The sequence below is a fragment of the Hordeum vulgare genome, chromosome 4H, assembly GCF_904849725.1.
Source record: "Hordeum vulgare subsp. vulgare chromosome 4H, MorexV3_pseudomolecules_assembly, whole genome shotgun sequence".
NCBI lineage: Eukaryota > Viridiplantae > Streptophyta > Magnoliopsida > Poales > Poaceae > Hordeum > Hordeum vulgare.
Window position 1 is genome coordinate 152,089,805 of NC_058521.1, and position 72,089 is coordinate 152,161,893.

The window sequence follows — 72,089 nt, forward strand, 5'->3', positions numbered from 1 at the left end:
ACCTTGTTCAATCTCGTTACCAGTAAGTCTCTTTACTCGTTCCATAGCACGTCGTCGTGTGACCAACTCCTTTGTCACATTGAGCTCATGATGATGTTCTACCGAGTGGGCCCAGAGATACCTCTCCGTCATGCGGAGTGACAAATCCCGATCTCGATTCGTGCCAACCCAACAGACACTTTCAGAGGTACCCGTAGTGCACCTTTATAGTCACCCAGTTACGTTGTGACGTTTGATACACCCAAAGCACTGCAACGGTATTCGGGAGTTGCACAATCTCACGGTCGAAGGAAAAGACACTTGACATTAGAAAAGCTTTAGCATACGAACAATACGATCTAGTGCTATGCTTAGGATTGGGTCTTGTCCATCACATCATTCTCCCAATGATGTGATCCCGTTATCAATGATATCTAATTCCCATGATCAGGAAACTATGATCATCTATTGACTAACGAGCTAGCCTACTAGAGGCTTGCTAGGGACACATTGTGATCTATTTATTCACACATGTATTATTGTTTCCTGTTAATACAATTATAGCATGAACAATAGATGATTATCATGAACAAGGAAATATGATAATAACCATTTTATTATTGCCTCTACGGCATATTTCCAACAGTAGACTCGTGTACGACTTATCAAAGTTGTTTAGAACTATTTAAAATTGTAGTGTAGTCTAGCCAAGAGTCAAAGTTGGCTTGCTGCATGAAACCCCACAACCCCCTTATTGATACATGTGCATGAGTAGATAGCTTTGTTCTAAAGTCTTGCTGAGTACCTTTGTACTCATGTTTGTTTAATAAATATTGCAGAAGACACCCACGAGCCAACAGGTAGATTCTACCTAGACCTCGATGATGACGAGTAGCTGGTGTCCCAGCTACGACCTGACCCCTTCCATAAGGGATCTGCCGATAGTCAGGCTTTATGCCTTTTCCTTTCAACTGTCTGTACTCAGACAACTTTAATGCTTCCGCTTGGCTTGTATGACTTTGTTTGTATGACTTGAGTGTCGGGTCATGTGACCCCTACCTGTATGAAATTATTATGCAAGACTCTTCCGAGTCTTCTAAATAAATGTTGTGATGTTGTATGGTTATGTTTGTGATGCCATTGTTGTATATATGCATATCGAGTATGTCATGCGTACTTGTGATGTACTGTGATATGTATGGGGTTCGACACCTAGTCGTATGCCCTTAGTAGCTCTCTATACATAGAAATGCCCCTTTGAGTTTCCACTGAGCCTTGGTAGTTCGCTACTGCTCTGGACACATTGGTTGACCGGCATGTATCCTTCTTAGTTGTTGTGTTTGTCCCTACGAGGAAATATCACGCAGTGTAATGGAGTCCTTGTAGCTTGCTACGACTCGTCTATGCTCGATGATGACCGACACCTGCTTTGTTGGGTTATGTATGCTTGTCTCTGTACAGTTGAGCCACTTGAGTTTATGACTAGTAATGTCGACCCGGGTTCTTTGACATTGGAATGCCAGCGACACAATTGCATACGTGAGTCAAACGGTGCACACGGTCCCGGCTAAGGTAACGTGGCAGCCATGGGATTAACCGTGCATGAGACCACAAAGGGATGCGATGTGTTACAGTCTGGATTCCAATGGCTTAGGATCGGGGTCTCGACAGCGTTGGTATCACAGCCTGCCTGACTATAGGATTACCAAGCCAAACTAGTCGAAGTCGACTCTAGAAATGCGTTAGTTATATGTAAGGGAATTGTTTGTGGAAGGGATCGTAAGGCTCTTGCTTCTCTTCTCAAGTCATTCTGGTCTCGTCATCCTCATCTTTTCTACGGGGATTAAGAACTAGGTTTCTTATCTATCTCTCAGGATCGCGTGTTACTAATCGTTAGATTGTAGGAAAGCGGTTTGAGAGTCAATCCAAATTTTCTTTTGTTTGAAGGGAAAAAAAGTTTTGATGACCATGGAATTCGAACTTGATAGTTGAGTGGTTATGCTATCCAATCTTTTGTGGGTTGTCTCATAATTGTTTTTGAGCATTTACACCCGTTGTGCTGCCCAATTTCATTTCCAGAGCTCTAATGCCTTTGCATTATTCTCTATTTCAGATGCATGCCCGTCCTTTTCGTCAGGTGGTTTGTATGACTAGGTGCATTGATGTATCGGGTCACACGACCATGCTGGTTAGGATGATGTCAATAGCCGGTTACCGCTGGTACCCAGAGTATACAGTGGAGGAGCAGTACCGGGATTTCAACCAGAGACAGTACCTGTGCACTGTTAGGGTATTCCCAGATTACCCTGGAGCCGCGGAGCCGATCCATTGGTCTTATGGATTGGGGCTTACCATTGACATGGCGGTACAAGATGCCGCCTATTCAATGTTGACCATCATGAGAGCCAGACATGCAGTGCTGCAGAATTCAGAGTTCTATTATGTTCCAACTTCTTAGCCAGGAGAAGAAGGATATCTCAGTGGAGTCTACTTTGATTCTTCTTTAGAGGATCCGCTGCTGCAGATTACCACTCAGATGTTAGAGAATAGAGACTGAGATGCTCGTGCCCTTCGTATGGAGCTTTATGCTACTTGTGCCTGTCTATGGACAGCATTGACACAGTTGGCACCTATAGTTCAGACAAGCTATGGAGATATGGAGATGTTGAACCCGGTTAGGACTCACCTTCCAGCTCATGTTGACTGGCCTGCTATCGGAGGTGTCACCCCTCTTCGGGGACCTCTGTTACCACCAGTCAGGGGACCGAGGCCATACCTGTGTCCTTACGGTTCCCAGGTACCTTAGGCTAGAGTGTTCCCTGATCCGCGGGTTCAGCTCCCAGGTCATGGAGGAAACCTGTATGAGATGTTTTACGCGGATGCTTGAGCCCGTGAGTGGAATAGTAGTATTGTAGTAGTAATATTCCACAGTTTTGTGTGTCTTGTGGAATATGACTATGTTGTGAGATGAGTTCCGGAGGCATAGATAAATAATGTATAGGAAGCTTGGAAAGCCTCTGATGATTAGTATCATCTTTTCAGTAGTTTGCTCTTCAGTTTGAGGTTGTACTGAACTATGTTATGCTGTGTATGAACCATGGTGTATATATAGAAGTTTGGTTGTTACCATGTTGTTCGGATGTTCATTTCCGCATTCCATGTTGTTCAGTGCATTCTTAATCTATAGCTAGTATTGGTGTTGATCTAGTCTAAGCTGTGAGTTTGTTTGCCAGGATGGTGTTCACCAGGCACAACCATGCCCCTAGCCATGAGCAGGGAGAGGGTAGTCAGGCAGCACAGGAAGACCTGCCTAACCCGCCTTCTCTGGCAGAGGTTATGCTAGAGGCGGAAAGGAACAAGAGAGAGACTAACCATTTGCTAGAGTGTATTGAACTAAATACGGCTCGTCAGTCGCCAAATGATGTCGTGTCCCTCAATGACTTTGTGACGCTAAATCCCCCGAAGTTCCATCATTCTGTCGATCCTCTCGACGCTGATGGCTGGTTGTGCAGTATATCACGCAAGATACGCTCTGCCAACATTGCTGAGGCTGACAAGGTGATCTTCGCTGCGTACTTTCTGGAAGGCCCCGCCAATCTGTGGTGGGAGAATTATGAAGCTATGCGTCCTGCCGGACCAGCAGCCACCTGGGCTGATTTCAGCGCAGCTTTCCGTTTGCATCATATACCAGAGGGTCTGATGGACCGCAATAGAGAGGAATTTTGTGCCTTCCCTCAGGGAAAGTTAACCGTGGATGCTTATAGCCGCGAGTTCGGAAATCTCGCTCGCTACGCAACTGAAGAGGTGTCAACTGACGCCAAGAATCAAGCAAGATTCTGCAAGGGTCTGAGCCCCGAACTTCGTCGTGACCTGCGCCTTCATGAATGTACAAGTTTCCAATTTCTTGTCAACAAGGCGATCAGTGCCGAGACTGGTCATACCGACTATGAAGGAACGAAGAAGCACCCTCGTGATTCTGGCTCCTCATCCGGTTTAGCATTTCAGAAGCGCCTGGTGTAGGTCCTGAATAGTTCTCTGCCGCCAAGATATACCTTGAGGCCATCCTATGTGACGCCTGAGGCAAACCAGACCAACCCCCCCAGCCAAAACCTATGGTGGTCCAGCTACCAATGCTGCACCACGTGCCAATCAAGTGACCTGTTACAAGTGTGGAGAACTAGGACACTATTCGCGTGAGTGTCCCTAGAATATCGCTGCCAAGCAACCTGGGAAGTCTGTTGGGAAAGGCAACTCGGGCAATGCATATTTTGTGAAGCCAACTCCTGCGCGTGGCCGCGTGAATTATGTTTTAGCAGAAGAAGTTGCACAGGATCTCGACGTCATTTTGGGTACGCTCCTTGTCAATTGTCAGCGAGCGTGTGTTCTTTTTTGTACTGGGTCATCTCATTCCTTCATTTCCGAAAATTATGCGTAGTTGCATAACATGTCCTTTTGTGATATGCCAATCCCATTAGTGGTCCAAACTCCTGGTAGTAAATGGCAGACTTCTAGGATAAGTTATGACAATGAAATTCTAGTAGACAGGCTAGTTTTTCTAGCATCATTGATAGCCCTTAAATCCTCAGATATCAATATCATCTTGGGTATGTGCTACTTCTCAAACAACAGCGCCAGAAATTGACACGTTGACGGAGAATGGGCTTGTGTTGGTTTTTCCCTTGAAGAGGAAAGGGTGATGCAACACAGGAGCAGTAAGTATTTCCCTCAATTTGAGAACCAAGGTATCGATCCAGAAGAAGGGTCTCGTGAAGTCTAGAGTACGTGCGCAAACACAAACAAGCTTGCACCCAACGCTTCAAAGGGGTTGTCAATCCCTTCAAGATTGTTTGCAAATTGAGATCTGAAGGTGGAAAGTGCAACGAAGTAAAAAGTGTAAGGCTGAAAATATGGTGTGGAGTAGACCCTGGGGGCCATAGTGTTCACTAGAGGCTTCTCTCAAAATAGCAAATATCACGATGGGTGAACAAATTACTGTCGAGCAATTGATAGAACCGCGCAAAGTCATGACGATATCTAAGGCAATGATCATACATATAGGCATCACATCCGAGACAAGTAGACAGATACTTTCTGCATCTACTACTATTACTCCACACATCGACCGCTATCCAGCATGCATCTAGTGTATTGAGTTCATGACGAACAGAGTAACGCCTTAAGCAAGATGGCATGATGTAGGGGGATAATCTCAAACCAATCATGAAAACCCCATCTTTTTATCCTTGATGGCAACAACACGATGCGTGCCTCGCTACCCCTTCTGTCACTGGGTGAGGTCACCGCACGGTATGAACCCAAAACCAAGCACTTCTCCCATTGCAAGAATCATAGATCTAGTTGGCCAGACAAAACCCACAACTCGAAGAGAATTACAAGGATATGAAATCATGCATAAGGGAGATCAGAAGAAATTGAAATAAGATTCATAGATAATCTGATCATAAATCCACAACTCATCGGATCTCGACAAACACACCGCAAAAGAAGATTACATCAGATAGATCTCCATGAAGATCATGGAGAACTTTGTATTGAAGATCCAAGAGAGAGAAGAAGCCATCTAGTTACTAGCTATGGACCCGTAGGTCTATGGTGAACTACTCACGCATCATCGGAGAGGTCATGGTGTTGATGAAGAAGCCCTCCGTATCTGAATCTCCCCTCCGGTAGGGCACCAGAACGTGCCCCACATGGGATCTTGCGGAGACAGAAGCTTGTGTCGGCGGAAAAGTAATTTCGATGATCTCTTGATTTTTTGGGATTTTTAGGGAATTTATAGGCGCAACCCCTAGGGCAGAGGGCCCCCACGGGGGGCCACAAGCCTGTGGGCCGCGGCCTCCCCCCTGGCCGCGGGGTGGGGGCTTGTGGGGCCCCTGAGGCTCCCTTGCCTTGGCTCTCAAGCTTCTCGATCTTCTTCCGTTCCGAAAAAAATCTTTTCGGGGATTTTCTTCTGTTTGGACTCCGTTCCAAAATCTCCGCTGTAAGGGGTCAAAACATGGAAAAAACAGGAACTAGCACTTGGCACGGAGTTAATAAGTTAGTCCCAAAAAATATATAAAAGGTATGCATAACATCCAAAGTTTGACAAGATAATAGCATGAAACCATCAAAAATTATAGATACGTTGGAGACGTATCAGTATGGACTGGATCTCAGCTCATTACACCAAGATTGATACCCATTCTAGGAATGTTCAGCTTAGCCATCCATCGTATGAGATAGTAAATGTCTCAACTTTAGTTGCCAAATGCCAACACTATTCCCGCAATGCTAGTCCTCTTCCAGAACTTGAAGACATTCCAGTAGTCCGTGACTTTCCGGATGTTTTTCTAGAAGAACTGCCAGGAATTCCACCTGATAGGGATGTAGAGTTTGTGATAGATCTTGTTCCGGGAACTGTCCCAATAGCCGAAGAACCTATAAGACGGCACCCTTAGAGCTAGCAGAAATTAAGAAACAACTAGATGAGGCCTTGAATAAAGGTTTCATTCGACCTAGCTCTTCTCCTTGGGCTTGTCCCGTCCTCTTCTTCAAGAAGAAGCATGGAACGGATCGGATGGTTGTAGATTATCGACTAGTTAATCTGGTTACCATAAAGAACAAGTATCCGCTCTCGAGGATCAACGATCTGTATGATCAGCTCATTGGATCCTCAGTCTTCTCCAAAATGGATTTGAGGTTGGGATACCATCAAATCAAGATCAAGAACGGGGACATTCCAAAAACGGCCTTTGTAACTCGTTATGGCCAATACGAGTACACTGTCATGTCCTTCAGTTTAACCAATGCCCCAGCCAACTTCTCTCGCTTGATGAATTCGATCTTCATGGAGTATTTGGATAAATTCGTCGTGGTATACCTCGATGATATTCTCATCTACTCGAAGAACGAACAAGAACATGTCGAGCATCTAAGGCTGGTATTGATGATACTTCGAGAGCATTGCCTTTATGCCAAGTTTTCAAAATATGAATTTTGGTTACCAGAAGTGACCTATCTAGGCCACGTAATCTCTGGTAAGGGTATTGCTGTCAATCCCGAGAGAGTTCAAGTTGTCTTTGATTGGACTCAACCTGAATCGGTTAAGCAAGTTAGGAGTTTTCTTGGTCTAGCGAGCTATTATCGCCTCTTTGTCGAGAACTTCTCCAAGGTTGCAAAGCCTCTAACTGAACTCCTCAATAAAGATAAAAAGTTCGAGTGGACACCATAGTGTGAGCACAGTTTTCAGGAACTGAAAAGACGCCCGACTTCCGCACCTGTGTTGCTACCACCAGATTTCTCTAAGAACTTTGTTATCTATTGCGACGCCTCGCAACAAGGATTAGGTTGCATTCTCATGCAGGATCATCATGTGATTGCATATGCATCTCGACAGTTGCATCCAAATGAGGATAATTATCCCACACATGATCTTGAGCTTGCACCTGTAATCCATGGACTAAAAACCTAGCGACATTACCTTCTTGGTAATCGTTGTGAAATTTTCACTGATCACCAAAGTCTGAAATATATCTTCACCCAGTCGGATTTGAATCTCAGGAAAAGACGGTGGGTCGAGTTGATCACAGATTACGACTTAGGGATAACTTACACCCCGGGGAAGGCCAATGTCATGGCTGATGCACTAAGTCGTAAGTCTTATTGTAACAATCTGATGTTACAACGAGGTCAACCACGTCTCTATGAGGAATTTCGGAAGTTAAACCTCCACATTGTTCCTCAAGGATTTCTTTCCACCCTGGTGGAGAAACCTACTCTTAGGGATCAGGTCATTGAGGCTCAAAAGGTTGATCCGGGGGTTTCCCGTATCAGAAGGAACATCAAGAATGGGAGTGCAGGATGTTTCACAATTAATGACCAAGGCGTTGCATGCTTTGGGGATCGACTTGTGGTTCACAAGGTACGAAACTTGAGACATCTGATCCTTAAGGAGGCCCATGAATCTCCTCTCACAATTCATCCTGGTAGTACCAAAATGTATGAGGTTCTATGCCAGAGGTGTTGGTGGACTAGGATGAAGAGAGAAACTTCTCAGTTCGTTGCTAATTGCAACGTTTGTCGTCGAGTTAAAGCGGAACATCAAAGGCCTGCTGGCACCCTTCAACCTTTAGCTATTCCTGAATGGAAATGAGATAAAGTTAGTATGGATTTCATCACTAGATTTCCCAGGCACGAGAAAGAGAATAATGCTATCTTTGTGGTCATTGACCGTCTGTCCAAACTAGCTCATTTTCTTCCAGTTCGTGAGAGTATAACAGCTAGCCAGCTAGCAGAGTTATATATCTCTCGAATAGTGTTTCTTCATGGTGTTCCATTGGAGATTAATTTAGATTGTGGAAGTATTTTTACTTCTCGTTTCTGGGAAAGTTTTCAGAATGCCATGGGGACTCACCTATCTTTTAGCACTCCTTTCCATCCTTAATCAAGTGGTCAAGTAGAAAGAGTCAATCAAATCCTAGAGGCTATGCTTCGAGCTTGTGTTATATCATTCGGTATGAATTGGGAGAAGTGTCTTCCATTTGCCAAATTTGCTTATAACAATAGTTATCAATCAAGCTTGGGCAAAGCCCATTTTGAAGTTCTCTATGGACGAAGATTTCGAACACCTCTTAATTGGTCAGAAACCGGAGAGAGGCAACTCTTTGGTCCGGATATGATCCAGGAAGTAGAAGAGCAAGTTCGCATTATTCGTGAAAAGTTGAAAACAGCTCAATCTCGTCAAAAGAGCCAATATGATCATCATCATAAGGTTGTGACCTTTGAAGTTGACGAGAAAGCTTACCTTCGGGTTACACCTTTGAAGGGTACCCATCGATTCGGTATCAAAGGCAAATTGGCTCCTCGTTACATTGGTCCTTTTTGCATTCTTGCCAACCGAGGAGAAGTTGCCTACCAATTGGAAATTCCTCCGCATCTTTCCAAGTTTCATGATGTTTTCCACGCCTCGCAACTCAGGTGTTGCTTAACAGATCATATCCGTGAAGTGGACCACGAAATGCTTGATCTCCAGGATAAGCTTTCATACCGAGAAGACCCTGTTCGTATTCTTGATCAAGCTGAGCGTACCACTCGATGTCAAAACCTCAAGTTTCCTAAAGTTCAATGGTCAAATCATTCTGAAAAAGAAGCAACATGGGAAAGAGAGGACCATCTCCGACTTGAGTATCTCGCGCTCTTCCTGACGACTTCCAAATCTTGGGACGAGATTCTTTTGAGTGGGCGTGAGATTTCCCATTTGGTGTTTTGCAAGATTGTTGTAACGACCAAACCTCGAAGGATTTGAGTCTCTGTGCTTTACTGTGCTAGTCCCTCGATCGAGTCGCTAGCACACACAGTATAGATGAAAACCAGATATAGCAAGTGCATCATTTATTACAACGTATGATCCAGAATTTATAAAATATAACAATCTGCATAGCACTTAGCTAACTTTATTCTATCAAACAGCGGAAAAGTAGCAGAATAATAACGATGAGTCCCATCATAGCCCACTGGCGATGTTGAGTGAAGACTCGCGACCCTAACCGTACCTTACTCCTCGTCTGAATATCCTGCAACATGATACGTTGCAGCCATATAGGTCAATACTTTGAATGAATTGGCAAGTTACACAGGAAAAAATAATATAACAGACCTACATGTACATGCATAGTATAACAAGAGAAAGGTTGATGGTTATTTTGCAGAAAGCTGATTTTATCCTCATAGCTACCTAATAGTCAAGTTTTAATTTGTTTGCTACAATAACTTACATATGGTTGAATTGGCATCTCCAACTCCAACCTATTACCATCATTAAGTTTCCCACCAAGTTTTATTAAGTGTGTCATCTGTCAAGATCATCCAACAACTGTAATGGCCTAGCTGCTCAAAATTGTCCATAACCGGGGACACGGCTAATCATGATTAGTTTATACACTCTACAGAGGTTAGTACGCTGTACCCACTGGACCCAACCCGAAGATTGAGACGAAGTCTTTCAGAAGCAGTCACCTAGTCCCACAGGAGGCCCATCCCACCTATCATAGCTACATCAGCTGGCACATCCGAGTAAGGTTTCCACGACTGATCAACTAAGCCAGAGCCCATAATAGCCAGTGGTTGCACAAGGAAGCTACTAGTCACTAAGTCTGTTTGATCTTTTTGAACCTGGCCGGCATTCCACTTACATTCAGAGGGTAGAAACCATGATGTTCTTGAAACCACCCAGCAATACCATATCAGCCCAGAGGTGTATTATATCCTGAATTACTACTCAATTTATTTTGTAGTAATCCTCACATAAACTCAATGAATACACAAACCAATCCCCGTCTACACAGCATAGCAAAATATATCTAGCACGATCTTCAATGACGAGGGGATATAGCTCAATAGCATAGCAGTAATAATCTTCCTATACATGCCTAATTTTCATAGGGTGGTATAATACTACATGCATAGAAAAATAATAGCTAAAGGATGATCAACATGTAATTTGCCTTGATTCTGGTTCAGAAAGTCACACTCCTGACAATAGTTTGCGTCGCACTCCGCACAATCTACACGTTGCAAACAATCACACCAATCAATCACCACAATCACATAACACCAAAAAAAAACGATCGGCAATAAAACAACTTGTTTAAAACCAAAGCATAAATAGCATAGCAGGAGGTATAAAATCATCTACATGCTGATACGACGATAACGCAAAAATAATCAACTAAATCAGATTAACGGTTTGCAAAATATGGCCTCCGGTAGTTTTAAAATAATCTGGCCAAAATAAAATGTATACTCTGCTCACCTGAAAACTATTAGTGCTATCGTATTGTACTGGTTATTGTGAGTTCATAGGAAAAATAATTTCCTAAATCGGCCATACCAGTAAAAAGTTAAACATGTTTGAAAACTATAGCAAGAATCTGCCAAAACTAAAATACACCAAAAGATTAGGGTTAATATCAGGATTGGCTAAAACGTTCGCGTGCGCGCGCACCAAAAACAACAAGAAAAAAATGAACGGGAGCTACGGTCGCCTCCGGTGAATTCGGACATGGACACCGGCTCCTCCGGTCAGTCTCCGTCAACGGCGAGCAACGCGGCGGATCGGGGCGAGGTCGTGTGCGGCTCCTGTTCGCTAGCTCGAGCGGCGGCTCCTGGCGATTCAGGTCGAGGCGGTGGCTTCTCCTGCGGTTCTCGAGGCGGAGGTGCGTGGGGAATCGGGTTGCAGAGAGAAATCGGCAGGTGGGGAAAGGTCCTGGGACTTATTCCCTCGCGAGGAGTCCTGCTTGGTCTCGGTCCCTGGGAGAAAAACGAGGCAGGCTGAGAGAATCCGGCCGGGGAAGGAGTTGACGAGGCGAGATTGTGGTCCATGGGACAGAAACGAACTGCGGGGCCCGCTGGCAGGCTGGGGGGCGATGGGGCGAGCTGGGTGCTCGTTCCCTGGGCGCGATGGCTGGGACTTGGCTCGCTGGGGCACATGGCCTCGTGGGCAGCTCTGGCTCGTCGTGCTGGGCACATGCGGTGCTGGCTGGGATGAGCCTTTGGCTCGGACTGGCCAGCTAGTTTCTTTTTTTATAGGAAAACAGCTACGAAAAAAAGAATTAAAAGAAAAAAACAAATAAATATTTTTCTAGCTAAATAAATACCAACAAATATATACTTATATAAATATACTAAAAGGTAGTATATATATATACACAAAATATATACGTATAATGTACGCATTTAGTAATATATATATATATACATAAGGATATATATATATTAAAATGCTAATATAGACACATATTTATAAGTATATAATAAATCCCCTAATAAATACTAAAGGAAACCTAGTTCCACCTAATGCAAACTTTTGAAAAATAGTTTTAATGCAATAGGCCACGCAAAAAGCATTTGAAACATAACTAATAATTTCGGACATTTAAAAATTTTTGCAAAACCAAGTCGGTAACTCCAAATAATATTCGAGACGTTATGCACTTTAATTCGACAGGGGAGAAGTCATATTATCTCCACTCCAATAAATTGCCCGCAGTCACATAATGAATAGAATTTTCAGAAGAACAAAATAATGCATAAAAATATGAGATGCATATGAATGATCTATTAACATCCGAATTTAAGAAAATTGGGATGTTACAAACCTACCCCCCTTAAGATGAATCTCGCCCTCGAGATTCGGGTTGGCTAGCAAAGAGGTGTGGGTAGTCCTGCTTGAGATCCTCCTCTCGTTCCCAAGTAGCCTCTTCTTCGGTATGATGATCCCACTGAACTTTGCATAACCTGATTGTCTTGGTGCGAGTAACTCTCTCTGCTGTCTCCAGAATCTTAACACGCTTCTCCTCATATGTCAAGTCGGTCTCCAACTGAATTGCCTCTAGTGGCACTGTATCTCTCAAAGGAACATCTGCCATCTCGGCATGACCCTTCTTCAGCTGGGATACGTGAAACACATTATGAACTCCTGACAAAGCTTCTGGCAACTCCAGCTGATAAGCTAGTTCTCCTCGATGCTCCAAGATCTTGTAAGGCCCCACAAAGCATGGTGCTAACTTACCTTTGATTCCAAACCTTTTAATTCCACGAAGTGGTGAAACTCTAAAGTATGCACGGTCTCCTACCTCATATGTCACCTCCTTGCGCTTTGCATCGGCATAACTCTTCTGTCTGGACTGTGCTATCTTTAGCCTGTCACGAACCAACCTGACTTTCTCCTCAGCATCCCTAATCAAGTCTGGTCCAAAGAACAGACGCTCTTGAACCTCATCCCACATCAATGGCGTCCTGCACTTCCTGCCATACAGAAACTCAAACGGTGCCATCTGCAAACTAGCCTGATAACTGTTATTATATGAGAACTCTGCATATGGTAAATTATCATCCCAACTGGACCCGTAGTCCAAAGCACAAGCTCTCAACATGTCCTCCAATATCTGATTCACACTCTCAGTCTTCCCATCTGCCTGTGGATGGAATGTTGTACTGAACTCCAGTCTAGTACCCAATGATTCATGCAACTGACGCCAAAATTTAGAAGTGAACTGAGTACCTCTATCAGACACTACCTTCTTTGGAACTCCATGCAGACAGACAATTCTGGACATATAAATCTTAGCTAGCTTAGCACTGGTATAGGTAGTCTTTACCGGGATGAAGTGAGCGACTTTAGTCAAACGATCAACAACTACCCAAATAGAAACATAACCTGATCGAGTCATGGGTAATCCAGTGATGAAATCCATTCCAATCTGATCCCACTTCCAATCAGGTATAGGCAAGGGTTGCAACAAACCTGCTGGTTTCTGATGCTCTGCTTTAACTCTCTGGCACACATCACATACTGCGATACACTCAGCAATTTCCCTCTTCAGGCTAGGCCACCAAAATCTCTCCCTCAAATCCAAATACATCTTAGTATTACCTGGGTGAATAGAATAAGGTGAATCATGCGCCTCCTGAAGAATCAACTTCCTGATATCTGCATCCTGAGGTACACAAATACGCTTCTCAAACCATATGGTTCCATGTTCATCCTCATGGAAATCTTTTGCCTTCCCTTTTTGCATATTCTCCTCTATCTCAGCAATGTACTTATCATCCTTTTGAGCTTCTCTAATTCTATCAAGCAAAGTAGGCCTTACCTCAAGTGTAGCCAAATAGCCTCTAGGGACCATATCCAATCTCAGATTTCTGAACTGCTTATGTAACTCCGGTGGCATATCCTCAATATTAATTGCATTAGCATGGCTCCTACGACTCAATGCATCAGCAACAACATTAGCCTTACCAGGATGATACTGCACATTCAAATCATAATCCTTAATAAGCTCCAACCACCTCCTCTGTCTGAGGTTCAACTCCCTTTGAGTAAATATGTACTTCAGGCTCTTATGATCAGTAAATATATCACAATGATTACGAACGAGATAATGCCTCCAAGTTTTCAATGCATGCACAACTGAGGCTAACTCCAAATCATGTGTAGGATAATTATGTTCATGATTCTTAAGCTGACGTGAAGCATAAGAAACAACTTTACCTTCCTGCATCAAAACACTCCCAAGTCCTTGGCGAGAAGCATCACAATATACCTGGAAGTCTTTATGTATATCTGGCAGAGTTAAAACTGGTGCTGTGACTAAACGTTGCTTCAACTCCTGAAAGCTAGCTTCACAATCATCAGTCCAAACAAACTTATTTCCCTTCTTCAACAATTCAGTCATAGGCTTTACAATCTTTGAGAAATTCTCAATAAACCTCCTGTAATAACCTGCTAAGCCCAAAAAGCTGTGAATCTCACCAACTGACGTGGGTGTCTCCCACTCTGTAACAGCAGCAACCTTGGATGGATCAACTGCAACTCCATTAGCAGATATAATATGGCCAAGGAATGCTACCTCATCCAGCCAAAACTCACATTTACTGAACTTGGCATACAACTGGTGCTCCCTCAGTTTATCCAACACCAAACGCAAATGCACTTCATGCTCTTGCTTATTCTTGGAGAACACCAATATATCATCAATGAAACACAACCACAAATTTATCCAAGAACTCCATAAACACCTTGTTCATCATATTCATGAAGTATGCTGGGGCATTAGTCAATCCAAATGACATAACAATATACTCATACAGCCCATACCTCGTAGTGAAAGCAGTCTTTGGAATATCTTGGTCACGAATCTTTAATTGATGATAACCAGAACGAAGATCAATCTTAGAAAACACAGCAGCTCCCTCCAACTGGTCAAACAGATCATTTATCATAGGCAAAGGATACTTATTCTTAATGGTTACCTCATTCAGAGAACGATAATCAACACACATCCTCAAGGTTCCATCCTTCTTCTCCACAAACAAAACAGGGGCTCCCCAAGGTGATGAACTTGGGCGAATAAATTCTTGTAATGTAACTCCCTCAACTGCTTCTTCAATTCCTCCAACTCTTGAGGAGGCATTCTGTATGGTCTCTTTGCAATAGGTACAGTACCAGGAATCAAATCAATGAGAAACTCAATATCTCTATCTGGTGGCATACCTGGCAACTCCTCCGGAAACACATCTGGATAATCCTTCACAACTGGCACCTCTTCCATGCTACCCCCCTTAAGAGAGTTCACCTGCATCCTCTTATGCTGGTACTTACATACATATTTGATTCTCTTCCCTCCTGGTGCACTGAGAGAGATAGATCGACTAGCACAATCGATAACTCCTTCATATAATTGTAACCAGTCCATACGCAAAATAATATCCACACCTTGTGACTTCAATATGATCAAATCTGTAGGGAACTCATGCTTCCCAATAGACAAGTTTAACTGATGACAACCAACACCTGCTATCATCTCAGCTCCTGGGGAACTCACTCTAATAGGCATACTAAGGGTTTTGGTTGGCAATCCATGTTTATCAACAAATACCCTCGAAATAAATGAATGCGATGCACCAGTATCAAAAAGAACAAGAGCGGGTACTGAATTGATCAAAAACTTACCAATCACTGCCTCTGGCTCATTATAGACCTCCTCCACATTAACGTGGTTAACATGCCCCTTTTGAAAGGGGTTTGGCTTGATGACTCCAGAATCCCCATTACCATTATTGCTCTCTGGGCATGCATTGGAGTAGTGGCCCATCTTTCTGCACTTGAAGCACTGGACCTGATTAAGGTCTCTCTGCACTGGCACATTCTGGTGGTTCTGGTTATTATTACCTCCATTACCATTACCATTGCCATTGTTGCCCTTGTGTCCATTATGATGATGGTGGCCATTATGATTGTGGCCATTACCTCCATGATGATGATGCCCATTACCTCCATGGTGATGATGCCCATTACCTCCATGATTATGATATGAAGTGTGTGGCTTCTGTTGTGGTCCTGAATTAAACTTGTTGTTGCTATACTTCCTCTTGCGGTTCTCTATTGCCTGATGCTTTCCCTCAAGCACAATAGCCTTATCGACAAGCTCCTGATAATTACCAAAAGTGGCCACAGTCAACTGAACTCCCAAATCATCATTCAAGCCCTCCAAGAACTTCTCTTGTCTAGCTGCATCAATATTAACATCATTAGGAGCATAACGTGCAAGTTTGTTGAACTCCTCCACATACTCATTAATTGAGCGACCTCCCTGACGCAAGCTATGAAACTCCTTCTTCTTTAGACTCATGGCACCAACAGACACATGTGCGGCGCGGAAAGCTGCCTCAAACTGCGCCCATGTGATAGTATCAATGGGATAGGTGACCAAGTAGTTGTCCGACCAAGCTGCGGTAGGACCCTCCAATAGATGTGAGGCAAACCTCACCCTCTCTGCATCTGTGCATCCAACGGTCTGCAGGTTCCTACCAATAGAACGAAGCCAATCATCCGCCATAATAGGTTCAGGGCTGCTGGAGAACCTTTGAGGATTCAACCTCAAGAACCTAGTGAGCATATCCATAGGTGGGGGAGGCGGTGGGTTGTTGTTATTGTTGGCCAAACTCTGGGCAAGCAACTGGATAAACTGGCCTTGTCCCTCAAGTATCTGCCGCACATATTGCGGTGCATCATTGCCATTGCCATCATTGTTGCCTGCTCCTGCATTCCTGTCCCTAGGCTCACGTCTCGGCGGCATCTGGTGGGCAAGAATAGATAAGAAAATAGACAGAATAGGTCTAGAGGAATATATATATTCTACCCATATGCATATTATGATCAAGGTAATATATATGAGGCAACAAAACATCATAACAAATAACACAAACAAGCATAACAATAATCAAACATATCTATATATATAGTCGAATAATTCCAACAAGATCCTAGTTTAACAACAAGCAAAATAACAATCAAGCGAGCAACCTAGTATCGTCATGCCACAAAGCGGGGATAAACAGGTACGCTAACACGTTAAGAGCGCAAATAAAACAAGATAAGTGGTGGTCTCAGCACTAGTTCCTACTTAAGTTGGTCAAGATACTACAGTGGTTGTCTAATGAAAGAGTAAGATGTAGACAAAGTTAATAGAATAAACTTTCACTCCTATGGCTTTTCTAATCCATTTTCTAGGGTCACGACCTACAGTCAACGCATTGCTCTGATGCCATCTGTAACGACCAAACCTCGAAGGATTTGAGTCTCTGTGCTTTACTGTGCTAGTCCCTGGATCGACTCGCTAGCACACACAGTATAGATGAAAACCAGATATAGCAAGTGCATCATTTATTACAACATATGATCCAGAATTTATAAAATATAATAATCTGCATAGCACTTAGCTAACTTTATTCTATCAAACAGCGGAAAAGTAGCAGAATAATAACGATGAGTCTCATCATAGCCCACTGGCGATGTTGAGTGAAGACTCGCGACCCTAACCGTACCTTACTCCTCGTCTGAATATCCTGCAACATGATACGTTGCAGCCATATAGGTCAATACTTTGAATGTATTGGCAAGTTACACAGGAAAAAATAATATAACAGACCTACATGTACATGCATAGTATAACAAGAGAAAGGTTGATGGTTATTTTGCAGAAAGCTGATTTTATCCTCATAGCTACCTAATAGTCAAGTTTTAATTTGTTTGCTACAATAACGTACATATGGTTGAATTGTCATCTCCAACTCCAACCTATTACCATCATTAAGTTTCCCACCAAGTTTTATTAAGTGTGTAATCTGTCAAGATCATCCAATAACTGTAATGGCCTAGCTGCTCAAAATTGTCCATAACCGGGGACACGGCTAATCATGATTAGTTTATACACTCTGCAGAGGTTAGTACGCTGTACCCACTGGACCCAACCCGAAGATTGAGACGAAGTCTTTCAGAAGCAGTCACCTAGTCCCACAGGAGGCCCATCCCACCTATCATAGCTACATCAGCTGGCACATCCGGGTAAGGTTTCCACGACTGATCAACTAAGCCAGAGCCCATAATAGCCAGTGGTCGCACAAGGAAGCTACTAGTCACCAAGTCTGTTTGATCTTTTTGAACCTGGGCGGCATTCCACTTACATTCAGAGGGTAGAAACCATGATGTTCTTGAAACCACCCAGCAATACCATATCCGCCCAGAGGTGTATTATATCCTGAATTACTACTCAATTTATTTTGTAGTAATCCTCACATAAACTCAATGAATACAGAAACCAATCCCCGTCTACACAGCATAGCAAAATATATCTAGCACGATCTTCGGTGACGAGGGGATATAGCTCAATAGCATAGCAGTAATTTTCATAGGGTGGTATAATACTACATGCATAGAAAAATAATAGGTAAAGGATGATCAACATGTAACTTGCCTTGATTCTGGTTCAGAAAGTCACACTCCTGACAATAGTTTGCGTCGCACTCCGCACAATCTACACGTTGCAAACAATCACACCAATCAATCACCACAATCACATAACACCAAAAAAACGATCGGCAATAAAACAACTTGTTTAAAACCAAAGCATAAATAGCATGGCAGCATGTATAAAATCATCTACATGCGGATACGACGATAACGCAAAAATAATCAACTAAATCAGATTAACGGTTTGCAAAATATGGCCTCCGGTAGTTTTAAAATAATCTGGCCAAACTAAAATTTATACTCTGCTCACCTGAAAACTAATAGTGCTATCGTATTGTACTGGTTATTGTGAGTTCACAGGAAAAATAATTTCCTAAATCGGCCATACTAGTAAAAAGTTAAACATGTTTGAAAACTATAGCAAGAATCTACCAAAACTAAAACACAGCAAAAGATTAGGGCTAATATCAGGATTGGCTAAAACGTTCACGTGCGCGCTCACCAAAAACAACAAGAAAAAAAAACGAACGGCAGCTACGGTCGCCTCCGGTGAATTTGGATGTGGACACCGGCTCCTCCGGTCAGTCTCCGTCAACGGCGAGCAACGCGGCGGATTGGGGCGAGGTCGTGTGCGGCTCCTGTTCGCTAGCTCGAGCGGCGGCTGCTGGCGATTCAGGTCAAGGCGACGGCTTCTCCTGCGGTTCTCGAGGCGGAGGTGCGTGGGGAATCGGGTTGCAGAGAGAAATTAGCAGGTGGGGAAAGGTCGTGGGACTTATTCCCTCGCGAGGAGTCCTGCTTGGTCTCGGTCCGTGGGAGAAAAACGAGGCAGGCTGAGAGAATCCGGCCGGGGAAGGAGTTGACGATGCGAGATTGTGGGCCATGGGACAGAAACGAACTGCGGGGCCCGCTGGCAGGCTGGGGGGCGATGGGGCGAGCTGGGTGCTCGTTCCCTGGGGCGCGATGGCTGGGACTTGGCTCGCTGGGGCACATGGCCTCGTGGGCAGCCCTGGCTCGTGGTGCTGGGCACATGCGGTGCTGGCTGGGCGGAGCCTTTGGCTCGGCCTGGCCAGCTAGTTTCTTTTTTTTATTATAGAAAAACAGCTACGAAAAAAAGAATTAAAAGAAAAAAAACAAATAAATATTTTTCGAGCGAAATAAATACCAACAAATATATACTGATATAAATATACTAAAATAGTAATATATATATACACAAAATATATACGTATAATATACGCATTTAGTAATATATATATATACATATGGATATATATATATATATTAAAATGCTAATATAGACACATATATATAGATATAAAATAAATCCCCTAATAAATACTAAAGGAAACCTAGTTCCACCTAATGCAAACTTTTGAAAAATAGTTTTAATGCAATAGACCACGCAAAAAGCATTTGAAAACTTAACTAAATACAATTTCAGACATTTAAATTTTTTTGCAAAACCAAGTCGGTAACTCCAAATAATATTCGAGACGTTATGCACTTTAATTCGACAGGGGAGAAGTCACATTATCTCCACTCCAATAAATTGCCCGTAGTTACATAATGAATAGAATTTTCAGAAGAACAAAATAATGCATAAAAATATGAGATGCATATGAATGATCTATTAACATCCGAATTTAAGAAAATTGGGATGTTACAATTGTGCTCATGTTTTTATTCTTGCATTAAAAATGAAAATAGGAATGAAAGAAAACCCTAGCACTTCACCTTGCTCAACCAAAATAAAAAGACTATGATTTCAATGAACCCAAAATGGCCTTCATAAAAGCCCACCCATTTTGATAAATATTGGAAACAATATTACAGGGGTGGACATTATTTTGAAAATAATTTTGGCATTTTATTTAAACCACAAAAGCCACTGGTAATATCCAAATAATGGGTTTTAAATATCTCAGGATATTATGAAATGCTGAAACATTTTTTTGGACTTGGAAACATTCCAAATAACACCCCACAATAATATTCCCTATTTCAGGAATAGTTTGGAGCCAAAAAAATAAATGAAACAGATGTTAGAATTGTAAACAGAAAAGAAATAAAGAAAAAATGGAAAAACCTTATCTAACGCCTACCTGGCCCGGCCCACTCGTTCCTGTCGTCTTCCTCCTCGCCAGTAGGCAGTAGGAGGTGGCCGCCGCTTCTCCTCGCCGCACCACGCAGTGTGGTTGTTTGCCTCCCGCGTCGCGCTGGCCGCGAGGAGATAACCCTCCTGAGCTCATTCCTGTAGTGCCCATTGATACGTCTCCGTCGTATCTACTTTTCCAAACTCTTTTGCCCTTGTTTTGGACTCTAATTTGCATGATTTGAATGGAACTAACCCGGACTAACGCTGCTTGCAGCAGAATTGCCTTGGTGTTGTTTTTGCACAGAAATAAAAGTTCTCGGAATGACCTGGAAATTTACGGGGAATTTTTGTGGAATATATTAAAAATACTGGCGCAAGAATCAACCGGAGGGGTGGAGCTGTGAGCCCACAAGCCCACCAGGCGCGACCCCCATGGCCGTGTCTGGCAGGCTTGTGGGGCCCACGTTGCTCCACCGCCTCCAATCTCAGCTCTATTTAGTCCCTATCATCCGGAAAAAAACCATGGAGAAGAGTTCATCGCGTTTTACGATACGGAGGCGCCGCCACCTCCTGTTCTTCCTCCGGAGGCAGATCTAGAGTCCGTTCTGGGCTCCGGAGAGGGGATACCGTCGCCATCGTCATCACCAACCTTCCTTCATCGCCAATTCCATGATGCTCTTCACCGTTCGTGAGTAATCTCATCGTAGGCTTGCTGGACGGTGATGGATTGGATGAGATCTATCATGTAATCGAGTTAGTTTTGATGGGGATTGATCCCTAGTATCCACTATGTTCAGAGATTGATGTTGCTACTACTTTGCCATGCTTAATGCTTGTCACTAGGGCCCGAGTGCCATGATTTCAGATCTGAACCTATTATGTTGTCGCCAATATATGTGTGTTCTTGATCCTATCTTGCAAGTTGTAGTCACCTACTATGTGTTATGACCCGGCAACCCCGGAGTGACAATAGCTAGAACTATGAGGAGTTAATGTATTCACCAAGTGTTAATGCATTGGTCCGGTTCTTTATTAAAAGGAGAACCTTAATATCCCGTAGTTTCCATTAGGACCCCGCTGCAACGGGAGGGATAGACAATAGATGTCATGCAAGTTCTTTTCCCTGAGCACGTATGACTACATACGGAATACATGCCTACATTACATTGACGAACTGGAGCTAGTTACATATTTCTCCGTGTTATAACTGTTGCATGATGAATAGCATCCGGCATAATCATCCATCACCGATCCAATGCCTACGAGTCTTTTCCTACTGGTCCTTGCTACGTTACTTTGCCGCTGCTGCTGTTACTGCTGCTACTGTTACTCTGTTGCTACTACTGTTACTGTGTTGCCACTGTTGTCACTTTGTTGCTACTGGTTACTGTTGCTACTTTTGCTATCACACTACCTTGCTACTGATACTTTTCTGCAGATACTAAGTCTTTCAGGTGTTGTTGAATTGACAACTCAACTGATAGTACTTGAGAATATTCTTTGGCTTCCCCTTGTGTCGAATCAATAAATTTGGGTTCAATACTCTACCCTCGAAAACTGTTGCGATCCCCTATACTTGTGGGTTATCAAGACTATTTTCTGGCACCGTTGTCGGGGAAGCATAGCTATATTCTCCGAGTCACTTGGGATTTACGTCTGCTGGTCACTATGAGGAATCCGAAAGATCCAAGAACTAAAGGCTTGCCCTCAACTACGAGGACAGGTAAGGAACTGCCATCTAGCTCTGCACTTGATTCACCTTCAGTTATGAGTAAGTTTGCGGCACCACCTCCTGCTAGAAATTTTGATGTGTCGCCTGTGCTTGATGATGCTACTTCTGTTGTCCATGATGCTTGTGATGATGCTATGCTTGATACTGCTTTGCCACAAGGTGCATTCCTTGATCCAAAAATTGCTAGAGTTGCTGCTAGATGTGATGATACTTCTGAAACTGCTGATACTATTGAAGTAGAACCTGGTATTTTGCCTGTTAGAACTAGCTCTCCTAGATATGAATTGCCTGATATGCCTGAGCGTTATGTTGTGGAGGGAGAGATAGCTGAGGATTTTCTTGCTTATAAGGATAGCTATGATGTTGAGAAATTACTGCTCAAGTGGAAAGAAAAAACTGTGAACGCTAGGATGAAATACGACCCGAAGTTTGCTACTTCGCCTTTCTTTGTGATGGATAAGGATTATGAATTCTCGGTCGACCCTGAGTTAATCACTCTCGTCGAATCTGATCCTTTTCACGGTTATGAGTCTGAAACAGTTGTAGCCCATCTTACCAAACTACACGATATAGCCACCCTATTCACGAGTGAGGAAAAGATTCGTCACTACTATATCCTCAAGCTATTTCCTTTCTCGGTAAAGGATGATGCTAAGACTTGGTTCACTTCTCTTGCTCCTGGTTGTCTGTGTAGCCCCCAGGATATGATCTACTACTTCTCTGAAAAATATTTCCCTGCCCGTAAGAAGCAAGCTGCCTTGCAGAAAATTTACAACTTTGCGCAAGTTGAAGAGGAGAGTCTCCCACAAGCTTGGGGGAGGCTCGTCCAGCTACTGAATGCTTTGCATGATCACCCTCTTGAGAAGAATGAAATACTTGATATCTTCTATAATGGACTTACCGATGCTTCTAGAGACCACCTAGATAGTTGTGTCGGTTGTGTTTTTAGGGAACAAACTGTACAACAAGCTCAGATTCTATTGAATAATATCTTGTGCAATGAGAATGCTTGGACTATTCCCGAACCACCTCCGAAGGCAACTCCGAAGAAAAGAGGTATTCTATTCCCCAGTCCCGAAGATATGCAAGAAGCTAAGAAATCTATGAAAGAGAAAGGCATTAAAGCTGAAGATGTCAAAAATCTACCACCTATCGAAGGGATCCATGGTCTAGATAACCCGATAGAGGTAGTAGAAGTAAATTCTCTTCGTAGATTCAATGAGAGTGATATTCCTTTTGATAAACCTGCTAGCTTATGCTTGGATGAATTTGATAACTTTGTTGCCAAACAATAGAGTTTCAATGATTATGTTAGCAGACAATTGGAACAGAATGCTCGTATGCTTAGTCATTTAAGTGCTTGTGTGGACAGAAATGTCAATGATCTTAAGCTCTTGAGTAAACATGCCTCTATGGTTACCACTCAAGTAGAACAAGTACTTAAGGCTCAAAATAACTTGCTCAATGAGTTGAATGAAAATTCTGTCAGAGTCGTCACTAGAGGCGGTAGAATGACCCGGGAACCTTTGTATCCTCAGGGTCATCCGAAGAGAATTGAACAAGATTCTCAAGGAGTTAGCACTGATGCACCTAGTCATCCTAGAAAGAAGAAGAAAGATGATAGGAACTTGCACGCTAGCAACCCTGTTACACCTGAGAATCCAAACGATGTCTCTGTCTCTGATGCCGAAACAGAATCTGGTGATGAACATGAGCCTAATGATAATGTCAATAGTGATGTTCATGATGATGCTCAACCTAGCAATGATAAGGATGTGGAGATTGAACCTGATGATCTTGATAACCCATAGCGTAGGAGTAGGAGATACGATAAGAACGACTTCACTGTTAGGAAGCATGATAAAGAAAGGGAACCATGGGTTCAGAAACCCATGAACTTTCCTCCCAAACCATCCAAGAAAAAGGACGATGAGGATTTTGAGCGATTTGTTGAAATGATTAGACCTGTCTTTCTGCAAATGCATTTGACAGATATGCTCAAAATGTCTCCGTATGCTAAGTACATGAAAGATATTGTGACTAATAAGAGGAGGATACCTGAGGTTGAGATTTCCACCATGCTCGCTAATTATACCTTCAAGGGTGGAACTCCTAAGAAACTAGGTGATCTCGGAGTTCCCACTAAACCTTGCTCCATTGAAGGAAACTATGTTTGAACTGCTTTATGCGACCTTGGAGCTGGTGTTAGTGTTATGCCTCTCTCTCTTTATTGTAGGATTGAACTGGATAAGTTGACACCCACTGAAATCTCTTTGCAAATGGCCGACAAATCAACTGCTTTCCCTATCGGCATTTGCGAGGATGTGCCTGTTGTAGTTGCTAATGTCACTATCTTAACAGACTTTGTTATTCTGGATATTCCCGAGGATGATGCCATTGCGGTCATCCTTGGAAGACCCTTTCTAAACACTGCAGGGGCTGTTATAGATTACAACAAAGGCAATGTCACTTTCCATGTCAACGGTAATGAGCATACGGTGCACTTTCCGAATAAACAATATCGAGTACATTGCATCAATGCTATCAAAAAAACTTCATCGATTCTTATTGGGAGCTCTGAATGCCCTATACCTATTGTCAAGATGAAGTATGATTTGCTTGTTGGGGATATTCACATCCCCATTGAGGTAACCTAGTGACTATTCAAAAATTCTCCATTTTCTTTTGCGATTCAAAAAAGTTTGTCAAGGAGAGTTGATCAACCTCATTGACGGATTTCTTTCAATGACCATGAGATGGATGAATCGAGGAGTCACAAACCTCTGTTCCACGCTTTCACTTTCGGTTGCTTAGAAAAAAATTATAGATTTAGTTTAGTTTTCCCTCTTTTTTGCTTTTCGCGTCCCGTAGAAAAGTACCCCGAAAATAAAAGTTCTCCGAATGTCCTGAAAATCAAGTATGATTTTTTCTGGTATTTTTGAAAAATACTGAGATGAAGAGCTAGTCAGGGGGCTGCACCAGTGGGCCACAGGCCCTGGAGGTGCGGGCACCCCCCTGGCCGCGCCTACGAGGCTTGTGGGGCCCACGTGCACCCCCTCCACTTATTCTAGCTCCCATCTGCTTCTCCTACCTCCAGAAAAAACCGTTTCGTGGCTCAAACCCGTGTTCTTGCTCTTCTTGCTGGGATTTTCGATCTCCTTGTGGAAAGCACCATTCACCAAACTGTTTTGGGGAAATTGCTCCTTGGTAAGTGACCCTCCATTGGTCCAATTAGTTTTTTCTCTAGTGCCTTATACTTCGCGTATTTTTGCTGCCATGGTGACCCTGTTTTTGAGCTTTGCATGCTAATTAAGGTGCTCCCAAGTAGCTTTCATGCGTGATATGGCTTCTAGGCACTTGTAAGAGTAGTTGCTACGAGTTTCGTTGGGCCTTGTTCACTTTTCCTTTGAGTCACTGAAAATTTCAGAAAATGAAGATGTTCAGGAGAAACTATTGCTACTGCGACAACAGACCTTCCCTGGTACGGCGCCAGAAATCCTGCTACTACGGCTACGCCTTTAGGGACTTCCTTGGAAAATATGCAAAGGATTTCCCTACGGACTTGGAGCCTTGTTTTGGTGTTCCCTTGAAGAGGAAGGGTGATGTAGCACAGCGGCGGTAAGTATTTCCCTCAGTTTTGAGAACCAAGGTATCGAACCAATGGAAGATCTCGTCAAGTCACAAGTACCTGCACAAACACAAAGAGCTTGCACCCAACGCTATGAAGGGGTTGTAAATCCCTTATAGATTGTTTGCAAAGTGAGAACTGAAAGAAAAAAGTAAATAGAGCAATGTAAAAGTGAAAGTGGAAACGATAGTTGTGAATAGACCCGGGGCCATAGTGTTCACTAGCGGCTTCTCTCATGAAAGCAAGTAGACGGTGGGTGAATGAATTACTGTCAAGCAATTGATAGAACCATGCAAAGTCATGACGTTATCTAAGGCAATGATTATATCTATAGGCATCACGTCCAAAACAAGTAGACCGATACTTTCTGCATCTACTACTATTACTCCACACGTCGACCGCTATCCAGCATGCATCTAGTGTATTAAGTCCAAAAGAACAGAGTAATGCCTTAAGCAAGATGATGTGATGTAGATGGACAATCTCATATCTACGATAAAAGCCCATCTTGTTACCCTTGATGGCAACAACACGATGCGTGCCTTGCTGCCCCTTCTGTCACTAGGAAAGGTCACCACACTGTATGAACCCAAAACAAGGCACTTCTCCCATTGCAAGAATCATAGATCTAGTTGGCCAAACAAAACCGAAGACTCGGAGAGACTTACAAGGATATCAAATCATGCAAATAAGAAATCAGCAAAGACTCAAATATAATTCATAGATAATCTGATCACAAATCCACAATTTATCGCATCTCGACAAACAAACTGCCAAAGAGGATTACATCGGATAGATCTCCCTGAAGATCCAAGAGAGAGAAGAAGTTATCTAGCTACTAACTATGGACCCGTAGGTCTGAAGTGGACTACTCACGAGTCATTGGAGAGGCGATGATGTTGATGAACAAGCCCTCCAACTCCAAAGTCCCCTCCGGCAGGGCACCGGGAAGGGTCTCCAGATGAGATCTCGCGGAAACGGAAGCTTGCGGCGGTGGAAAAGTGTTTTCGTGGATGCCCTGATTTTTTCTGGATTTTTAGGGATTTTATAGGCCAAAGACCTAGGGTAGGGGAGCACCAGGGGGGCCCCAAGCTTGGTTGCCGCGGCCTCCCCCCTGGCCGCGGCAACAGGGCTTGTGGGCCCCTTGTGGGCCCACTTGCTTGGCCCTCAAGCCTCCCGATCTTCTTCCATTCTGGAAAATTTTATTTTGGGGATTTAATTCCGTTTGGACTCCGTTCCAAAATCAGATCTGAAAAGAGTCAAAAACACAGAAAAAACAAGAACTCGCGCTTGGAACTGAATTAATAAGTTAGTCCCAAAAAAGATATAAAAGGTAAAAAAAACATCCAAAGTTGACAAGATAACAGTGTGAAACCATCAAAAATTATAGATACGTTTGAGACGTATCAACTATCATGGTGGTTCCTCAAGCAAGAAAGGTCCCTGTCTCACGATTCGGGAGCCCGATCCTTACCAATAGAGGAAGGCACAGATACAACCATGTGAATGGCCTTCTGATGAATTCATGATTGGGGCAAGTTTCAAAGACGAGTTTGATACACTTGCTCACAACGTCGGACTCGAAGAATTCATCTCCGATAAATGTGAACAGTATACTACTCTCACTACCTCTTTTGTTCGTACATTCAAATTTTCAGCTGGCCGTGACACATCTATACTGTTTGATCTCTATGACAAATCGTATACCATGGATTTAGAGGATTTTAATAGAATTTCCAAGATACCTGTGTGGGGAAGTCTCAATGATCCTCCTAAATCTTCGGTTAGAGATTTTTTCTCTAGTATAATTGTCGGAGAAACTAGAGATATTATGCAGGCTACCATGGGGAGCATTCATTTTCCTACCTTGCATTACTTTGCCCTCTTCATAGGTAGGTACGTTAACGGAAAGATTGAGCATTGTCACCTCTGCGCACCTGACCTTAGTATTCTTAAGAGCGCAGTAACGGGTGATAGAAGTTTCAGCATGGGAGCTATAATAGCAAGGAGGCTGAATAATAATGCTAATGAAGGGGATTTCTTTGGTTGGATCTATGCCACTTGCATTGCAAATTTTCTTGGAGTACCCATCCGCGAAGGAGATCCCCCACTCCATATAGCTTTCCTTGATCGCGCCGCTTTGACACGCTATCAGTTCCTTGAGAGGGATGATGAATCCCTCCTATACCGGTTAATATTTAACCGACAGCGTGTTTTCCATATTACTCTTCCTGCTCCTGCCTTCTTCGACTTTCAGGTAAAACGGAGATATTACATAACCACAGGAGAGGCAGAGGAGTATGAGAGGGAGGCAAAGGCTGCTCGTCTCCGTGAGGCAGCTATTCAGGCAGTGGCTGCAACGCTCCCGTACAACCCCCATTATGATTTTGGGTATCGCCCGGACCATCCATGGGAGTAGACCAACTTAGGCCAAAAGCCTAAGCTTGGGGGAGTACGTATTTCTCACCGACTTTATATTCTTGTTTACACTTTCACTTTGTTAGTCGGTGTTCACACTTTGCCACTGTATCATCCATGCTAGCTTCTTTTCTTTTTCTCGTTTTCTTTTCGTGTGTTTGTGTAGTTTGAGAAAACCCGAAAAGTTTTTCTTTTCTTCTTTTTGCTTGTTGGGAGCTTTCCCGTGTAAATAGTTTTATTTTCTTTGGGTCAAGGTAGAATACCATGGTTACAATGTTTAGTGGCTCTCCCATGCATATCTGTTTATTTGTCAAAGAGCCATATTACTTTGTCTTCTCCTTTGTGTTTGCCTGCAGATTCCAGCTTAGTCCAATGCACTATCACTCTTATTATTGTTCACATCATTCGGTCATGCAAGTGAAAGGCAATAATGACGATATATGATGAAGTGACTAAGCCTGAAAAAGCTGGTATGAACTTGATCTATTTTATTTTTGTAAATATGACTAGCTCATCGTTCCTGATTCAGCTTTGTTGTGAGAGAAACATGTTTGCAATGATAACTTAGAGATCATAGTTTCTGATGCCATGCTTAATTAGCTAGGAGCTTATAATGGTTTGTCTTGGATGCCAACATGAATCTTGAGATGACTATGATGTAGTATGATAGGATGGTATCCTTCTTTGAACGATTCAAGTGGCTTTACTTGGCGCATGTTTACGCATGTAGTTGAAACAAAATCAACATAGCCTCTATGATATTTATGTTCATGGTGATTTATGTCCTACTCATGCTTGCGCTCAATGTTGGTTAATCTCAATGCATTTTGATGACTGTTGTCGCTCTCTAGTTGGTCGCTTCCCAGTCTTTTTCTAGCTTTCACTTGTACTAAGCGGGAATACTGCTTGTGCATCCACTTCCATAAACCCAAAGTTGTTCCATATGAGTCCACCATACCTACCTATATGCGGTATCTACCTGCCATTCCAAGTAAATTTGCATGTGCCACTCTCTAAACCTTCAAGAAATAATCTGTTTTGCATGCCCGAACCGCTCATGTGGTGATAGGGGGCTATCAGTATCTTCCATGCTAGGCGTGTTATCCTTGATATGTGTTTATTCACTATCATTCACGAGAAAGGGGTCGGTAATTGGAATGCCGAGTTCCATGCTCAAATCGAAAAGATAATTGCAAACAAAACTCCCCCTAGATTGATGTTAGTATGGACGGCACCTGAGTATTCGGCTAGTTGTGGAGTGTGATTGATCGGTGGTGGGGGAGTCAAAACTTTACTTTTCTGTTTGGGAACCGCATATAGTATGTGTAGGGTGGAAAATGGTGAGAACTCTTGGTCATTGCATTGACAATGAAAGCATGCCACCCAAAATTATTATCTCTGTGTTCAAAGCTTGAGCTCTGGCACCTCTGCAAATCAATGCTTCCCTCTGCGAACGGCCAATCAATTTATGTTCCTATTGAGTCATCCTCTTCTTATAAAAGCACCAATTAGAGAGCAGCTCTGTCATTTTTATGCTTTGCTTTTGACTGATATTGAGTATGACTGTGACTGGATCTTCTTTCCCATGAATTACAATGTTTAGTCAGCCCTTGGTCTTTTAAGGTGCTATGCATTTATGTTTTGCGGTCTCAGAAAGAGCTAGCGAGATACCATCTGTTCGTATTGCTTCATGATTGTTTTGATTGAAGTGTTGACGTTTGAAACTTATTATTATTGCTCGCTAGTTGATTATGCCATTGATATGAGTTTACCGTGAGACCTACACTACAGGAATCACCTTCTTTGCCGTCTGCCATCACAGACGGCAAAGGCTAAATCCCGGACGGCAAAGACAAAACAATAGACAGCAAAGAATCTCACGGCCAGCAAAATTTCTGCGTCAGCCTACGACGGGATAGGACCTTCTTTGCCGTCTGTCCCCCCAAAGCGGACGGCAAAACTTTTTGCCGTCAGCTTTCCTCACGAGCAGTCGGCAAAGTGCTCGAGACGGCAGCCAACAGGCGTTGCCTCCGTTAGGGGTTAACGCAGGCTTTGCCGTCTGCCTCCCCCTGACTCTTTGTCGTCTGCCTCCTCCTCCCCCCTCCACTCTTTGCCGTCTGCCTCCTCCTCCCCCGCCCCTCCACTCTTTGCCGTCTGCCTCCTCCTCCCCCCTCCACTCTTTGCCGTCTGCCTCCTCCTCCCCCCTCCTATGTGCCCTCTTCTTTGCCATCTGCCCACCCTGGAGGCAGACGGCAAAGAGCCATGTGGCACCTTTGCCATCTGCCAGCTGATGGCACAGGTCTTTGCCATCAGCTGGCAGACGACAAAGAGCCCATATAGTACCTGTTTTTTTGTTTTATATTATTTCACAGCACACACACACACACACACACACACATATATATATATATTTGACAACACATTTATTTAATTCACCACACATATATGATATATAGTTCACCACACCTATACTTGCCAACACATATATATAATTCACCACACATATATCATATACATATAAATCAATGTGCATCCCCATATATCGAAAGAACCAACATACAAAGTATTGCACTGTTTATCCATATATACATATACATATAGTTCGACATTGTTCATCAACTCAAATGAAAACTAGATGATATACATATAAAGGTCATCCATCGACATTGTTCAACTCCATGAATGCCAGCTTCCATGCATGTAGTATATCCAATATGCCAAAATGTGAATGAGAAAGTCAGAAGAAGAACAAAATATGATGTTTTTCAGCTAATTATGTCATTTTTAGTGGCAAACAAGATAAGAATATAATATTCATGAGCTAACCAAGGTTCTTATGCCATTTTTAGCTTATTATGGCATTTTGGAGCTAAATGGGTTAATTAAAGCAAGGATAATATGAAAGAGGAGAAGAGAGAGGAGGAGGAGGAGAAGAAGAATAAATCAAGAAGAAGGAGGAGAAGGAGGATAAGGACTAGAAGGTCCTTGGCCTTCTCCTCCTCCTCCTCCTCCTTCTCCTTCTTCTCTTCTTCTTCTTCTTCTTCTTCTTCTTCTTTCTTTTCATTTTGCCTATTTCTTCTCCTCTTCTCCTCTTGTTGGAGCTAAATTACCAAATTATGTCTTTTTGGAGCTAAATGGGTTAATTATCCCATTTTTGAGGAAAACAAGCTAAGTATATAATATTCCTGAGCTAACAAAGGTTCTTATGCCTTTTTGAGCTTATTATGGTATTTTGGAGCTAAATGGGATAATTATGTCATTGTTGGGGAAATTAAAGCAAGGATAATATCAAAGAAGAGAAGAAAGAGGAGGAGGAGGAGAAGAAGAAGAAATCAAGAAGAAGGAGGAGAAGGAGGAGGAGGAGAAGGACTAGAAGGTCCTTGGCCTTCTCCTTCTCCTCCTCCTCCTCCCCCTTCTCCTTCTTCTCTTCTTCTTCTTCTTCTTCTTCTTCTTCTTTCTTTTCATTTTTCCTATTTCTTCTCCTCTTCTCCTCTTGTTGGAGCTAAATTACCTAATTATGACTTTTTAGAGCTAAATGGGTTAATTATCCCATTTTAGAGGAAAGCAAGGTAAGTATATAATATTCATGAGCTAACCAAGGTTCTTATGCCATTTTGAGCTTATTATGGTATTTTGGAGCTAAATGGGCTAATTATGTCATTGTTGGGGAAATTAAAGCAAGGATAATATGAAAGAGGAGAAGAAAGAGGAGGAGGAGGAGAAGAAGAAGAAATCAAGAAGAAGGAGGAGAAGGAGGAGGAAGAGAAGGACTAGAAGGTCCTTGGCCTTCTCCTTCTCCTCCTCCTCCTCCTCCTTCTCCTTCTTGTCTTCTTCTTCTTCTTCTTCTTTCTTTTCATTTTTCCTATTTCTTCTCCTCTTCTCCTCTTGTTGGAGCTAAATTACCTAATTATGTCTTTATGGAGCTAAATGGGTTAATTATCCCATTTTTGAGGAAAACAAGCTAAGTATATAATATTTATGAGCTAACCAAGGTTCTTATGCCATTTTGAGCTTATTATGGTATTTTGGAGCTAAATGGGCTAATTATGTCATTGTTGGGGAAATTAAAGCAAGGATAATATGAAAGAGGATAAGAAAGAGGAGGAGGAGGAAAAGAAGAAGAAATAAAGAAGAAGGAGGAGAAGGAGGAGAAGGACTAGAAGGTCCTTGGCCTTCTTCTTCTCCTCCTCCTCCTCTTCCTTCTCCTTCTTCTCTTCTTCTTCTTCTTCTTCTTCTTCTTTCTTTTCATTTTTAATATTTCGTCTCCTCTTCTCCTCTTGTTGGAGCTAAATTATCTAATTATGTCTTTTTGGAGCTAAATGGGCTAATTATCCCCTTTTAGAGGAACACAAGCTAAGTATATAATATTCATGAGCTAACCAAGGTTCTTATGCCATTTAGAGCTTATTATGGTATTTTGGAGCTAAATGGGCTAATTATGTCATTGTTGGAGAATTTAAAGCAAGGATAATATGAAAGAAGAGAAGAAAGAGGAGCAGGAGGATTAGAAGAAGAAGTCAAGAAGAAGGAGGAGCAGCAGGAGAAGGAGGAGGAGGAGAGGGATTAGAAGGTCCTTGGCCTTCTCCTTCTTCTCCTCCTCCTCCTTCTCCTTCTCTTCTTCTTCTTCTTCTTCTTCTTCTTCTTTCTTTTCATTTTTCCTATTTCTTCTCCTCTTCTACTCTTGTTGGAGCTAAATTACCTAATTATGTCTTTTTGGAGCTAAATGGGCTAATTATCCTATTTTAGAGGAAAACAAGCTAAGTATATAATATTCATGAGCTAACCGAGGTTCTGATGCCATTTTGAGCTAATTATAGTATTTTGGAGCTAAATGGGCTAATTATGTCATTGTTGGGGAAATTAAAGCAAGGATAATATGAAATAGGAGAAGAAAGAGGAGGAGGAGGAGAAGAAGAAGAAATCAAGAAGGATGAGAAGGAGGAGAAGGAGGAGGAGGAGAAGGACTAGAAGGTCCTTGGCCTTCGCCTCCTTCTCTTCCTCCTTCTCCTCTTCTCTTCTTCTTCTTCTTTTTCTTCTTCTTCTTCTTCTTCTTCTTCTTCTTTATATTCATTTTTCCCATTTCTTCTCCTCTTCTCCTCTTGTTGGAGCTAAATTTCCTAATTATATCTTTTTGGCGCTAAATGTCTAATTATCCCATTTTAGAGGAAAATAAGCTAAGTATATAATATTCATGAGCTAACCAAGGTTCTTATGCCATTTTGAGCTTATTATGGTATTTTGGAGCTAAATGGGATAATTATGTCATTGTTGGGGAAATTAAAGCAAGGATAATATCAAAGAAGAGAAGAAAGAGGAGGAGGAGGAGAAGAAGAAGAAATCAAGAAGAAGGATGAGAAGGAGGAGGAGGAGAAGGACTAGAAGGTCCTTGGCCTTCTCCTTCTCCTCCTCCTCCTTCTCTTCTTCTCCTCTTCTTCTTCTTCTTCTTCTTCTTCTTCTTTCTTTTCATTTTTCCTATTTCTTCTCCTCTTCTCCTCTTGTTGGAGCTAAATTACCTGATTATGTCTTTTTGGAGCTAAATGGGCTAATTATCCCATTTTAGAGGAAAACAAGCTAAGTATATAATATTCATAAGCTAACCAAGGTTCTTATGCCATTTTGAGCGTATTATGGTATTTTGGAGCTAAATGGGCTAATTATGTCATTGTTGGGGAAATTAAAGCAAGGATAATACGAAAGAGGAGAAGAAAGAGGAGGAGGAGGAGAAGAAGAAGAAATCAAGAAGAAGGAGGAGAAGGAGTAGAAGGAGGAGGAGGAGAAGGACTAGAAGGTCCTTGGCCTTCTCCTCCTTCTCCTCCTCCTCCTCCTTCTCCTTCTTCTCTTCTTCTTCTTCTTCTTTCTTTTCATTTTTCCTATTTCTTCTCCTCTTCTCCTCTTCTTGGAGCTAAATTACCTAATTATGTCTTTTTGAAGCTAAATGGGCTAATTATCTCATTTTAGAGGAAAACAAGCTAAGTATATAATATTCATGAGCTAACCAAGGTTCTTATGCCATTTTGAGGTTATTATGGCATTTTGGAGCTAAATGGGCTAATTATGTCTTTTTGGAAAAATTAAAGCAAGGATAATATGAAGAGGAGAAGAAAGAGGATGAATAGGAGAAGAAGAAGAAATCAAGAAGAAGGAGGAGAAGGAGGAGAAGGAGGAGGAGGAGAAGGACTAGAAGGTCCTTGGCCTTCTCCTCCTCCTCCTTCTCCTTGTTCTCTTCTTCTTCTTCTTCTTTCTTTTCATTTTTCCTATTTCTTATCCTCTTCTCCTCTTCTCCTCTTCTCCTCTTGTTGGAGCTAAATTACCTAATTATGTCTTTTTGGAGCTAAATGGGCTAATTATCTCATTTTAGAGGAAAACAAGCTAAGTATATAATATTCCTGAGGTAACAAAGGTTCTTATGCTATTTTGAGCTTATTATGGTATTTTGGAGCTAAATGGGATAATTATGTCATTGTTGGGGAAATTAAAGCAAGGATAATATCAAAGAAGAGAAGAAAGAGGAGGAGGAGGAGAAGAAGAAGAAATCAAGAAGAAGGAGGAGAAGGAGGAGGAGGAGAAGGACTAGAAGGTCCTTGGCCTTCTCCTTCTCCTCCTCCTCCTCCCCCTTCTCCTTCTTCTCTTCTTCTTCTTCTTCTTCTTCTTTCTTTTCATTTTTCCTATTTCTTCTCCTCTTCTCCTCTTGTTGGAGCTAAATTACCTAATTATGACTTTTTAGAGCTAAATGGGTTAATTATCCCATTTTAGAGGAAAGCAAGGTAAGTATATAATATTCATGAGCTAACCAAGGTTCTTATGCCATTTTGAGCTTATTATGGTATTTTGGAGCTAAATGGGCTAATTATGTCATTGTTGGGGAAATTAAAGCAAGGATAATATGAAAGAGGAGAAGAAAGAGGAGGAGGAGGAGAAGAAGAAGAAATCAAGAAGAAGGAGGAGAAGGAGGAGGAAGAGAAGGACTAGAAGGTCCTTGGCCTTCTCCTTCTCCTCCTCCTCCTCCTCCTTCTCCTTCTTGTCTTGTTCTTCTTCTTCTTCTTTCGTTTCATTTTTCCTATTTCTTCTCCTCTTCTCCTCTTGTTGGAGCTAAATTACCTAATTATGTCTTTATGGAGCTAAATTGGTTAATTATCCCATTTTTGAGGAAAACAAGCTAAGTATATAATATTCATGAGCTAACCAAGGTTCTTATGCCATTTTGAGCTTATTATGGTATTTTGGAGCTAAATGGGCTAATTATGTCATTGTTGGGGAAATTAAAGCAAGGATAATATGAAAGAGGAGAAGAAAGAGGAGGAGGAGGAAAAGAAGAAGAAATAAAGAAGAAGGAGGAGAAGGAGGAGAAGGACTAGAAGGTCCTTGACCTTCTTCTTCTCCTCCTCCTCCTCTTCCTTCTCCTTCTTCTCTTCTTCTTCTTCTTCTTCTTCTTCTTCTTCTTTCTTTTCATTTTTAATATTTCGTCTCCTCTTCTCCTCTTGTTGGAGCTAAATTATCTAATTATGTCTTTTTGGAGCTAAATGGGCTAATTATCCCCTTTTAGAGGAACAAAAGCTAAGTATATAATATTCATGAGCTAACCAAGGTTCTTATGCCATTTTGAGCTTATTATGATATTTTGGAGCTAAATGGGCTAATTATGTCATTGTTGGAGAAACTAAAGCAAGGATAATATGAAAGAAGAGAAGAAAGAGGAGCAGGAGGAGAAGAAGAAGAAGTCAAGAAGAAGGAGGAGCAGCAGGAGAAGGAGGAGGAGGAGAGGGATTAGAAGGTCCTTGGCCTTCTCCTTCTTCTCCTCCTCCTCCTTCTCCTTCTCTTCTTCTTCTTCTTCTTCTTCTTCTTCTTCTTCTTCTTCTTCTTCTTCTTCTTCTTCTTCTTCTTCTTTCTTTTCATTTTTCCTATTTCTTCTCCTCTTCTACTCTTGTTGGAGCTCAATTACCTAATTATGTCTTTTTGGAGCTAAATGGGCTAATGATCCCATTTTAGAGGAAAACAAGCTAAGTATATAATATTCATGAGCTAACCGAGGTTCTGATGCCATTTTGAGCTAATTATAGTATTTTGGAGCTAAATGGGCTAATTATGTCATTGTTGGGGAAATTAAAGCAAGGATAATATGAAATAGGAGAAGAAAGAGGAGGAGGAGGAGAAGAAGAAGAAATCAAGAAGGATGAGAAGGAGGAGAAGGAGGAGGAGGAGAAGGACTAGAAGGTCCTTGGCCTTCGCCTCCTTCTCTTCCTCCTTCTCCTCTTCTCTTCTTCTTCTTCTTTTTCTTCTTTCTTTTCATTTTTCCTATTTCTTCTCCTCTTCTCCTCTTCTTGGAGCTAAATTACCTAATTATGTCTTTTTGAAGCTAAATGGGCTAATTATCTCATTTTAGAGGAAAACAAGCTAAGTATATAATATTCATGAGCTAACCAAGGTTCTTATGCCATTTTGAGGTTATTATGGCATTTTGGAGCTAAATGGGCTAATTATGTCTTTTTGGCAAAATTAAAGCAAGGATAATATGAAGAGGAGAAGAAAGAGGATGAATAGGAGAAGAAGAAGAAATCAAGAAGAAGGAGGAGAAGGAGGAGAAGGAGGAGGAGGAGAAGGACTAGAAGGTCCTTGGCCTTCTCCTCCTCCTCCTTCTCCTTGTTCTCTTCTTCTTCTTCTTCTTTCTTTTCATTTTTCCTATTTCTTATCCTCTTCTCCTCTTCTCCTCTTCTCCTCTTGTTGGAGCTAAATTACCTAATTATGTCTTTTTGGAGCTAAATGGGCTAATTATCTCATTTTAGAGGAAAACAAGCTAAGTATATAATATTCCTGAGGTAACAAAGGTTCTTATGCTATTTTGAGCTTATTATGGTATTTTGGAGCTAAATGGGATAATTATGTCATTGTTGGGGAAATTAAAGCAAGGATAATATCAAAGAAGAGAAGAAAGAGGAGGAGGAGGAGAAGAAGAAGAAATCAAGAAGAAGGAGGAGAAGGAGGAGGAGGAGAAGGACTAGAAGGTCCTTGGCCTTCTCCTTCTCCTCCTCCTCCTCCCCCTTCTCCTTCTTCTCTTCTTCTTCTTCTTCTTCTTCTTTCTTTTCATTTTTCCTATTTCTTCTCCTCTTCTCCTCTTGTTGGAGCTAAATTACCTAATTATGACTTTTTAGAGCTAAATGGGTTAATTATCCCATTTTAGAGGAAAGCAAGGTAAGTATATAATATTCATGAGCTAACCAAGGTTCTTATGCCATTTTGAGCTTATTATGGTATTTTGGAGCTAAATGGGCTAATTATGTCATTGTTGGGGAAATTAAAGCAAGGATAATATGAAAGAGGAGAAGAAAGAGGAGGAGGAGGAGAAGAAGAAGAAATCAAGAAGAAGGAGGAGAAGGAGGAGGAAGAGAAGGACTAGAAGGTCCTTGGCCTTCTCCTTCTCCTCCTCCTCCTCCTCCTTCTCCTTCTTGTCTTGTTCTTCTTCTTCTTCTTTCGTTTCATTTTTCCTATTTCTTCTCCTCTTCTCCTCTTGTTGGAGCTAAATTACCTAATTATGTCTTTATGGAGCTAAATTGGTTAATTATCCCATTTTTGAGGAAAACAAGCTAAGTATATAATATTCATGAGCTAACCAAGGTTCTTATGCCATTTTGAGCTTATTATGGTATTTTGGAGCTAAATGGGCTAATTATGTCATTGTTGGGGAAATTAAAGCAAGGATAATATGAAAGAGGAGAAGAAAGAGGAGGAGGAGGAAAAGAAGAAGAAATAAAGAAGAAGGAGGAGAAGGAGGAGAAGGACTAGAAGGTCCTTGACCTTCTTCTTCTCCTCCTCCTCCTCTTCCTTCTCCTTCTTCTCTTCTTCTTCTTCTTCTTCTTCTTCTTCTTCTTTCTTTTCATTTTTAATATTTCGTCTCCTCTTCTCCTCTTGTTGGAGCTAAATTATCTAATTATGTCTTTTTGGAGCTAAATGGGCTAATTATCCCCTTTTAGAGGAACAAAAGCTAAGTATATAATATTCATGAGCTAACCAAGGTTCTTATGCCATTTTGAGCTTATTATGGTATTTTGGAGTTAAATGGGCTAATTATGTCATTGTTGGAGAAACTAAAGCAAGGATAATATGAAAGAAGAGAAGAAAGAGGAGCAGGAGGAGAAGAAGAAGAAGTCAAGAAGAAGGAGGAGCAGCAGGAGAAGGAGGAGGAGGAGAGGGATTAGAAGGTCCTTGGCCTTCTCCTTCTTCTCCTCCTCCTCCTTCTCCTTCTCTTCTTCTTCTTCTTCTTCTTCTTCTTCTTCTTCTTCTTCTTCTTCTTTCTTTTCATTTTTCCTATTTCTTCTCCTCTTCTACTCTTGTTGGAGCTCAATTACCTAATTATGTCTTTTTGGAGCTAAATGGGCTAATTATCCCATTTTAGAGGAAAACAAGCTAAGTATATAATATTCATGAGCTAACCGAGGTTCTGATGCCATTTTGAGCTAATTATAGTATTTTGGAGCTAAATGGGCTAATTATGTCATTGTTGGGGAAATTAAAGCAAGGATAATATGAAATAGGAGAAGAAAGAGGAGGAGGAGGAGAAGAAGAAGAAATCAAGAAGGATGAGAAGGAGGAGAAGGAGGAGGAGGAGAAGGACTAGAAGGTCCTTGGCCTTCTCCTCCTCCTCTTCCTCCTTCTCCTTCTTCTCTTCTTCTTCTTCTTTTTCTTCTTCTTCTTCTTCTTCTTCTTCTTTATATTCATTTTTCCTATTTCTTCTCCTCTTCTCCTCTTGTTGGAGCTAAATTACCTAATTATGTCTTTTTGGAGCTAAATGTCTAATTATCCCATTTTAGAGGAAAATAAGCTAAGTATATAATATTCATGAGCTAACCAAGGTTCTTATGCCATTTTGAGCTTATTATGGTATTTTGGAGCTAAATGGGATAATTATGTCATTGTTGGGGAAATTAAAGCAAGGATAATATCAAAGAAGAGAAGAAAGAGGAGGAGGAGGAGAATAAGAAGAAATCAAGAAGAAGGAGGAGAAGGAGGAGGAGGAGAAGGACTAGAAGGTCCTTGGCCTTCTCCTTCTCCTCCTCCTCCTCCCCCTTCTCCTTCTTCTCTTCTTCTTCTTCTTCTACTTCTTCTTCTTCTTCTTCTTCTTTCTTTTCATTTTTCCTATTTCTTCTCCTCTTCTCCTCTTGTTGGAGCTAAATTACCTAATTATGACTTTTTAGAGCTAAATGGGTTAATTATCCCATTTTAGAGGAAAGCAAGGTAAGTATATAATATTCATGAGCTAACCAAGGTTCTTATGCCATTTTGAGCTTATTATGGTATTTTGGAGCTAAATGGGCTAATTATGTCATTGTTGGGGAAATTAAAGCAAGGATAATATGAAAGAGGAGAAGAAAGAGGAGGAGGAGGAGAAGAAGAAGAAATCAAGAAGAAGGAGGAGAAGAAGGAGGAAGAGAAGGACTAGAAGGTCCTTGGCCTTCTCCTTCTCCTCCTCCTCCTCCTCCTTCTCCTTCTTGTCTTGTTCTTCTTCTTCTTCTTTCTTTTCATTTTTCCTATTTCTTCTCCTCTTCTCCTCTTGTTGGAGCTAAATTACCTAATTATGTCTTTATGGAGCTAAATGGGTTAATTATCCCATTTTTGAGGAAAACAAGCTAAGTATATAATATTCATGAGCTAACCAAGGTTCTTATGCCATTTTGAGCTTATTATGGTATTTTGGAGCTAAATGGGCTAATTATGTCATTGTTGGGGAAATTAAAGCAAGGATAATATGAAAGAGGAGAAGAAAGAGGAGGAGGAGGAAAAGAAGAAGAAATAAAGAAGAAGGAGGAGAAGGAGGAGAAGGACTAGAAGGTCCTTGGCCTTCTTCTTCTCCTCCTCCTCCTCTTCCTTCTCCTTCTTCTCTTCTTCTTCTTCTTCTTCTTCTTCTTTCTTTTCATTTTTAATATTTCGTCTCCTCTTCTCCTCTTGTTGGAGCTAAATTATCTAATTATGTCTTTTTGGAGCTAAATGGGCTAATTATCCCCTTTTAGATGAACACAAGCTAAGTATATAATATTCATGAGCTAACCAAGGTTCTTATGCCATTTTGAGCTTATTATGGAATTTTGGAGCTAAATGGGCTAATTATGTCATTGTTGGAGAAATTAAAGCAAGGATAATATGAAAGAAGAGAAGAAAGAGGAGCAGGAGGAGAAGAAGAAGAAGTCAAGAAGAAGGAGGAGCAGCAGGAGAAGGAGGAGGAGGAGAGGGATTAGAAGGTCCTTGGCCTTCTCCTTCTTCTCCTCCTCCTCCTTCTCCTTCTCTTCTTCTTCTTCTTCTTCTTCTTCTTCTTCTTCTTCTTTCTTTTCATTTTTCCTATTTCTTCTCCTCTTCTCCTCTTGTTGGAACTAGATGACATAATTATGTCTTTTTGGAGCTAAATGGGCTAATTATCCCATTTTAGAGGAAAACAAGCTAAGTATATAATATTCATGAGCTAACCGAGGTTCTTATGCCATTTTGAGCTTATTATAGTATTTTGGAGCTAAATGGGCTAATTATGTCATTGTTGGGGAAATTAAAGCAAGGATAATATGAAATAGGAGAAGAAAGAGGAGGAGGAGGAGAAGAAGAAGAAATCTAGAAGGATGAGAAGGAGGAGAAGGAGGAGGAGGAGAAGGACTAGAAGGTCCTTGGCCTTCTCCTCCTCCTCTTCGTCCTTCTCCTTCTTCTCTTCTTCTTCTTCTTTTTCTTCTTCTTCTTCTTCTTCTTTATATTCATTTTTCCTATTTATTCTCCTCTTCTCCTCTTGTTGGAGCTAAATTACCTAATTATGTCTTTTTGGAGCTAAATGTCTAATTATCCCATTTTAGAGGAAAATAAGCTAAGTATATAATATTCATGAGCTAACCAAGGTTCTTATGCCATTTTGAGCTTATTATGGTATTTTGGAGCTAAATGGGCTAATTATGTCATTGTTGGGGAAATTAAAGCAAGGATAATATGAAAGAGGAGAAGAAAGAGGAGGAGGAGGAGAAAAAGAAGCAATCAAGGAGGAGAAGGAGGAGGAGGAGAAGGCCTAGAAGGTCCTTGGCCTTCTCCTCCTCCTCCTCCTCCTTCTCTTCTTCTCTTCTTCTTCTTCTTCTTCTTCTTCTTCTTCTTCTTCTTTCTTTTCATTTTTCCTATTTCTTCTCCTCTTCTCCTCTTGTTGGAGCTAAATTACTTGATTATGTCTTTTTGGAGCTAAATGGGCTAATTATCCCATTTTAGAGGAAAACAAGCTAAGTATATAATATTCATAAGCTAACCAAGGTTCTTATGCCATTTTGAGATTATTATGGTATTTTGGAGCTAAATGGGCTAATTATGTCATTGTTGGGGAAATTAAAGCAAGGATAATACGAAAGAGGAGAAGAAAGAGGAGGAGGAGGAGAAGAAGAAGAAATCAAGAAGAAGGAGGAGAAGGAGTAGAAGGAGGAGGAGGAGAAGGACTAGAAGGTCCTTGGCCTTCTCCTCCTTCTCCTCCTCTTCCTCCTCCTCCTCCTTCTTCTCTTCTTCTTCTTCTTCTTTCTTTTCATTTTTCCTATTTCTTCTCCTCTTCTCCTCTTCTTGGAGCTAAATTACCTAATTATGTCTTTTTGGAGCTAAATGGGCTAATTATCTCATTTTAGAGGAAAACAAGCTAAGTATATAATATTCATGAGCTAACCAAGGTTCTTATGCCATTTTGAGGTTATTATGGCATTTTGGAGCTAAATGGGCTAATTATGTCTTTTTGGGGAAATTAAAGCAAGGATAATATGAAGAGGAGAAGAAAGAGGATGAAGAGGAGAAGAAGAAGAAATCAAGAAGTAGGAGGAGAAGGAGGAGAAGGAGGAGGAGGAGAAGGACTAGAAGGTCCTTGGCCTTCTCCTCCTCCTCCTTCTCCTTCTTCTCTTCTTCTTCTTCTTCTTTCTTTTCATTTTTCCTATTTCTTATCCTCTTCTCCTCTTCTCCTCTTCTTGGAGCTAAATTACCTAATTATGTCTTTTTGGAGCTAAATGGGCTAATTATCTCATTTTAGAGGAAAACAAGCTAAGTATATAATATTCATGAGCTAACCAAGGTTCTTATGCCATTTTGAGGTTATTATGGCATTTTGGAGCTAAATGAGCTAATTATGTCTTTTTGGGGAAATTAAAGCAAGGATAATATGAAAGAGGAGAAGAAAGAGGAGGAGGAGGAGAAGAAGAAGAAATCAAGAAGAAGGAGGAGAAGGAGGAGGAGGAGGAGGAGAAGGACTAGAAGGTCCTTGGCCTTCTCCTCCTCCTTCTCCTCCTCCTCCTCCTCCTCCTCCTCCTCCTCCTTCTCCTTCTTCTCTTCTTCTTCTTCTTCTTCTTTCTTTTCATTTTTCCTATTTCTTCTCCTCTTATCCTCTTCTTGGAGATAATTACCTAATTATGTCTTTTTGGAGCTAAATGGGCTAATTATCTCATTTTAGAGGAAAACAAGCTAAGTATATAATATTCATGAGCTAACCAAGGTTACTATGCCATTTTCAGGTTATTATGGCATTTTGGAGCTAAATGGGATAACTATGTCTTTTTGGGGAAATTAAAGCGAGGATAATATGAAAGAGGAGAAGAGAAACTTACCGTAGTGGTCATCAAGGAGGAGAAACACCACGGTTGCTCGTGGCGGCTTCGTTTGGAGACGGTTTCCCTGGAGAAGGGTCGTGCGATGCCGCTCGGGAGTTATTCTCTAGAAAAGATATTTTGCAATGTATCAGTTAGCATGATGAAACTCAATTATTAATACTAGTTTATTATGAAACTCACCGTGCCAATCGAAGAGAAGACGGGCATCGGCGGAGGGACTTGACCGCTCTTCTCGCACAGACCTTGAAGAGTGGGTCGTATTAGTTAGTAATGAAACAGGCATTACACACATGATTTGGCAAATGTGAAAAAAAACATACCACAAAAAGCTCGTACAGGGACCGTTGACCCGCCTCATTCCGGGCTCTCTCCTCCTCAATCAATCGTGCCATGGTCTGGTCCCTCTCATCAAGAGCAGCCTGAAGAGCAGCCTGGCTTGCCAATCTCTCTTTCTCAAGAGCAGCCTGGTTTGCCGCTCTCTCTTTCTGAAGAGCATCCTAAAACACCATTCCTCGTTACCACAGTAATGATATATGGTGACACACATAATGAAATGGATGAAAGTGTTCTTAGTCCGTACAACTAACCTCGATGGCAAGTTCAACTGGCCGTGGACGACGCATTATCTCAGGACAGTTGCTCGACTGGCGCGCCTTGATCTCCGGAAGAGTGAGTGGACAACGTATTATCCCATCTCCAATGGCTATCGAGCCATGGGGCCTCCCGCCACCAGATATCATCACCAGCTCTGGATCCAAAGGTTCCTGGCTAGGGTTAAAGTCATCCCCTTTCGTAGCCTTCCCCGCGTCCCTATATGCCACGAGCTTCTGGTGGGATGATATGTTGGTGAAGTTATTGGGATCATCCAGGTCAGACTCAGAGAATGCCTTCGCCTTCTTGTACGAGGCAGTATGGGCCATGCCATAAAGGTCGTACAAGTGTGGCATCTCAGTCTTATTGTGATGCGCCTAAAAGAGAGGAACAAAATATTAGCATCAAGAATGAATTGCATGAATCATGAAGCAAATCGCATACCCAGTTTCGTCCAAACTGAAGTAAGTTGGCGTTGCCTTGATGGTGTGGCACACCAACCATTTGGCTACGCTGATCCTTCGCATTCTCGTGGACGGCTTGCCAGCTGCATGTGCACCACTCGTCAACCAACGCCTCCCAACAATCCATCTTATCCGCACACCATCTCGGGGGCACCTGTAAGTTATTAGAAATAATTTTCAGCGCTACGCCTATGAATGAAATCAAGAAAAGTATGTAGAAGCACTTAAGAATAGGTAATTACCTTCATGTATTGCTTCTTCTTCAGAAACTTTCCGCGGCAATCCTTCTTCTACTTCTTAATACCACGCATGGCGTAGTAATCTCGAATAGCCTGCGGCCGAGCCTCGTGGCGCAAGTTCTGTAGTAACCGCCTACACTCGGCCTCGAGAACCCTGGTCGCCTCCTCCTCATATCCATCCTCACACCTATAGAAGGTGTGCAATCAAACGTGAAAACACCGATTAGTACAATAATTAGCTATATTGTTAATTTTAGATTCTCTAAAAGGATAATTTACCCAAAAGCTCTTGATCACCATCTCGGCCCTCGTGTGGCACAAGACACCATCTATAATCTCCTCCGGCGGGGCCTGCGCAGCCTGGTAGTGCTCCCAGGAAAATCCTAGTGTAGGAACCTGACCCTCACTAGGCAACGTGACAAACCCCGAGAAATTTGTCTGGTAAAGCACACCAAGGACGGAGTTCGGCCTGCGGACTCCAAGAGGGTGTACCCATCCCCTGCAGTATGATAAGGTCAACGCATCAGATATTTGAACAAACTTGAAGGCAAAAGCTAAAAAAAGGGTAAATGTACTTACCTATCTCCTTCAGGTTTAATCACCGGCCTCTGCTAGCGGGTAGCCGGGGCGACTGGGAGACGTGTACTAGCACGCTTGTACATGGTGGCCCCGTCCACCTGCACATCGCCCTCACTATCCGTAAGCTCATCCCCGCCATCCCCGCCCCCTGAGCCACCCGGACCCTCGGTCCAATCCGGCAACTCGGTACGATCCGGCCAGGTCTCCCATCCGGGCCTCTCCACGTCGGGTGAAGCCTCCGAAACTGTAGTCTCCTCCGGCTCCTCCTGGGCCGAATGCACCTCGACCCGAGGCTGCTCCTGGACCGGAGTCTCATGGGACGAATGCCCGTCAACAACAGGCTCCTGGAACGGAGTCCCGTAGCCTCCTCCGCAAACGGGTCGACCATACTAGTCCTATGCTCGGGTGAATGAGCTCGTGGTGGTGGCGAGGACGGCTCAACAGTCCTCCTGGATCTTACACGGCCACCACCTCTCCCTATACCCTTCCCCTTCTTCCCTACCCGACCAGCACCTCTCCTAGTGGGCAATGCTGCCAAAGAAGAAGAACCCACGGGTGGTGTCGACAGACTGTCTGCCAAGGCTCTACGGAGAGATAGGAGTGGAAGGGAAGTACCACCCCTCGTGCGGGGCGCCTGGGATGAACCCGTCGAGCGATCTGGACCAGCGCCCACCATCTTTCCACACCTGGTGACCTGCCATGATAAGGATTAAAAGAAATTTGTACAACATAAAAAATTGAATAACTAACATGAATAATAATATGTAAATGAATAATAAAGATTAAAATATATATAATTTAAGTTGTGAATGTTAAAAACTAATAATCATCATCAATAAATGCATCATCATCATCACTATCACGCATGTCTTCATGAATGACGTGCTCGTCGGGTTCAACGGCGTGAAGTTGTGAAAGGCCTTCCTTTAATCGTTGAAGCATTGACATGTCATCCGCATCAGTAACCTCTACGAGTTCCAGGTCTTCTGGTGTGGGGACCCCGACTAGCAAGTCGAGTTCGCCGTGCCCAGTGACCCCAAGGATCAATGTTCACTGAACACAGATACTGAATAATAGAGACTTACATCCGAGTACCGAAATTATTACATCAAACGACCAGAAGGTTGGGTTCAAGAACGAGGCCTAAAGCCAAATTAAACAGATACATCGAGTAGCGGAAACTCGTAAGGGCTAAGCGGTGCCCATGCCATCAAGCCTACACCGACAAGCATTCTGACTTGGAAGCGTCCTAGATCACAGGTTCGTCTCCGACGGCGTACTCGTCACCAAACTCCGGTCCTTCCATGTCTGGTCAATAATATAACCAGTGGCAAGCAAATGAGTACTTTTAATGTACTCGCAAACAGCCCATGATATGAACATTGATAGTGAAGAATAATAGTAACATGTATCTATGGTGGAATGCAATTTGGTGGAATGATCAGGTATATGCAACAAGTTAAAGAACTACTCCTGAAGAACAGGTTACAGATATCAACATATGTGCTAAGGGTTGAACCATCCGGGTTCACCCTATATGCCAAGTCATCGGACTTGTCATAACCTCAATGATTTAATGAGGGCTAAACCATCCGGGGTTACCCTATATGCCAAGTCACCGAACTTGGTCATATTATTACCCTCGTAACAACACCTTTTTAACACCACACACACATACACTTGGTTTATGCGGAAACGCTGGACGTAGTTTAAGCAGCAGCACCCAACCGTCCTTGACCGTAGACACGGCTATTCGAATAGTTTGACACTCTGAAGAGGTAGTACGCTGGACCCACAAGAAACGGGAAACTTCTGTGTCATCCACGACTCGCGGTATATCACATATACCCGAGGTAAGTACCCGATCATCATCTTTCCCCTGGCGATACTAGACAAAGAGGTCCACTCGATTGGTACCCAGCCCACATGTTGTACGTCTTACGAGCACCGACTCTGGACAGTATCAACCATGCAGGGACCAACGGTGGGCCTGGAACTCATAATAATGGCATAGTCGTCCTACCTGCCACGACCCCATCACAAGAGTGACGACAATCACTCCTGCCACTAGTAATGTGGCTGTTTGCTAGCACCGACCAGAGTAATCAACAAAGCCCCGTCCCATAAAGGGGTATCGTGGTCGTACTGGTAAGGTTGGGACGGTCGAGACATCAGAAATCTAATCCCATTTCCGAAACCATACTCACACAAAAACACCTGTGCATCACTTCACCAAAAGTGATCACCAACTCATCATCACCCTCGGGCATTAGTGGCACCTGACGGGGTTTTCATAAACTCTTGATTTAACTCATCATCATGCTTGTGATAATATGCTTCTATCTTTACTTGTCGACATGGTATTAGCATGACCCTCAAGGGGTAGGGTCAAGCTTAGTGCAATGATCTTACTCTACTAGTCAACATGATAGTAGCATGATCCTCATAAGTGGTAGGGTCAAGCTCATCATGTTTGTGCTCCGAGGAGCCATATGAATAACATCATCAACATGCAAGGTCTTTGAAGAAGCCTCCGGTGCCATCACCACAATGATGAACCGGCATCGTGATCACATGCAACGGGAAAATACCAACTGTACTAGCATGCAACAATGTTTATGCTCAAGTCATCGTCAAAGGGCTGCTTGCCTTGGTCAGCAAGGTATCCGGGGTCTTCGATGTCTTCCGCTCCGGATCCTCCGTCACTCGATAACTCTACCGTCGAGAAAGGAAGAAATAAATAATAGCTCTCACCAAAACAGATCACAAGGTGCTTTTTAAAATCTTGCAAAGCTTGAATAAATTCAGTTTATTATTTTGGAAAATGTTTCCTATGGTTTTTATTAGCTAAGCATATTTATTTAAAAGCAAACAAGAGCAAACAAATGCTTTTAATATCATTTTATTATACAAAAACAGATTCTGTTTTTGATAAATGTCAAACTCTACAGAATCAATTACTACACATTTTTAGTAAATTGTTCGTGGAAGAATCATATTTTTCTACTGGCTAAATATTTTTATAAAAATTCATTTAAGCTGCAGGTTCAAAATAAAAGAAAAAAGGCCAGGGTGGAGACCTAGTCGGCCCAGCCAGCAGACCGGCCACCAAGCGCGCGCGGGCCAGGTTCAAACCTGACGTGCGAGCCCCTGGGGTCAGTGTTAGCGGCTGCGCACGTTGGCTACCCCAGGACACCGACATGTGGGCTCCACCTGTCGGGTCCTTCTCCTACCTCCAGCCAGAGAGGTGGAGACGGACGCCGGCGAGGCTACCGTTGCCCTGAGGCCAATCTAGGAGCGGGAATGGGTCCCTCGTTCCTCCGCCTACCTGCTCGTGGTCGGGACGTCACCGGAGGAGGTCTGGGTCGCCGGCAACGAGGTGATCGTGGTGGAAAGGTTTCGGGTTGGCGTCGATCTAGTGGCTAGGGGCACGGATTCGCTCGGGGAAGTTGGGGGAAATGTTCCTGGCGTCAAGGGGAGTGCAATGGGAGGTCGGGCGGCGCAGGAGCCGGCGTGTAGCCGGAGATCGATCGGAGCTCCGAGGCGGAGGGGCCTCGGTCGATCTCGAGCACAGGGGCTCTGCGAGCTCGATTGGGCGGCTAGGGGGAGTCTAGTGGTTGTGCTGAAGCTGCCTGGGAGTGCTGGGGTGCCAGGGGGACCTATTTATAGGCCAGCGGCGGTGAGCCCACTCGGGCGCGCCGGTGACTCACCGTGGCGCGCGTGCGAGCATAGTGAGGTGCTGGCCGCGAAACCACGGGTTCGGGACGTGGTTTAGGACCTCCTGGTGCATCGCCCGCACAGGGAAAGCGAGTGGGGTCGAGCCGCAGCGACCGTGCATGCTCGGCCGCGTCGGGCGTGCGTGGGCACGCTTCGCCTGAGCTCTTGCGCGAGGAGAGGGGGGCCCTGATGGTAGCTTTGCACAGAGTGGGTGTCGGGGGAGCGTTTGGACATTACTGGGGGGGGGGGTTGGAACTGGCCGGGGCGACGTCCCCTTGCTGGAGGCTCTCTGTAGCACGTCCAGAGCGTGGTTTTGGCATGCCACGGCATGCTGGCGCGCTCTGGGGCCCTTGGGACGTGTCCTCCATGCCTGAGTGTTGCTGGGAGTGTGCCTAGCCGTTGTGTGTTAGTGGGAGCACGAGCTGGTCAAAGGAGGCAAAGAACACCAGTGTTGCCAGTACTGGCCTGCGGTTCAAATTGAAGATCTTGTCACGAGTGCTTGGAGTTGGGGAGGGTCTGGTTGACTGGGTGCTCAGGGTGTTCTGGGCCCTAACTCACCAAGTTTGGGGCTTTGACATTGGGTAAAACAGTGTCTAGGAGGGTTTTAACCTTCCTGTCAGTAGGTGTTCGACAGTGATTTGGGGTGCTTCCACTCCACCACTAGAACTGAAACTTAACAAGTTTGGTCTTGGGGTAAAAACATGGGGTTTCACCAAATTTGAGCTCCATTGAACAAGTTTAGCTTTGTAAACTTGAAAATGCCTCAAAATGACTAGTGTTGTCCTTTACAAAGGAAGTGTGGCCAAACAGTGTCTCACAAATCCCATCTTTGGTGTGGAGTCCTCATTTGGGGTGTCAAACACCTCTGCAAAGTTTCAGCTCCATTGGAGAAACTTTGCAATCTAGAGTTATTTCAACTCTTCTCTGGACAAAGAGGGTTTTGGGATCATTAGGTCCACTTCCCCACCTTGGATCAAGGTGAGATTTTATGTGAGCACCTAATATGGCTTGGGAGGGCTCCTGTAATTTTATGGGAATTTATTGAGATCATTTCCTTTGGAAACATCTCAAAAAGCTAAAACAGACAGAAATGGTTTTCAGGGTTTTACTCAAATAATATTAATATAAAATAGGGTTGAAAATCTTATATATGGAAAATATATGTCCTTCGGAGCTTCCATGAATTTACTCAGAATTTTCTAAGGCAGGAAATCAATTTTCCTTGTGGGAATATCATTCCTGGCCTTAGAAACAGACATAAATATAAAATAGGAAAATAATATTTTAAATCACCAATTAATGTTTTTAATGAATGAAAATAATATCTGGATCAGATCACCGACTTTGGTTGGAAGTGCCACTTGGCTTCATGAGCTAGTATTGTATCCCAACATGATGAAGGTGATCTGATATAAAGGAAAAAGGGTTTTTGAAGAGAGCAAAATAATAAGTTTTTCATGGGTTTGAGTCATCAAGCAAGCAAGCATTCACTCATACAAGGGCTGACATTGCACTCACAACATCAGTTGAAAAAGTTCTAACAAGCTCTGATTTTTGCAACATAAAATACTTGTGATGAAAAACAGGGTGTGACAGACCTATCCCTCTTACAAGAATCTCGTCCCCGAGATTCCTAAGCTAAGCATTAAATAGCTCAGGAAATTCTGATCGGAGATAGTCTTCACGTTCCCACGTGGCTTCTGCTTCGGTATGGTTGCTCCACTGAACCTTGAAAACCTCGTGGTGCGGCTTCTGGTGCAACGTTCGGCTTCATCCAAAATGTGAATCGGTTTCTCGCGGTAGGTAAGGTCCGGTTGAAGGTCAATAGCTTGATGATCAATGTCCTTGTAAAGATCGGGACGGTTCGGCACTTGTAAACACTTCCGGAGCTGTGACACGTGAAACACGTTGTGCACACCCGAAAGCTCAGGAGGTAGCTCCAACTGGTAAGCTACTTCCCCGCGCCTTGTCGTGATCTTGAAGGGTCCAATGAACCTGGGAGCTAGCTTCCCTTTGACGTGGAAACGCTTGGTCCCCTTGAGAGGCGTGACTCGCAAGTACACCTGGTCTCCGGGCACAAACTCCAGATCTCTGCGGCGAGGGTCCGCATAGCTCTTCTGCCTTGACTTAGCTGCCTCCAAGTTCTCTCGGACAAGCTGAACTTTGTCCCCTGCTTCCTGAAGTGCTTCTGGTCCGAAAACTAGTCCTTCACCGGTTTCGGACCAATTGAGCGGGGTGCGGCACTTCCGCCCATATAAAACTTCGAATGGGGCCATCTGAAGACTGGATTGGTAGCTGTTGTTGTAAGAAAAATCAGCAAATGGGAGGCAATCTTCCCACTTGGCACCATGAGCCAAAACACAAGCGCGGAGCATGTCCTCAAGTATCTGGTTTACCCTCTGAGTATGTCCGCCCGTTTGCGGGTGGAAAGCCGTACTCAAGGAGAGTTTGGTTCCGAGAGCTTCTTGAAACTTCTTCCAGAATCTTGAGGAGAATTGCGTGCCACGGTCGGACACGATCTCCTTGGGAACTCCATGGAGAGTAACCACCCGATGAATGTATAGACTGGCCAGCTGGCTGCCATCGTAGGTGGTGTTAACGGGGATGAAATGGGCCACCTTGGTCAAATGATCGACTATGACCCAAATTGAGTTATGACCCTTATTCGACCGGGGCAACCCGGTGATGAAGTCCATGCCGACTTTATCCCACTTCCATTCCGGCATTTGAAGAGGTTGCAGTAATCCAGCAGGTCGCTGGTGTTCAGCCTTGACTCGCTGGCATACATCGCATTTAGCGACATAGGAGCCAATTTCCCTCTTCATGCCATGCCACCAGAATCGTTCCCGAAGGTCTTGGTACATCTTGGTACCACCTAGATGGATAGACTATGGTGTGTCATGAGCCTCTTGCAGGATCAAGTCCTTAAGTTCGGCCTTGTTAGGTATGCATAAGCGCTTCCCATACCACAGTACTCCTTGCTCATCAATCGAGAATCCTGGGGCTTTTCCTTCTCGCACCTTCCTCTTGAGCCCTTCGATACTCTTGTGTTTCTTCTAGGCTTCCTTGATGTCGTCTGCCAGAGTAGGCTTGACTTCGAGGTTGGCCAGGTATCCTGGTTCGACTATCTCAAGCCCGAAGCTCTCCATCTGTTCATACAAGACGGGTAACCTTTCCTTGAGCGTGACGTTCAAGGAGCCTGCCTTCCGGCTTAAGGCATCGGCTACCACGTTTGCCTTGCCGGGATGATATTGAATGTTGAGGTGGTAATCCTTGATTAACTCAAGCCATCTCCGCTGCCTCATATTCAGCTCCCTTTGAGTGAAGATACATTTCACACTTTTGTGGTCTGTATATATCTCACATCGCTACCCCAGAAGGTAATGTCGCCACGTCTTCAGAGCATGCACTACAGTTGCTAGCTCGAGATCATGGGTGGCGTAGTTCTCCTCATGCAGTCGCAGTTGCCGTGACAAGTAAGCCACGACCCTGCCATCTTGCATCAGGACTCCACCGAGCCCGGTTCCAGAGGCATCACAATATATTACAAATTCCTTGTTGATGTCTGGGGTAGCCAATACCGGGGCGGTAGTTAGCCTCTTCTTCAACTCCTGGAATCTTGCTTCACACACCGGTGTCCACTCGAACTTTCGGCCTTTCTTCAAGAGCTGAGTCATAGGTCGAGCCATGCTGGAGAAACCTTCTACAAACTTGCGGTAGTATCCCGCAAGCCCGAGGGAACTCCTGACATCCTTCACGTCCTTTGGTGATTCCCAGTTGGTCACAGTAGTAATCTTGGACTGATCTACGGCCAAACCGCTTGCCGTCACGGTATGACCCAGTAATCCAACTTCGTTCAGCCAGAACTGACACTTGCTGAATTTGGCATAAAGCTAGTGCTCTCGAAGCTTTCCCGGAACTAACCTCAAGTGTTACTCATGCTCCTTTTCGGACTTGGAGAAGATTAATATGTCATCGATGAACACGACGACGAACTTGGCCAAATATTCCATGAAGACCTTGTTCATGAGGTACATGGAGTAAGCTGGGGCATTTGTCAAACCGAAGGGCATGACAGTGCATTCATATAGACCGTATCGGGTCACGAATGCAGTCTTGGGTATATCTTTGGGTCGAATCTTCAACTGGTAATATCCCGATCGAAGATCGATCTTGGAAAATACCCTGGCCCCGTTTAACTGGTCAAACAGGTCTTCGATCTTGGGGAGCGGGTACTTGTTCTTAATTGTGACTTCATTAAGAGAACGGTAATCGACGCAGAGTCGAATGGAACCATCCTTCTTTGAAACAAATAGAACAGGTGATCCCCAAGGTGATGCACTCGGACGGATGAACCCTTTCCTGAGTTGCTCATCCAGCTGCTTCTTCAGCTCTGTCAGCTCTTCGGAACCCATCCTGTAAGGCTTTTTATATATAGGCCTTGATCCGGGCATGAGCTCGATGATGAACTCGATGTCTCGGTCAGGAGGCATTCCGGGTAGCTCGTCAGGAAAGACGTCCGGGTATTCACAGACTACAGGCACTTGATCAAGCTCTACCTCGGATAGACTATTGACTCGAGGCACTTGAGCCGATACTGGTTCGGAGACAAACTTGACCTTGACCCCTTGGTTGCTTGTCATGGTAATGGCCCTGTTGGCACAGTCCAAAAGACTCTGGTGCTTGGCCAACCAATCCATGCCGATGATTACTTCTACACCTTGCGATTTAAGCACAATGAGGTCTGCCAAGAAACTCGTTCCATTGATAACTATCTCGACCCTTCTACACCCTAGGTTGGTCCTCAATACTGCTCCCGGGATTTGAATTGCCATCAGTCCACGGAGTAGAGTGGGTTTTAAACCACACTTCTCCGCAAACCTTTGAGTAACAAAAGAATGCGAGGCACCACAATCAAACAACACTGTTGCTGGAGTTGAGTTGACGAGGAACGTACCCAGAATGCAGTCCGGGTCTTCCTACGCCTCTTGTGCAGTGATGTGATTGATCCGGCCCCTGCCATTGAACTGCTGGTTGCGGGGGGCCTGGTTCCTTCCTGGTGCACCTTGACCGGGGTTGGGTGCATTGGGACGCGGTGCGTCGGGCTTCTTGTTGGGGCACTGCCTGGAATAGTGCCCAGTCTGACCACACCCAAAGCAGGTGACCTGCCCCGGAGGGTTGGTCTTGACTCCACTGTTCTTCGATGGGTTGACTACTGGCTTGGCTTGCTGCTGAGTCTGATAATTCTGGCGGAACACCGGGTACTTGTACTGCTGCTGCTGAAAGTTGGGTCTTGCAGGTGCTGACTATCATGGTCTTGGTCTTGCGCTACTGGGTCCTCCACTGCCTATCAGTTTGCGCTTGCGGGTGTCGTCCATCGCACGACGCTTGTCTTCTAGCATAAGCGCCTTGTTAACCAACTCGCTGAAAGTCTGGCAGTCGCAAACCACCACCTGGTATTGCAGAGACTGTTGTAACCCTTCCATGAAGCGTTCCACCTTAGCGGCCTCTGTTTTAACATCTTCAGGCGCATACCTCGACAAGAGGTTAAACTTCTGCACGTACTCCTTAACAGTTCCACTGCCCTGCCTCAAGGCTCGGAATTCCCGCTTCTTAATGGTCATCAGTCCAGGTGGAATGTGAGCCGCGCGAAATCCTTCCTTGAACATCACCCAAGTGATGACTTGCCCTATCCGCATGATCTGGAATCCATCCCACCATGCCCTGGCGGTGCCTCCGAGATAGTGAGAAGCATAAAGAACCTTCTCATGATCGTCGGTGCACTTGACCAGCGCAAGGAAGTCTTCAATGGTGCGGATCCAGTCATCGGCGTCCAGTGGTTCAGTCGTCTCCGTGAATATGGGGGGCGTAGTCCGCATGAACTCAGAAAGAGTAGAGCGGCCACCGCCATTCCCATTCCGCGGCGGGTTGTCCACCAGGACTTGAGTCAGCTGCTGAATAGCGGCATTGCTGGCTTGACGCTCCTCCCGAAGAGCTTGAAGGAACTGAGCCATCGTCAAGTTCTCAGGAGGAGGTGGCGGCGGAAGGTTTCTAGGCTGCTCATGGTGACCTCCAGCGTGAGCTTCTCCTTCGGTTCCGTGCGGCGTCGCTGAGGAGTCGGCGCTGGGGTTGTCAAAGGTGCTGTTGCGGGTTGCGTTCACCATCCTGTCATGGAAACAGACAGGTCAAAATGCCACCTTCCTCGGGAATACAAGGATTCGTTCCTAGTAAGAGGGGGTCCAATACGTGCAAGTGCCAAGTTTTCAAAACCAAAGTTTTTGACAAACGGAAATTGCATTCATAAAAACTAGGTGATGTAGTCACTTACAGGCTGCCTAAGGCAATAGGTGACTTATATCATGCACACATATGTAAATTAGAAACGGATACATGGATACCCTATGCTCGGGGTACTCCTAATTGCCTACGCTAAATCCTACGCGGCGGACTGCTCAGTCTCAAAGGCGGATTCAAGAGGATCCTCATATTTGTCTTCGTCTTCATCAACATCTTCTTCCTTTATAGGAGTGGAAGAAAGAATCCGCACATCACGGCGTCTCTTAAGCGAGGCGGCGAAGATCTCAGTGTACTCTTCCGCTGTCAGGCGGCGACTCCGAAGAGGGACTGCCTGGATGGGTAACACACCACCCCTAGTAGCAACAGCTGTCCTCCCTTCCGGTGCGCCTGCCTTCTTTACTTTGTGATTCTGCATCTTCTCGGTGTGGAGCAGGCCCTTGACTAGGTGCAGCTCTTGGTGAAACTTGGTTGATTCCTTAACCAGGAAGTGTGTCACGGTGTTCGACGAGAGGTGAAGTAGGTCTGAAACCTTAATGGCATCCCATCCTCCGTGGCTGGGGTGAGTGTCCAACTCCCATCCACTCCTTCCTTAATTAAAGGTAGGTGACGAGTGACAGGCTCATTAGCCATCTCAGGGAGGATGCTGCGGAGACGCACGAGCGCCTCTCATGCGGCCGTCTCCACTACCATCATGAGCTCTCCCATCTGTGGTCCTTCGAAGAACCAACTAGACGGGGAGTCATTAGCCTTCACTATCACGTCCACGTGATATTCCTTAGTTTCGGCGTTGACCCAGTGCTCGTGGTAGAGGAAAATGGGCGTGCGACATACGTGGCACTTCTCGAGACAATCCACCAGGAGTAGTGGAAAGCCGGTCTCCAGAAGCGTCTCAGGTACGGCAGCCATCTACAAGGCATAGGAGAGAGGTCAGAAGGTTGTATGTGCAAAAGTTTTGTGCAAGGCTGGCGTTCTAACATTCTCGGCTAACGTCCATGCTATCTAAGGCTTCCTATAGTCAGGATGGCTCTGATACCAGTTCTGTGGGGACCCCGACTAGCAAGTCGAATTCGCCGTGCCCAGTGACCCCAAGGATCAATGTTCACTGAACACAGATACTGAATAATAGAGTCTTACATCCGAGTATCGAAATTATTACATCAAACGACCAGAAGGTCAGGTTCAAGAACGAGGCCTAAAGCAAAATTAAACAGATACATCGAGTAGCGGAAACTCGTAAGGGCTAAGCGGTGCCCATGCCATCAAGCCTACACCGACATGCATTCTGACTTGGAAGCGTCCTAGATCGCAGGTTCATCTCCGACGGCGTACTCGTCGCCAAACTCCGGTCCTTCCATGTCTGGTCAATAATATAACCAGTGGCAATCCAATGAGTACTTTGACTGTACTCGCAAACAGCCCATGATATGAACATTCATAGTGAAGAATAATAGTAACATGTATCTATGGTGGAATGCAATTTGGTGGAATGATCAGGTATATGCAACAAGTTAAAGAACTACTCTTGAAGAACAGGTTACAGATATCAACATATCTGCTAAGGGTTGAACCATCCGGGTTCACCCTATATGCCAAGTCATCGGACTTGTCATAACCTCAATGATTTAATGAGGGCTAAACCATCCGGGTTTACCCTATATGCCAAGTCACCGAACTTGGTCATATTATTACCCTCGTAACAACACCTTTTTAACACCACACACACACACACACTTGGTTTATGCGGAAACGCTGGACGTAGTTTAAGAGCACCACCCAACTGTCCTTGACCGTGGACACGGCTATTCGAATAGTTTGACACTCTGCAGAGGTAGTACGCTGGACCCACGAGAAACGGGAAACTTCCGTGTCATCCACGACTCGCGGTATATCACATATACCCGAGGTAAGTACCCGATCATCATCTTTCCCCTGACGATACTAGACAAAGAGGTCCACTCGATTGGTACCCAGCCCACATGTTGTACGTCTTACGAGCACCGACTCTGGACAGTATCAACCATGCAGGGACCAACGGTGTGCCTGGAACTCATAATAATGGCATAGTCGTCCTACCTGGCACGACCCCATCACGAGAGTGACGACAATCACTCCCGCCACTAATAATGTGGCTCTATGCTAGCACCGACCAGAGTAATCAACAAAGCCCCGTCCCATAAAGGGGTATCGTGGTCATACTGGTAAGGTTGGGACGGTCGACACATCAGAAATCTAATCCCATTTCCGAAACCATACTCACACAAAAACACCGGTGCATCACTTCACCAAAAGTGATCACCAACTCATCATCACCCTCGGGCATTAGTGGCACCCGACGGGGTTTCCATAAAATCTTGATTTAACTCATCATCATGCTTGTGATAATATGCTTCTATCTTTACTTGTCGACACGGTATTAGCATGACCCTCAAGGTGTAGGGTCAAGCTCAGTGCAATGATCTTACTCTACTAGTCAACATGACAGTAGCATGATCCTCATAAGTGGTAGGGTCAAGCTCATCATGTTTGTGCTCCGAGGAGCCATATGAATAACATCATCAACATGCAAGGGCTTTGAAGAAGCCTCCGGTGCCATCACCACAATGATGAACCGGCATCGTGATCACATGCAACGGGAAAATACCAACTGTACTAGCATGCAACAATGTTTGTGCTCAAGTCATGGTCAAAGGGATGCTTGCCTTGGTCATCTAGGTATCCAGGGTCTTCGAGGTCTTCCGCTCCGGATCCTCCGTCACTCGGTAACTCTATCGTCGAGAAAGGAATAAATGAATAATAGCTCACACCAAAACAGATGACAAGGTGCTTTTTAAAATGTTGCAAAGCTTGAATAAATTCAGTTTATAATTTTGGAAAATGTTTCCTATGGTTTTTATTAGCTAAGCATATTTATTTAAAAGCAAACAAGAGCAAACAAATGCTTTTAATATCATTTTATTATACCAAAACAGATTCTGTTTTTTGATAAATGTCAAACTCTACAGAATCAATTACTACACATTTTTAGAAAATTGTTGGTGGAAGAATCATATTTTTCTACTGGCTAAATATTTTTATAAAAATTCATTTAAGCTGCAGGTTAAAAATAAAAGAAAAAGGCCAGGGGGGAGACCCAGTCGGGCCACCCAGCAGACCGGCCACCAGGCGCGCGCGGGCCAGGTTCAAACCTGACCTGCGGGCCCCTGGGGTCAGTGTCAGCGGCTGCGCGCGCTGGCTGCCCCAGGACACCGACAGGTAGACTCCACCTGTCGGGTCCTTCTCCTACCTCTAGCCAGAGAGTTGGAGACAGACGTCGGCGAGGCTACCGTTGCCCTCAGGCCAATCTAGGAGCGGGAATGGGTCCCTTGTTCCTCCACCTACCTGATCGTGGTCGGGACGTCACCGGAGGTGGTCTGGGTCGCCGGCGACGAGGTGATCGTGGCGGAAAGGTTTCGGGTTGGCATCGAGCTAGTGGCTAGGGGCACGGATTCGCTCGGGGAAGTTGGGGGAAATGCTCTTGGCGTCAAGGGGAGTGCAATGGGAGGTCGGGCGGCGCAGGAGCCGGCGTGTAGCCGGAGATCGACAGGAGCTCCGAGGCGGAGGGGCCTCGGTCGATCTCGAGCACCGGGGCTCTGCGAGCTCGATTGGGCGGCTAGGGGGAGTATAGTGGTTGTGCTGAAGCTGCCTGGGAGTGCTGGGGTGCCGGGGGGACCTATTTATAGGCCAGCGGCGTTGAGCCGACTCGGGCGCGCCGGTGACTCACCGTGGCGCGCGTGCGAGCACAGTGAGGTGCTGGCCGCGAAACCACGGGTTTAGGACCTCCTGGTGCATCGGCCGCAGAGGGAAAGCGAGTGGGGTCGAGCCGCCTGAGCTCTTGCGCGAGGAGAGGGGCCCCCTGATGGTAGCTTTGCACAGAGTGGGTGTCGGGGGAGCGTTTGGACATTACTTGGGGGGTTGGAACTGGCCGGGGCGACGTCCCGTTGCTGGAGGCTCTCTGTAGCGTGTCCAGAGCGCGGTTTTGGCATGCCACAGCATGGTGGCGCGCTCAAGGGCCCTTGGGACGTGTCCTCCATGTCCTAAGTGTTGCTGGGAGTTTGCCTAGCCGTTGTGTGTTAGTGGGAGCACGAGCTGGTCAAAGGAGGCAAGGAACACCAGTGTTGCCAGTACTGGCATGCGGTTCAAATTGAAGATCTTGTCACTAGTACTTGGAGTTGGGGAGGGGCTGGTTGACTGGGTGCCCTAACTCACCAAGTTTGGGGCTTTGACATTGGGTAAAACAGTGGCTAGGAGGATTTTTACCTTCCTGTCAGTAGGTGTTCGACAGTGATTTGGGGTGCTTCCACTCCACCACTAAAACTGAAACTTAACAGGTTTGGTCTTGGGGTAAAAACATGGGGTTTCACCAAATTTGAGTTCCATTGAACAAGTTTAGCTTTGTAAACTTGAAAATGCCTCGAAATGACCAGTACTGTCCTTTACAAAGGAAGTGTGGCCAAACAGAGTCTCACAAATCCCATCTTTGGTGTGGAGTCCTCATTTCGGGTGTCAAACACCTCTGCAAAGTTTCAGCTCCATTGGAGAAACTTTGCAATGTAGAGTTGTTCCAACTCTTCTCTGGACAGAGAGGGTTTTGGGCTCATTTGGTGCACTTCCCCACCTTGGATCAAGGTGAGATTTTATGTGAGCTCCTAATACGGCTTGGGAGGGCTCCTGTAATTTTATGGGAATTTATTGAGATCATTTCCTTTGGAAACATCTCAAAAAGCTAAAACAGACAAAAATGGTTTTTAGGGTTTTACTCAAATAATATTAATATAAAATAAGGTTGAAAATCTTATATATGGAAAATATATGTCCTTCTGAGCTTCCATGAATTTACTCAGAATTTTCTAAGGCAGGAAAGCAATTTTCCTTGTGGGAATATCATTCCTGGCCTTAGAAACGGACATAAATATAAAATAGGAAAATAATATTTTAAATCACCAATTGATGTTTTTAATGAATGAAAATTATATCTGGATCAGATCACCAACTTTGGTTGGAAGTGCCACTTGGCTTCATGAGCTAGTAGTGTATACCAACATGATGAAGGTGATCTTGATATAAAGGAAAAAGGGGTTTTGAAGAGAGCAAAATAATAAGTTTTTCATGGGTTTGAGTCATCAAGCAAGCAAGCATTCACTCATACAAGGGCTGACATTGCACTCACAACATCATTTGAAAAAGTTTTAACAAGCTTTGATTTTTGCAACATAAAATACTTGTGATGAAAAACAGGGTGTGACATCTGGTTCCGGCTCTCGGCTGGAGTCGGATTCATTGTCGCTGTCTACTTCCATGTTCCTGGGTGAAGCCCGGCGGTTCATGAAACGTTTCTTGGAAAGACGTGTTTCTTGGAAGAATTCTCCATCATATGTGTCTAGGTTAATGTGAGGTTCATAATCTTGTTCATTTGGGAGAGGTGGCCTGACATGTGGCGGCACTTCATAAACAACATACCAACCTTCCAGATTCTTATCCGTTTGGCATGCCCACAGTAGATAGAAAACTTGGGTCGCCTGTTGAGCCGTAATATAGACATCGGGAACATCTAAATGGGTGTTTGGATTGATTTCGCTTAGTCCTATATGTTCATGAGTCCTTCTAGTCTTTTTCGGCTGGAACCAATAACATTTCAAGACTACGACGTTCGGTGGGTTTTCACCATAGAATTGAAGTTCATAAATTGCTTCAACTCTTCCATAAAACTCGATAACACCTTCGCCAATAGCAGAGACACCACAATTTGTAGATTTCCAGTCGGGCATAGATAGCTCTTTGCCGAAGGTACGAAAGAGATACCCGTTGATGTTGTATTTCTCAAATGAACGGACCTTATAGTCAAAACCGTTAGCGACTTGTCTCAATTCGGCGTCCATAGACTCTGAATTAGCCTACAAGTTTAATTCGAAACGGTTTTTGCATTAGCCGCAATTTAGACCAAGAATGAAATGGTCCATTATTGATAATTACTGTTTGTTTGAACCAAGAGATGAAACCAGGACAGCCGCCTCCTGTCTTTGACATAAGCTCATACTCTTCGATGGAATCATTTTTTATCACCGCTCCATCCGAGAATTTGACGATGTAACGGCTGTTTGAAATATGCGGGAATAAGAGAAGTTCAAACGAATTAGAAGTTATGGGAAGATGTGCCGAGAACTCACTCGATGTACGGCCGCACTTCTATTAGGTTGTTGAAGATATACAACGAAATGTTCCGCCATTCTTCGACATCCAACGCTATTGGTTTGGAAGCACCGTCTAGTGCGAGCTTCTCTTTGAATAGGCTGAGGTTGGACCCACCTTTTTTAGGGTCTACATCATCGTGCCGAGGCTTTGGATTATGCAAATGATGATTTTTGGCTTCGTAGTGTGCTGTCACAAAGTTTGCCACCTCCTCCGTAATGAATGCCTCAGCCATCGATGCTTCAATTCTACGCTTGTTTTTACATTTATCTCGAAGGGTCTTCTGCATCCTCTCAGTTGCATAGCACCAACGATCTTGCACTGGCCCACCCAATCTTTCCTCGGTCGGTAGATGTAAAATCAAATGCCGCATTGGATTAAAGAAGCCCGGTGGAAATATCTTCTCTAACTTGCACAACAACTCCGGTGCAAACTCCTCCATGTCTTCTACCAAGCCAGGCGACAATTCTTTCGCACAAAGAACACAGAAGCAATAGCTCAGCTCCGCCAGTACTAGCCATTCATCCTCAGGAATAAAGCCATGTAACATCACCGGCATTACCCGCTCTAGCCATATGTGCCAATCATGACTCTTGAGACCAAAGATTTTTAATTTTTCAAGACTCGCTCCCCTCTTTAGATTCGCTGCATACCCATCGGGGAACATCAAGTGCATTTTGACCCACAAGATAAATACCCTCATAGCTGGCCTTCCAAGATTGAACCAGGCCTTTGGCTTCGACCACTTCTGATTTCCTTTGCCTTCTCGCATGTTTTGTAACGGTCTATGACATAGTATCTCTTGATCGACTTTGTCTTCCCATCTATGTCGAACAATGTACCAAAAATAGCCTCTCCGATATTCCTTTCAGTGTGCATCATGTCGATATTGTGTGGAAGAAGGAGGTCTTTGAAGTAAGGCAGATCCTAGAAGCATGGCTTGTGAGTCCAGGCGTGTTTTGAATTATACCCCTTGAAATACCCTGGACGCTCTGGATCAGGCTCGAGGGCGTTTAACTAATCCAGGATCTCTTGGCCTGTGAACGCAGATGGTGCCAAGTTTTTGACAACTTTACGTTTGGTAAAGTTCTTCTTGTCTTTTCTGAACTGATGGTCAGGATCCAGGAACTGTCTATGCAAGTCAAAGCAAGAATACTTCCGGCCCTCCTCCAACCAATGAAACTGAAGAGATGCCTTGCATTGGGGGCACGGGAACCTTCCATGCACACACCATCCAGAGAATAGCGCATACGCTGGCAAGTCATGCATAGAGTACATGTACCACACCGCATTTTGAAGTTTTCTTTTCTAGCACCATCGTATGTCTTGACCCCATTATCCCAATCTTCTTCCAATTCATCCTTAATCGGTTGCAGGTACACATTCATATTCTTCCCCGGATAATTGGGCCCTGGAATTATCAACGTCAGAAATATGTTCTTTCTTTGCATAATCTGCCCGGGGGGGGGGGGAGATTGAGTGGAATGAAAAATACAGGCCAACAACTGTATTGGGTTGCCGTCATGCCGAAGGGATTATCCGTGGCGTTGCAGACTCGAGGATTCCTTGGATCTATCGGTTTAACCTGATGCAATCCATCAAAATGTTTCCATGCTTCCCTACCATCATCTTATTCCCATTCACATCTAGTTCGGTTCTTTTGCCCAATTTGTGCCATTTCATCTGTCTGGCTGTCTCTTCGACCATGAAAAGATGTTGAAGTCTTGGTACGATTGGCATATACCGAAGAACACTAACTGCAATTTTGGTCTGCCTCTTCTCATCCATACCGTTGTCTACCACAAGATACTGCAAGACTCGCAATTGGGACAATAGTCCAAGTGTGCATACTCCTTCCTAAATAAGACACATCCTTTCTCACATGCATCTATCTTCTCATAGGGAATCTTAAGTACACGAAGTATTTTGTCCGACTGGTACAGGTTTGCATGCATGACATGGCCTTTGGGTAGGAAACGTCCAAATAGTGTCATCATCGCGTCGTAGCATTCTCTTCCCAAGTTGAACTGAGCCTTCAGAGCCATTACTTGTGCAATTGCATCCAGCTGACAGAACTCAGTGTGCTCATGGAGAGGATGTTTTGAAGACTCCAACATTTCATAAAAGGCCTTTGCAGATTCCTCCATCTCATCTTCCGAATCCCGAGAATCATCAAAGTCTTGCACCATATCTTCGATCCCGGTACCATGCTCGTCCGTGCGACGACGGACCACCTCAGCTCTTTGCGTTGTATAGCCTCACCATGAAATGTCCACATCATATAATTAGGCTTAAAACCGCTCCTGTGCAGGTGTTTAATCATTACAGCCTCTTTCGTCTTTTTATAGTTGTCGCATCCAGGACAGGGGCAATAGTTTCTTTCCTGGCCATTTGCGAATGCGGCTTTCACAAATTCCTTTGTTTTTACAAACCATTCTTTCGTCATCTCTTTCTGACTAGGGTGACCGGTATACATCCACGCACGATCACTCATCTTGCGTAGCTACTAAAGACAAAAGAAATATATTTATATATAATTTAGCATTTATATTCATCGGTTAATCAGGTTCGCCATTTTTATTATGTCCAGGCAACCTACACGCTAATAGGTAAAGATAGGTCCTAATCCCACCCGAGTATGTGTAGATTGGGTTCGTTTTCCCATGCTCTGCTCCGGATCCAACGCAAAATTTCGGCAACACCTCCCGGCTGTTCTCCTGATACACGTCTCCGCAATAAACAAAGAGGATGTGCATCCGGAGAACAACGGGGGAGGCACTGACGAAATTCCGTATAGGATCCAGAGCATAGCATACGGGAAAACGAACCCAATCTACACATACTCGGGCTGTCCATGGATAATGTTGGACAATTCGAAAGGATGGCGGTTATAAATATGCAAAGACATGCATATTTATAGATTTCGCCCTTTCGAACGGGAGACGCATACTGATCACGCATACTCATGATTGAAGAAACCTATATATATAGATAGCAAGTTTCATCGGCACGAAGACCGGGACAGAGCAAATTAAGGGGGTAGGAGGAGAAGTCCTTTGTGCTCACCAACTAACGTAGGGGCGGAGCTCGTCCAACGCACATGGAGGTCGTCGAACAACTGCACATTGAAATTCAACCGATCAACACAAATATGATGTTTTTATAAGATAATCAAAAAATATGTGACCTAACTCTTATTTTCTTTTTTCTTTTTTCCTCTTATTCTTCTTCTTCTTATTATTATTATTCTTATTTTCTTTTTTCTTTTTTCCTCTTATTCTTCTTCTCCTTCTTCTTCTCTTCTTCTTCTTCTTCTTCTTCTTCTTCTTCTTATTCTTATTCTTTTTTCTTTTTTCATTTTTCCTCTTATTCTTCTTCTCCTTCTTCTTCTTTTCTTCTTGTCTTCTTCTTCTTCTTCTTCTTCTTCTTCTTCTTCTTATTCTTATTCTTCTTATTGTTATTTTCTTTTTTCCTCTTATTCTTCTTCTCCTTCTTCTTGTTTTCTTCTTCTCTTATTCTTCTTCTTCTTCTTCTTCTTCTTCTTATTATTATTATTATTATTATTATTATTATTATTATTATTATTATTATTTTCTTTTTTCCTCTTATTCTTGTCTTCTTCTCCTATTTTTCTTCTTCTTCTTCTTCTTCTTTCTTCTCCTTCCCTTCCTTTTCCTTCTTCTTCTTTCTTCTCCTTCCCTTCCTTTTCCTTCTTCTTCTTTATTCTCCTTCCCTTCCTTTTCCTTCTTCTTCTTTTCCTTCTTCTTCTTATTTTTTTTCTTCTCCTTTCTCCTTCTTCTTCTTCTTCTTCTTCTTCTTTCTCCTTCTTCTTCTTCTCCTTATTCTTTCTTCTCCTTCCCTTCCTTTTCCTTCTTCTTCTTCTTCTTCTTCTTCCTCTTCTTCTTCTCCTTCACTTCCTTTTCCTTCTTCTTCTTCTTCTTCTTCTTATTCTTTCTTCTCCTTCCCTTCCTTTTCCTTCTTCTTCTTTTCCTTCTTCTTCTTATTTTTTTCTTCTCCTTTCTCCTTCTTCTTCTTCTCCTTTCTCCTTCTTCTTCTTCTCCTTTCTCCTTCTTCTTCTTCTCCTTTATCCTTCTTCTTCTTCGCCTTTCTCCTTCTTCTTCTTCGCCTTTCTCCTTCTTCTTCTTGTCCTTTCTCCTTCTTCTTCTTCTCCTTTTCTCCTTTACTAAACAGGAAAGTAACCTAACTAAACCTAAACCAAAACTGAACCTAAACTAAACTAATTTATCAACCTAACTAACTAGCCTAACTAACCTAATAAACTAAAAAACTAACCTAACTAATTTAACATAAATACAAATAAGGAAAAACAAAAAAATGGGGGGACTCACCGGCGGGGGCGGCTGGGGCGTCGGGGCGGCGAGGAGGACGGGAGCGACGGGGTAGTGGGGCATCGTCGGGGGCAGTGCGGCGGCGGGGGGGCAGTGGTGGCGGTGGTGGGGTGTTGTGCGGCGGTGGGGGGCAGTGGTGGCGGCGGTGGGGGCGGTGGTGGCGGCGGTGGGGGGCAAGTGAGGGGGCGGCGCAGGGGGTGGCGCATGGGTCGGCGTAGGGGGCGGCGCAAGGGTGGCCGGCCGCCGGTGGTGCAGGAGGGAGGCGCGCATGACGGTTTGAGAGAGAGACATAGTGGGGAGTGGGGTAGTGCAGCGAGGGGTTAGGGTTTAACGGCCGTCAGCTTTCCCGTCTGCCCCCGGACGGCAAAGGGCCCAACGGCGGATGGCAAAGGCCAGGCTGACGGCAAAGAGCCCGTCCGTTGGACCTGGCCAGGCCCAAGGTCTAGTGGGACCCATCTGCCCTCTTTGCCGTCTGCCCTAGGTCTCTTTGCCGCCCGCAGGCAGACGGCAAAGCCCTGGACGATGGCAAACATTCTTTTTACCATCAGTGAGCCCTTTACCGTCCGCTTTAGGTCAGCTAACGGCAAAGAGGGTCTTTGCCATCAGCTAGCAGACGGCAAAGAACTGGCTGATGGCAAATTACTCTTTTCCAGTAGTGCTAGATTTCATTTTCTTATGTGGTTAGCTTGTGATCTTGTTGAAATTCTAGTTATAAGTTAGACACAGTTGCAACAACAAGATCAAACAGAGTTCGTAAAAGTTTTTATTTTGTCTCTTTCAGTTTGTCAACTGAATTGCTTGAGGACAAGCAAGGTTTTAAGCATGGGGGAGTTGACACGTCTCCATTCTATCTACTTTTCCAAACTCTTTTGCCCTTGTTTTCGCCTCTAATTTGCATGATTTGAATGGAACTAACCGGCACTAACGTTGTTTTCAGCAGAATTGCCTTGGTGTTGTTTTTGCGCAGAAATAAAAGTTCTCGGAATGACCTGGTAATTTACGAGGAATTTTTGTGGAATATATTAAAAATACTGGCGCAAGAATCAACTGGAGGGGTGGAGCTGTGAGCCCACAAGCCCACCAGGCGCGGGCCCCCCTGGTCGCACCTGGCAGGCTTGTGGGGCCCATTTTGCTCGACCGCCTCCAATCTCAGCTCTATTTAGTCCCTTTCGTCCGAAAAAACACAGGGAGAAGAGTTCATCGCGTTTTACGATACGGAGGCGCCGCCACCTCCTGTTCTTCCTCCGGAGGGCAGATCTAGAGTCCGTTCTGGGCTCCGCAGAGGGGAGATCGTCGCCATCGTCATTACCAAACTTCCTTCATCGCCAATTCCATGATGCTCTTCACCGTTCATGAGTAATCTCATCGTAGGCTTGCTGGACGGTGATGGGTCAGATGAGATCTATCATGTAATCGACTTAGTTTTGACGGGGATTGATCCCTAGTATCCACTATGTTCTGAGATTGATGTTGCTACTACTTTGCCATGCTTAATGCTTGTCACTAGGGCCCGAGTGCCACGATTTCAGATCTGAACCTATTATGTTGTCGCCAATATATGTGTGTTCTTGATCCTATCTTGCAAGTTGTAGTCACCTACTATGTGTTATGACCCGGCAACCCCGGAGTGACAATAGCCGAAACCACTCCCGAAGATGACCATAGTATGAGGAGTTCATGTATTCACCAAGTGTTAATGCGTTGGTCCGGTTATTTATTAAAAGGAGAACCTTAATATCCCGTAGTTTCCATTAGGACCCCGCTGCCACGAGAGGGATGGACAATAGATGTCACGCAAGTTCTTTTTCCTAAGCACGTATGACTACATACGGAATACATGCCTACATTACATTGACGAACTGGAGCTAGTTACATATCTCTTCGTGTTATAACTGTTGCATGATGAATAGCATCCGACATAATCATCCATCACCGATCCAATACCTACGAGTCTTTTCCTACTGGTCCTTGCTGTGTTACTTTGCCGCTGCTGTTGTTACTGCTGCTACTGTTCCTCTGTTGCTACGTTACTTTGCTGCCACTTCCGTCACTGCTGCTACTGTTACTCTGCTGCCATTGCTGTCACTTTGTTGCTACTGGTTACCGTTGCTACTGTTGCTATCACACTACCTTGCTACTGATACTTTTCTGCAAATACTAAGTCTTTCAGTTATGGTTGAATTGACAACTCAACTGCTAATACTGGAGAATATTCTTTGGCTTCCCCTTGTGTCGAATCAATAAATTTGGGATGAATACTCTACCCTCGAAAATTGTTGTGATCCCCTATACTTGTGTGTTATCACCCATCTCCCCATTCTCCCTCCTTCCCTCTCTCCTCTCGGCCACCATTGGAGCCGAGCTCGAGCTCGAGCTCGCCGCCGTCTCCGGTCACAACAAGCCTCCCCAAGCACTCCATCATATCCGCCTCGTCAAGCTCGTCCTCCACGCAAACGGAATCGAGCCCCCGAGCCGTGCAACACTCCGAACGTCGTCGTCTTCAACCTTCGGCCTCCGGCAAGCCGTCGTTGATTCACCGGCTACGCCACCTCCCCGATCAGTCAGAGCCTCTCATCGTCATTGTCGTGAGCTCCAGAGTGGTTCCCCTCATCTTCCCCTCTCTCTCCTCCTCTCTAGCCCCGTGGTCGTCGAACCCGATCTCCGGCCGCCTCCATGGCTGGTCACCAGTCCTCTCCGGCCACCCCTAGCCTCTCTCGCTGCACTTGTTGGATGAGGCCGAGCCTGGGCTTCGGCACTCGAATCCGAGCCCTATAGCTCGATTTGGAGCAACTCCGGCGAGGAACCGCCGCGGGTTTGGTCGCCGCCGGTCAGCCTCCGGCGGCCGATGACCTGGCCGTCCTAATCCTATATTAGTTAGCGCTAACAGCCACTGACGATGGGCCCTAGAGGTGGTTTAAACCCACTTAGGGGCTGGTCAGCGCGGGATTATCCCATGTGACACTGACCAGTGGCCCCCACTAGTCAGTTTGACCAGGCCCAAGCGTTGTTGTCCCTAATGACGTCACCAGGACGCAGTAAATGTATTTCTGTGATTTAAATAATTCCAGAAAATGCTAAAAACTTTGAAAAATCAAAGAAAATAAAATATAACTCCAAATTTAATAAATAATATATGAAAAAGTATCAGAAAAAAATCAATGAATACAATGGCGATACTTTCATGCATGGCAAACAAAGTTATGAAACAGCATCAGGTCAAATCAATTAAATGAATTTGATAAATATCCTATTTTAGATCATATTTGAATTTTGAATTGAAATCAGAATCGAACTAAGGTGTTGTTATCCACATTAAACCATATTACATTTCATTTCATGCCTGATCATGCATCATATTGTTGCATCTGAATGATATTGATTGTCGCTATTATTTCGGTAGGTTGTGCCCCTTCGGAAACGTCTGAATATCCGACTTACGGATTTAATCCTTCCACTGAGCAACAAGGCAAGCACCATTTTTTATCATCCCGATATAATCCCATGTTTCCGCTTCTGCTCTCACTTATTGCATTAGCACAAAATAATTCAAAGGCTTTACTTCGGTAGCTGAACCTATTCCTTTGCATGACCTATCATTGGCACAGTAAATAGCTAATTTTTGCAACCTAGCATACCTGGTAGTTGCTTGAGCCATGGTGTGTCTTATCCTTCTATGCCTGCTATGCCTAGAGTTCTGTCAGGTATGTTTCATCTTGGTGATGAACAGGAATGGATGAATCTGTTCTAGTGACAAAGAATAATTGTAGAACCTGATTTGGTAAAGGTACCGATGAAAGGCTATGTAGGAGTACATGGCGGGTTGTTTCATTGGAACCATCCTTAGGAACTGAGTTCCGTGTATGTAATCCAAGACTAGCTACTACCATACATTGGGCCCGAAACCGATGGACCCTCTAGACTTGTTAATCGCCTAGTACTCGGTCCAGGAGTTGCAAGTAGTTTCTGGTCTTTATAGTCATGCTGGAGGCCGTGCATGGTGCTGACCTTAGAGGTGGGCTATGACGCGGTAGGTAGTGGCACGATGTACCAAGTGGCACCCAGATGGTGGGCTTGGGAACCCTGCGCACATCGTTTGGTGCCATAGCGGAAACGTCGGTCGGACTTCCGTTAGGGTTCACTCTCAAGTAGGAGATAAACCTCGACTAGACACATTGGTTTCTACCGAGCCTTGGTAGTTCACTAGTGCTCCACACACATTGGTTGACCGGCATGTATCCTTCTTAGTTGTTGTGTCTGTCCCTACGGGGAAATGTCACGTGGTGTAATGGAGTCCTTGTAGCTTGCTACGACTCGTCTACACTCGGTGATGACCGACACCTGCTTTGCTGGGTTATGTATGCCTGTCTCTGTACAGTTGAGCCACTTGAGTTTATGACTAGTTATGTCGACCCGGGTTCTTTGACATTGGAATGCTAGCGACACAATTGCATACGTTAGTCAAAAGGTGCAAACGGTCCCGGCTAAGGTAAGGTGCCAGTCGTGGGATTAACCGTGCGTGAGACCGCAAAGGGATGCGATGTGTTACTGTCTGGATTCCTATGGCTTAGGATCGGGGTCCCAACGGGGATTATATGAATCCTTGGCACAGAGGTTCAACCGATAAGATCTTCGTATAATATGTAGGATCCAATATGGGCATCCATGTCCCGCTATTGGATATTGACCAGGGAGTGTCTCAGGTCATGTCTGCATAGTTCTCGAACACGCAGGGTCTGCACACTTAAGGTTCGGTGACGTTTTAGTATAGTTGAGTTATATGTGTTGGTGATCGAAGGTTCTTCAGAGTCCCGGATGAGATCACGGACGTCACGAGGGTTTCCGGAATGGTCCGAAAATGAAGATTGATATATATGAAGTTGGTGTTTGGATTCCGGAAGGTTTTCGGGCATTGCCGGCAGTGTACCGGGAGTGACGAATGGGTTCCGAGGGCCCACTGGGTGGTCCCACCACGCCCCAAGGGTCCACATGGGTTTATTGGATGAACAATAAGGTATAATCGGCTGACAAATTCATCCAAGGAAAGCCCATGAGGAAAAAGTGGAAAATCCAAAAGAGGCGGGAAATTAAGGAAGGAGTCCTAATCCAAGTGGGATTGGAGAAGGACTCCTCCCTCCCACTTCGGCCGACCCAAGGAGGGCCTCTTTGGCCGGCGCCCTAAGGGCTTGCCCCACCCCTTGGCTCCTCCTATATATACTTGAGGTGTAGGGCTATTTGAGACACAACTTTGCCACCTGCAACTCAAACCTACACCTCGTAGTTCTTCCTCTAGATTAGATTTCTGCGGAGCTTGGGCGGAGCCCTGCAGTAATAGATTATTGCTACCTCTTGAGCTTGTGTTGGTTTTTCCCTTAAAGAGGAAAGGGTGATGCAGCACAGTCGCAGTAAGAATTTCCCTCAGTTTGAGAACCAAGCTACCAATCCAGTAGGAATATCAAGGCAAGTCTCCAAAGTACCTGCACAAAAACAAGCAAACTTGCACCCAACGCTACAAAAGGGGTTGACAATACCTTCACGGTTAACTGCAAGGTGAGATGTGAAGGTGGAAAGTGCAACAAAGTAAAAGTGTAGAGCTGAAAATATGATGTGAAGTAGACCCGGGGGCCATAGTGTTCACTAGAGGCTTGTCTCATGATAGCAAGTATTAAGGTGGGTGAACGAATTACTGTAGAGCAATTGATAGAACCGCGCAAAGTCATGATGATATCTCATCTACTTCTCCGTCTCTCTTGATGGATCAAGAAGGCTGGGCCCGTCATCGAATTGTACGTCTGATGAACGCGGAGGTGTCGTCCGTTTGGCACTAGATCGGAACGGATCGTGGGACGACGGTGATTTGAATCACGAAGCTGTGCCACTACGTCAATCGTGTATCTTAACGCTTCCCGCTTAGCGGTCTACAAGGGTACATAGATCTAATATCCTCTCGTAGATGAACATCACCATGATAGGTCTTCGTGTGCGTAGGAAGTCTTTTGTTTTCCATGCAACGTTCCCCAACATATAGTGATAGCTCATAAGATTGATTGGAAAAGATAACTTTGAGGTGGTTTCGTACCCTACAATAATTTCTTCGTTAGTTCTCCACTATTTATGACTTTTGAGTGAACTCTTTGTCGCACGGGAGGTATTTATATATGATTCAACTATCTTAGCATTGTTGGGAGAACTTGCACTAGTGAAAGTATGGACCCTAGGCCTTGTTTCCAAGCATTTATACAACGTTTTTCTCGCTGTTTACTATTAGTTACCTTGTTTTTATATATTTTCAGATTACAAAAACCTATATCTACCATCCATATTACACTTGTATCACCATCTCTTCGCCGAACTAGTGCACCTATACAACTTACCATTGTATTGCGTGTGTTGGGGACACAAGAAATTCTTTGTTCTTTGATTGCAGGGTTGCTTGCGAGATACCATCTTCATCCTACGCCTCCCACGGATTGATAAACCATAGGTCATCCCCTTGAGGTAAAATTCCAATTGCCCTACAAAACTCTGCACTTGGAGGCCCAACACGAGTCTACGAGAAGAAGGTTCTGTAGTAGACATCACGGAACCCCCCCCCCCCTGGGTGTGCCCTGTTGTGTGGTGGCTCCCTTATGTGGTCTCCAGTATCCTCTCGAAGTTTTCAGGTCTTCTTTTGGTCCACAAAAAACCATATTTTTTTAGGTCAATTGGACTCAGTTTGGTACCGTAAACCTAAAAAGCCAAAAACATGCAAAAAAAACACCAAGTGGCACTGGGTACTAGGTTAATAGGTTAGTTCTCAAAAATAATATTAGTTGGTATATAAACACCCAAAAGCATCCTAGAATGATAATATTATAGCATGGAACAATCAAAAATTATAGATA